This window comes from Anolis carolinensis, chromosome 3 (assembly GCF_035594765.1).
Source record: "Anolis carolinensis isolate JA03-04 chromosome 3, rAnoCar3.1.pri, whole genome shotgun sequence".
In the NCBI taxonomy this organism is placed as follows: Eukaryota; Metazoa; Chordata; class Lepidosauria; order Squamata; family Dactyloidae; genus Anolis; species Anolis carolinensis.
In genome coordinates, this window is record NC_085843.1 from 157,982,494 (window position 1) to 158,054,582 (window position 72,089).

At 40.5% G+C, this 72,089-nt stretch overlaps 2 protein-coding genes across 3 annotated transcripts; both read left to right on the forward strand.

Annotated features, from left to right (window-relative positions):
- The first annotated feature begins 30,270 nt into the window (after positions 1 to 30,270).
- On the forward strand, positions 30,271 to 39,280 carry LOC100556720 (prolactin-releasing peptide receptor). 2 transcript variants are annotated; one of them, XM_008114807.3, is made up of 3 exons: positions 30,271 to 30,875; positions 32,101 to 32,232; positions 35,396 to 39,280. In XM_008114807.3, the coding sequence occupies exon 3, from the start codon at positions 35,402 to 35,404 to the stop codon at positions 36,476 to 36,478; it is 1,077 nt and encodes a 358-aa protein (XP_008113014.1). In that variant the 5' UTR covers positions 30,271 to 30,875; positions 32,101 to 32,232; positions 35,396 to 35,401; the 3' UTR covers positions 36,479 to 39,280. The 2 variants fall into 2 exon arrangements, with proteins under 2 accessions (XP_008113014.1, XP_003223536.1); XM_003223488.4 differs by having other exon boundaries at positions 30,273 to 30,875; positions 32,101 to 32,261.
- A 13,500-nt stretch (positions 39,281 to 52,780) lies between these two features.
- LOC100556915 (prolactin-releasing peptide receptor) lies at positions 52,781 to 55,719 on the forward strand. Its single transcript, XM_062975653.1, has one exon. The coding sequence runs from the start codon at positions 52,781 to 52,783 to the stop codon at positions 53,879 to 53,881; it is 1,101 nt and encodes a 366-aa protein (XP_062831723.1). The 3' UTR covers positions 53,882 to 55,719.
- The last annotated feature ends 16,370 nt before the right edge of the window (positions 55,720 to 72,089 follow it).

Consider the following 72,089-nt stretch of genomic DNA (forward strand, 5'->3'; position numbering starts at 1 on the left):
CTTTTTATGGTCAACCACAGACAGGATATTAATTAAGTCTTCTTAATCACCATTTCCAAGAACAGTAAGTCACATAATGCAACAGTTGCCCTAGGTATTGTATAAGTATGACATAGTCCAGGCATTGTGCTTCTCCATGTCAACGTTTTCCTTCTTCATGAACTGAAGTTGCTGACTCTTTCATTTTTTCTAACCCATAGTTTTGCTCTAGTATCATATTTACTCTTTTGTTGAGCCCCTGGTGCTGCAGCGGATTGAACAGCTGTGCTGCTGAACTTGCTGACCGAAAGGTCAGTGGTTTGAATCCAGGGAGCGAGGTAAGCTCCTGCTGTAAGTCCCAACTTCTGCCAACCTAGCAGTAAAAACATGCAAATGTGAGTAGATCAATAGGTACCACTTTGGCGGGAAGGTAACAGCGCTCCAAATAATAATATAATAATAATAATAAGAAGATTGAACTTCAAAGACTCTGGCAGAAACCAGTGCAGGTGGTCCCGGTGGTGATTGGCACATTGGGTGCCGTCCTAAAAGATCTCAGCTGGCATTTGGAAACAATAGACATTGACAAAATTACGATCTGCCAACTGCAAAAGGCCACCCTACTGGGATCTGTGCGCATCATCCAAAAATACATCACACAGTCCTAGACACTTGGAAAGTGTTTGACTTGTGATTTTGTGATACGAAATCCAGCATATCTATCTTGTTTACTGTGTCATACAATAAAATTAATAAAATTAATAATAATAATAATAATAATAATAATAATAATAATAATACTTTATACCCCGCCACCATCTCCCGCGGGGACTCGGGGTGACTTACATGGGACAAAGCCATGCTAGCCAAATGACCTTGGAGGTATCTATGGATAATGCCAGCTCTTCAGCTTAGAAATGGAGATGAACACCACTCCCCAGAGTCGGACACGACTAGACTTAATGTCAAGGGAAACCTTTAACTTTACCTGAGAAATACTAATAACATTCCAATGCTTCTCTTTCTCCTAAAAGACAGAAAGATGTTTCAAGATTAAGAAATATCCAACTGCCTACTGCTCCATTCCAAATATAGATTCTACTTAACCAGATGTTATTTGAAGTGTGGGTTTACAGGCGAAAAAGCAAACAAAAAACTCTCTGACTTAAAGAGTGCATATGTGGGCAAGACTGATATAAATCCAAATGTGAATTTGATTGGTTATCTTTTGAATAGCCTAAAGAACCATTACCTGATTCATAGACTGATACTTTAAGTAATGTACTAAAATGCAAAGATATGAGTTGACTACTCTTGGGAACAATCTAATGCACTCCAGACAGTGTCAAAATGCAGGACAAATAAGTGGGCCAAAAAATTGTGGGACCTGATAGCAAGTCCAAACACAGACCTGTCGGCCCATAAATAGTCTCCCATTGTCCAGACACCTTTGTTTGTAGTGGATTTTAGAAATTTACAAGTTGGACTGGGGACATCCAGTGGAAATTTACTTTCTTTTTTAAAAAATCGATACTCCAAGATATGGTGGATCTTATATGCACTGCTTCGGATATCTAAATGTACACAAAAGCAAATTTCATATTAACTTTCCTCACCCTCCTATAATTTCAAGCTCTGTTTAATTTCATAAATATCGAAACAAAGGAATGATTGCAGAGAGTTCTCATTGTTATTGCTTTCCAATTGTGCTTCCATCTAGCCACCTGTGTGTCTGTGGCTCCATTTGTTTACAGCCCTCATCAGCTGTTTTGAGATTTTAAAAAGGGGATATGCACGAGAGCAGTCCACACCAGGGCATAAAAAGGAAGTCAAAGAAAATTGTTTTTCTTGACTGCAGGGATATATAGTCATGTAAATATGCACATTTTTGGCCAAAATCGAGTTTTAACACTCGCCCCATTAACTCAGTTTCTTCCACATTTTAGGGCCTGTGTAGAATGGCTCTTTGTGAGCATTGAGATCCCATTACTTTTGACTCCATATTAATTATATCGGGCTGCCTTTGAAGAGTACTTGGAGATATTTTGAAACATTTTCAGAGTGATACTGTAGAGACTAGATAATAGAAAATATTTTTTATCAATTATACCCATTTTCTCTTTTTTAAAACCCTCTGTTTTTGTCCTTGACTGAATAAAATGTAGTTGGGTATGTAATTCTATAAACATCACCAGCTGGGAACATGATTTGAACTTTTCCCCTCATTTTGTTGCAGAAATGCATCCTGAGGCATTAAGAAGCTAATACTGGCTCTTTAAAAGGTTTCATGAAAATAGAATCTGTTTATGTCTTATTCTCTGGGGCCAGAGATGTGGCGGTGTGCTATTCATGATGACTATTGGTAGAAATAATGCTTGCTTTGCCCCAACTGAATGCAGCTGAATACGATTGCTATCAAATGCCAAAACTATTTCCAGCTAGAATACAAAAGCAGATTTGGGTCATAGCTGTTTTTCTCTTTTGTACAATTCCACAGATGAGGGAGATTTACTCTTTTGCTGGAGGATTTGCAACAGAACCCTAGTTATTTTTAAAAAGATTGAAGTCTTGGTAATTATGCTTAGAATTGCAGCATTCACTTTTATTTAGCAGCACAAAGACCAGTGAGACATTGTGTTAAGCAGATTACTTAGTAAGTGTTATGTAATAAGCATACTTCTTGTCCTGTATCAAATATATATCAGGACGTTTTGATTTGGTTAAAGAGGGTGGAGTTTTTCAAAACTGTCTTTCCTTTGGCTGGAAGATAAAGACATTTTAATTTATGCAAGCTTTTAATGTTTAAGCAAGGTGGCTTTTTATTGGGCATGTTTTACTTATTTTTAAAACTTTTGTATGGTTTTAATTGATTTTAAAATGTATTTGGATATCTTCTTCATGTTGTGTCAAAAGCGAATTCAGGGTACAGTTATAATGTATTTTTGTGTTCAAAAACACAAAGTTGGCATTATACTAGATTTCCTTTGACCAGAAGCTGGCCACTTGGAGTGCCTCTGATGTCGCTGTGAAAAGGTCCTCCATTGTGCATGCGGCAGGGCTCAGGTTGCATTGTAGTAAGTGGTTTGTGGTTTGCTCTCCCCACACTCTCATGTTGTATTGTATTGTTGTTGGGCATGGCCCCATGTAAGCCACTCCGAGTCCCTTCGGGGAGATGGGGCGGAATATAAAAATAAAGTTATTATATTATTAGTATTATGTTGTGGACTTCACTTTGTAGCCCCATTTCTTAAGATTAGCTCTGCATCTCGTGGTTCTAGAGCACAGTCAGTTTTGTGCCTTCCAAGTCACCCAGTCTTCTGTGTGCCCAGGAGGTAGTTTCTCATCCGGTATCAGCCATGGGTTGAGGTCCTGGATTTTAAGCTGCCACTTTTGGACTCTTGCTTGTTGAGGTATTCCTGCGAGTATCTCTGTTTCTTGATTTAAGGCATTGGAACGCTGGCTGATATCTGAACAGAGGATGGGCCGGAGATGTCTCTGCATTATTGGCTGCTACTTCCTGATCAATGTCAGGTGGTGCAATACCAGCTAAACCGTATAATTTCTCCAGTGGTGTGGTGTTATGGTTGAGCCTTATGGCTCCGATACTGGGAGACGTGGTCGTAAGACTCCTCGGGAGTCAGATACTCTCGAGGAGCGAGAAAGGAAGCAGCTGCGGGACTTATTTGCAGAACCATCTGACGAGGATTCCTTTGAGGGTTTTACTGAGAGAATGGAGGAAGAGATGGTTAGCTCAGAGGAGGATGACATGGAATGGACTCGTGTGAGGGAGGATTTGGGTGCCACTGGCAATGATAGTATGGAAGGCAATTGGGGACCTTCAGGATTAGACCTGTGGACAAGCTGGAGGGATGGGACGGGATCCACAGCTGGGGATGCTGTGGGGCGTAGTCAAAGGTGTTTCAGTTCTGATGAGGAAAGTGATGAGGAAACGCCTGGAATTAGGGTAACAGCTGATAGTGATGAGGAGCTGTAAACTGGCATAAAATGGGGTTTGGAAGCAATGGCTAATTGCGTTGGGCAAGGTAATCTGGACGAACGCTTGGGCTCTGTGTGGGAAATTCCTGAAGACGGGTGTGATTCGTTTGCTGACTATGTAAGTTACCAAGGACACTGGGCATAGACGGCGGGAGGAACTGTGTGGGCTTTTGTTGTGCAACCTGTGCTTAATCTTAATAGCTTGGACCTCCGTCGTCTTCTTGACGGACGCCATCTGTTTATTCTGGACTGACTGACTGACTGACTGACTACGGCCTCGGACTCTCCTTCCTGTGATTATCGTTGGACCTGGTGAACTACAAACGTCTGTACCTGCCTTACGACCTTCAGACCGGATTGGAACTTCGCTGACCGCTTCTGCCCTTGAATGCTGCGTTTGTATCTGGAAATTGCTTGCTGTGTGGAGGAGTAACCTCTTAGTTACTCAAATATAGCTTTTGGCAGCAGAGAAGCATCTGCTGCCAGTTTTTTGTATTCCTTTGAACCTTTTGTTCACCAGCTTTTGTTTGTTTTAGTCCCAGGCTGAAGTAAGCTTTTTTGGTTTAACCCAGATTAAACTCCGGTTTAATCCGGTTTATCTTTTGAACGTTTTCCTTGTGTCTTTTTACTTTTAAGGCCAATGTTTGCCTAGCCCTTGTCTTTTACGGGCATTTTTGGTTCTGTAACTCCAATAAACTTTGTTATATCTTATCTTGTGGCGTTCTGTCCTTGACATGTGGGGTGTAGACATCCTGTGTTAATGTGGCATGTCTCATTAAGAGCCACATCCACTCTTTTTAACATGGTGAGATGTATTCCACATTGGGCATGTGTATTTAGCAGCAGAGTGGCAAAGCGCAAGGACAGATGTCTTCACTCTATCTGATTGTTATAGTGCTCTACTTATATTGCCCTCTATTCCTAATTTTTCCCATCTGACATTTAAACTTTATCCACCAGCCCTGCCCTCATATCTGATTCTCACTACCTCGCCTGCTGAGCCCAGAAATTGTTTACTATTTTAGATCACTGGTTGTTGTTGATGGCTGTTTTATACTGTGTTATATTGTTGTTTGTTTTATAATGTTTTATGATGTTATTTGAATTTTAATATGTTACATTTTAACTATGTCATTAGGCTTCCCTGTGTGAGCAGCCCTGTGTCCCTTTGGAGAGATGGAGGCGGGATACAAAAATAAAGTTGTTGTTGTTGTTGTTGTTATTATTATTATCCCCAGGTTGTGCCAGTCAGCTTTCATATGATATTATTTCTAGTACCCACTTTTTGCTCAATATTCAAGAAGTGCTCCTTGTAAGTCAGAGCACAGTCCAGAGTAACTCTTGGGTATGTTGGTGTGCTGCATTACTCCAATGGGATTCCTTCCCAGGTAATCCTTAGAGCTCGAGATGCTTGTCTGTTCTTATGGTGGAAAGCACACATCTATGTTTTAGATGGAGTAGGAATCAGCTGGTTTTTTCTGTAATAGGAAGTAAGAGCACCTAAAGCTTCGGAGAGTTTCTGTTCAACCATTTCAAAGCTCCCTGCTTGAATGGTGATGGCACTATTGTCAGCATATTTGGATATGATTTTAATGTATTTGAATATGATTTAAATTGTATGGCAACTATTTTCAATTTATTGCTTTTAGGTCTTACTGTGAGAGAAAAGGGGCATACAAATGAAATATAAATCATTCAATCAATTTCCCCATCTGCATTGCTCATTTTTAGACAGCCTGAGTGTTTCTCAATCCACTTTCATCTGTATGGTCTGGTATGGAGGAGGGCCATGAAAGTGACTACCTTGGGTGGCACCAATCCTAGTGACACCACTGCTTTGCCTCCTTCTCCATCACTACCATGATGGTTTCTTTAGGTGATGTTGAAGATACCGTATATGCTTGAGTACAAGCTGACCCAAAGATAAGCCAAGGCAACTAATTTTACCATAGAAAAACTGGGAAAGCATGTTGACTTGAGTATAAGATGAGGGTGGGAAATGCAGCAGCTACTGGTAAATTTCAAAAATAAAAATAAATACCAATAATTACATTAATTGAGGCATCAGTAGGTAATGTTTTTAATATTTACATAAATCTGTAATTTAAGATAATAAGACTTTAATAAGATAAAACTGTCCAATTCTGATTATCTATATACTTGAGTATAAGCTGACACGAATATAAGCCGGACAGAACCCTCACTCGAGTATAAGCCAAGGGGAGCTTTTTCAGTCCTAAAAAGGGCTGAAAAATTGGCTTATACTAGAGGGTTTATGGAATATTCTTTGGCTTTTGTAAATAACTAGCTTGTTCTCCAAATTGGTCCAAATAACTTTGGCTCACCTTGGCTCAGCATAATCAGCTCTGGTGCCGAACTAGGGCGATTCAGCTGTTTCAGATCCATTCCAAATTGCACCTAATCCATTTGATGTGGTTCAGAATGTAATATTTGTCCAAAGCAGTTGCACACCTGTAATGAAAACAGCCTTATCCAATATTATTTTTTATAACTCTAGTCAGAAAAAGAGTTTTCACTGTGTGAAAAGATAACAGAGTGTATTTCACAACCAGGACGCCAAAACATAGTTTCTCTTTTAGGAGAGACAATGGTGATACCTTTAAATATAGACAAGTGCAGTGAATTGGAAATGACAGAGACAAACAAATTTCATGGAGGAGTAACTCCCCAATGTGTTGCAGAGGCATGCATTTTCATGAAGAAAATAGGATTTGTTTTTGGCCAGTTGTTTGTTTTCTTTAAAGCTTGTTTCATGGAGCTTGAATTCTCTGCTGGACGCTGTTCATCAGTTTTTCTTTGCCCTTTTGTTCAGTAATGATTGGGCTTTGTAGAGTGTGTTATCAAAGCAACTGCTGCTAATTGTTTTCAATATGTGGGTGGATTCAGGCTCAGCCTCTGGACTGTTGAACTTCCCAGAATATATCTCTGTGATTTTAGCATGGGCCATTCCCCTTTTAATTAGTTCTTATGAGTGGCTGTTTGTTGTGCCTCTGGAGAATAACTTGACACAGCTTCAAAGAATAAAATGAGCAGTGTTAAAAGAGAGCTAATTTCTGCTTTTTTGACTCGAGGGCTAAAGACTATACAATCTTAACTGTGCTATGGGAAATTTTTGTTCCAAATAGCTGTTGTGATGGGGAAGGAAATTAAGCAGATATTGGAGAAAGTTACTTTTTTGGACTACACCTCCTAAAATTCACTTTAAAATTTGAGATTAGAGTTGGATTGATGGTGTGTGAAGTAGAATAGCTTAACTTCTTTATCTCACATCATTGTCTTAACAGGTATTCTCTCCCAGCTTCTATTTGGCTAAAAAAAGGCCATCATCAGATTCTACCATCCTTGGATAGAGTTTGGAACCCAGTGTTCTGCCATAGTCAACCACTGTCTGGACTCCCCCAATCCTTTGCAATGGAATTCTGGTTTGAACATCTAGGCTAGTGGTTCTCAACCTGGGGTCCTCAAATGTTTTTGGCCTAAAACTCCCAGAAATCCCAGCCAGTTTACCAGCTGTTAGGATTTCTGACAGTTGAAGGCCAAAAACATCTGGGGACACAGGTTGAGAACCACTGATCCTCTCTGCTGGACCTCCACTTTGCCCCTGTGCCTTTCCACAATCTTCGTCCTGACTAAGATCCAGTCTAGATGCTTAAAATATGTGGAGTGATATTTTAAATTGTAAGTCGCTCGGAGCACTCTGGTGGAGAGCGACTACTTAAGAAATAAAGTGAAGTGAAGAAGTAAAGTGAAGAAATGTTAGTTATATGAAGAAGTCCTTCACAGAATCATGGACAGGAAAAGAGATTTAAAGATAGGCTTAAAGCTAACCTTAAAAACTGTGGCATAGACACCGAGAACTGGGAAGCCCTGGCCTTTGAGTGCTCTAGCTGGAGATCAGTTGTGAACAGTAGTGCTATGGAATTTGAAGAGGTACGAATGGAGGGTGAAAGGGAGAAACATGCCAAGAGGAAGGTGCATCAAGCCAACCCTGATCAGGACCACCTTCTACCGGTAAACCGATGTCCTCACTGTGGAAGAACATGCAGGTCAAGAATAGGGCTCCACAGTCACCTATGTATCCATCGCCAGGACACTGCACCTGGAAGACAATCATACTCGGACAACAAGGGATCACCTAAGTAAGTAAAGTAAGTAAGTAACAGATGGTCTTCCAGCCTCTGTTTACAGGTCTCCAAAGAAGGAGCTTCCACCACACTCTGAAGGAGTGAGGGAGTGAGTTTCACTGCTGAACACCTTTTATCATCTAATGTTTAGGTGGAATTCCTTTCCAGCAATTTGAATGTATTGCTCTGTGTCCTAGCAGCTCATCACATTGAAGGTGAGAAGTATCTTCTCCATGCTCCTCTGCACTACCAGTACATGCTGACATGGAGTCCTTTGGATAATATGATACAGGGCTACTTGCTTTCATGCAGAGAAGTGGAGCCAGAGGAGTTGGGTGTACACCTCACTCCTCATAAAAGAAAGTAAAGCCAGAAGAGGCAAAGAGAAAGCAAGGGACAGCAGAAAAATGTCATGGGAAGAGATACCATGACCCTCAATGACCCTCAACGAGTAGGGAACGCAGTATGATGCTGCCCCCCGATTTCCCCCACTGTCCCCTCTTGTACCTCAGCTTCTCTGGCTCAATATGATGAAGTCCCTAGTCTCCAGAGCCACAGAAAATGAGCCTTCTCTCTCTTCCTGATGACATCCTTTAGAATATTTAAACATGACTATCATGTCATCTTTAAACCTTCTTTTCTCCAAGCTAAATTTATCCAGCTCCCTAAGCCATTCCTCATTGGGCTTGCAATCTTAACAGTTGATCATTTTGATTACCCTTCTCTGGATACCTTTCAGCTTGGTAATATCTTTCTTGAATTGTGATTTCCTTCTCTGGACTCAGTATTCCAGGTGAAGTCTGACCAAAGCAGACTATGTCCTCCCTTGATTTAGATACTTCTTCACCCTAGAACCACATTGGTTTTTTTAGCTGCTGCATCACACTGTTGACTCATTGGAGCCCCCGGTGGCACAATGGGTTAAACACTTGTGCCTGCAGGACTGCTGACTTGAAGGTTGAGTTTCTGATCTGAAGGTTACAGGTTTGAGTGCGGATGAGCTCCCTCTGTTAACTCCAGCTCCCTATGCGGGGACATGAGAGAAGCCTCCCACAAGGATGGTAAAACATCAAAAACATCCGGGCGTCTCCTGGACAACGTCCTTGCAGATGGCCAATTCACACCAAAAGTGACTTGCATTTTCTCAAATCACTCCTGACACACACACACACACAAACTGTTGACTCATGTTCAGCTTGTGGTCTACTAAGACTCCTACACATGGATTGTTTTCCTTTCCTTTCACATGGATTGTTTTCAAGCCAGATATCACCCATCCTGTATCTGTGCATATCATTTTTGTTGCCTAAATGTAATACCATTCATTTCTCTCTCTTGAAATTTATTTTGTTAGTTTGGGACCAGAAAGATGTTGTTAAATGATCAGCATAATCACTTCACAACTAAGAATGCTTAATGTGAATATGAATTCTTTATGGCTTAGAGCTTAATGATCAAAACATTATTCACTTCAGACAAGAAAATAGGGTTTCACGAAAATAATATTGCACATACGGATGAATCCCTCATATAATATATGGATCTACTGTTGTTCTCTTATTTTGTCTCACATTGTTGTAATGCATTTTAATGTAATTATATTTTAAACTGTGTTGTTCGGACTTGGCCCCATGTAAGCCGCCCTGAATCCCTTTGCGGAGATGGAGGCGGGGTACAAAAATATTATTATTATTATTATTATTATTATTATTATTATTATTATTATTATTATTACTGTATTACTTTTTAGTACAAAACCACTATCCTGAATTCATACGACAATACACAATTTTGTGAAATACAAGATGAAGAATGGTTCTTGTCATGTTACTGTAGTAACAAAATGTCCTGATTACATCTGATTTTAATGCTTCATTAAACCCTGCTTGAAAGCAGACTATTATTGAGCCCAAAACATATTATTTATCATGAAATGCAGCTGAAAATGCCCTCTGGCTTTCCATAAAATCCATTATCTTAGGAAAGAATGTATGTTTAAAATACTCCACAGAAGCTGAATTAAAATTCTTATGAAATATTTCAAAGATGTCTCATATTTACATTCTCCTATAAGATAATGAATACTGTTGAAGATAAACAAATAATCTATTTTATACTAAATAATATTTTGTACTCATTGGTTTTTGAGATATTATCTACAGATCAGGAAATCATGTCATTTTGTTTATATTATAACAATATTTTTTCCTGTATTTCCCATTTTAGCCTGTTATGTATGTTTAGCATTTATAGTGCCTTTGTGTTTTATTGACAGAATATTTTACCAGCATCTTTTCTCAAAAAATTGCAAAGAGACGATGGTGTTACTTTGTCACAGAATAAGAAAGAAAATGGGGACAATAGGAAAAAATAATCTAGTAGCAATTTAAGACTTTTTGGTTTATTTATCATATGCTTTCGTGGATATTAAACCACTTCTTCAGTTGCATTGATGAAGTATGATGTTACAGCCCAGATTTTAAAACACAGTTACACAGATGCGGTAATGGGATCATACCTGATTTGTGGCAGGAAAGGGAGAGTCATTAACAAATTATTCCTACAATGAAAAAAGCAATAACACAGCATATTATTTGAGAACACAGAAATGCTGGACAACTCCAACAACCACCATGTTAGACTACACGGAGAAGCCACTGAAATCCACAAGCATGTGGGCAATTTCAACAGAAAGGAGGAAACCATGAAAATGAACAAAATCTGGCTATTTTAAAAACTCTAAAATCAGGACAGTAAATAAAGAGCGACATTCTGAAAACAGGGGAATTCCAGACATGAAACAATCAGGGCCAGCTAACACCTCCTAACAAAGAATTCCCCAAGGCAGGAATCAACCAGGCCTTGAAGCTGCAAGGCTTTTCAATGCTAATCAAGGTGATTAATTGCAACATTCACACTTGGCCTCCAACAGACAAGAGTTTTTTCTCCCACTCTGGACCTTCCACAGATATATAAACCTCCTTTGCCTAGTTTCCAATATACCTCACAGCCTCTGAGGTTGCCTGCCATAGATGTGGGCTTCTGGAACATGACCATACAACCCAGAAAACTCACGGCAACCCACTGATTCCAGCCATGAAAGCCTTCGACAACACTTTTTTTGTTTTTTCTATAAAACTGACAATCTTATTAGTTTTGAAGAAAATGTTGGCATATTAAAAAAGGGCTGCACAACTGTGACTCTCCAGATATATTTGAATTACAATTCCCTTGACTAGGCCCCTGACTGGAGTTCTAGGCTGAAAATATCTGAAGGACCACCATCATCCATTCCTCATTTGCTCATCTCCATTTCTAAGCCGAAGAGCCGGCGTTGTCCATAGACACCTCCAAGGTCATGTGGCCGGCATGACTGCATGGAGCGCCGTTACCTTCCCGCCGGAGCGGGAAGACCAATATCACTATGCAAAATAATTTTTGTTCCTGGGTTATAAATGTCATTTTCTAATTGGTTCTGTCATAAAAACATGGAAAAGGTTTATTAAACTGCAAAAACTTTGCTTTTACAGGGCATCCTGCGGCACATTTTGCTACAGTTTTTCAGTGAATATCTCATAGAGTCTCAACCGATTGAACATAGCTTGTGGCAGACACAAAAATGAAGCTTCTGGAGTATAACAGCTACTTTCAAAGTAAACAGGAAATTAAACAGGAAATAATACTTTCAAAGCAGGAACACAGATTACATAGAGAAATCTATGAAAGGTCATCAGTTCCTCAACTCTGCCTTGGGGTGAATACAATTAAAGACCTACCCAGTCAATTTTAATTTATAAATTTTATATTTACATTTTATTAATATGGTGTTTTAACCTTTGTTCTTTGTTCATATTATTGGTATTGGTCTCACGTTTTGTTATTTGTATTTTGATATATGCATTTTAGTGGTGTTGTATTGGACTGTCTGTTTTAACAATGTTGAACCTCACCTCGAGCCATAGGGAGTGACAAATAAGATGTTATTATTATTATTATTATTATTATTATTATTATTATTATTATTTAATGGTATTGCATTTTAACTGTGTTGTACCCCACCTCAAGTCACAAAGAGAGGTGAGTAACAAATCAAATTTATTCTTATTCTTATTATGTTGGCGTGAATGTTCATTGAGGAAACCTCTGTGGCTACTGAATGTTTACATAGTGCCTTCTTTCCCTCTCCTCTATGTATTCCCTGTGATATTTTGACGAGTCTGTTTTTTTCCTGTGATATTTTCATGGATCTGTAGGTGTTTTGATGAGAATAATACTGGAAATGTCTGTGCATAACTATATGCCAATGTTTTTTTGTTCTTTCTTCTGTAGTGTAAAATTGAACTATATAATACTTTGCATGGTTTCTGTATTCTGTTAATCTCCACAACTGCTTTACAAGGTGAAGTTGCTTAGAGATGGTGTTGACTCGTTGTAACATAGAAAATTCTGTGACCAAGCAGAGTTCTGAAGTTTGGTCTTCATCTTCCAAGTATTGTAGTTATCTCAGTTCAGCATAAATTTTAAAAATGGCATCCATTTGGAAACCCAGTTGAATAAATGCAAGAATAATATGATTAATTTTCATAATTAACATAGAAATGGTATGAATAATTAGCAAAATATGAAAATTAGATGCTCAGATTTGATTGCGAGAATATGACAGTATGAATGATTCTTCAATTATGTTTGCAAAAGTTACACAAAACCAACATATGTAACTCTTGTTACATCTTGAATAGACTATTGCAACGTGCTCTATATGGGGCTGCCTTTGAAGATTGTTCGGAAGCTTCAAGTAGTGCAATGGACGGCAGCCAGATTGCTCACCAGAACAGCATACAGGGAGCATATAACCCCTCTGTTATATCAACTCCACTGGCTGCCAGTTTGCTACTGAGCACAATTCAAAGTGCTGGCTTTAGCCTATGTAAAGGTCTTCCTCTGACATGAAGTCTAGTCATGTTCGACTCTGGGGATTGGTGCTCATCTCCATTTCTCACTTGTTGTAGATAAAAGAAAAAATCATAGATAGATAGATAGATAGATAGATAGATAGATAGATAGATAGATAGATAGTGGTAAAGGTTTTCCCCTGACACTAAATCTAGTTGTGTTTGACTCTGGGGGTTGGTGCTCATCTCCATTTCTAAGCCGAAGAGCTGGCATTGTCCGTAGACACCTCCAAGGTCATGTGGCAAGCATGACTGCATGAAGTGCCATTACCTTCCTGCCGGAGCGGTGCCTATTAATCTACTCACATTTGCATGTTTTTGAATTGCTTTAGCCTATAAAGCCCTAAATGGTTCTGGTCCAGCTTACCTGTCCAAACGTATCTCCCCCTATGAACCAACTTGGGCATTGAGATCTGCCGAGGCGGCTCTGCTCTCAGTCCTGCCTCCTTCGCAGGCGTGACTGGTGGGGACGAGAGACAGGTCCTTCTCAGTGGTGGCCCCTCAACTGTGGAACTCCCTCCCCAGTGAAATCAAATCAGCTCCCTCCCTCCTGATCTTTAGAAAGAAACTAAAAACCTTGATCATTTTAGTTGCCCTCCTCTGGAATGTGTCCAGAGGAGGGCAACTAAAATGATCAAGTGTCTGGAGAACAAGCCCTATGAGGAGTGGCTTAAAGAACTGGGCATGTTTAGCCTGCAGAAGAGAAGGCGGAGAGGAGACATGATAGCCATGTATAAATATGTGAGGGGAAGTCATAGGGAGGAGGGAGGAAGCTTGTTTTCTGCTGCCCTGGAGACGAGGATCCGGAACAATGGCTTCAAACTACAGGAAAGGAGATTCCACCTGAACATCAGAAAGAACTTCCTGACTGTGAGAGCTGTTTGGCAGTGAAACTCTCTGCCCCGAAGTGTGGTGGAGGCTCCTTCCTTGGAGGCTTTTAAGCAGAGGCTGGATGGCCATCTGTCGGGGGTGCTTTGAATCGATTTCCTGCTTCTTGGCAGGGGGTTGGACTGGATGACCCATGAGGTCTCTTCCAACTCTACTATTCTATGATTCTATTCTATGAACTGGCTGTGGGACCAGGCATTTGGGAGTAACATAACCACAGTGCAATATACAGTCACAGAATTGACAGAAATGAAGCAGCTAACAGCGGGTGCTCACTCCGCTCCCTGGATTCAAACCTGCAACCTTTCGGTCCACATGTTCAGTACTCAGCGCTTTAATACGCTGCACCACTGAGGGTCCCAAAGATTTACATACTGTATAACATTTGTATCCTATTTCCTACAGTCTGATCTCTAGACTTATTCAAAACATAATTCTTGACCAGGTTCCATCTCTCTTCAACTTCTCGCATTCTATTTTCATTACCTTTTGAATCATTTAATTTGACATCCATAATTTAGAATTCCATTTGGTCCACCATATACTGATACCATTTGTTTACTGTCCACTTTGATTTGTCTTTCCATCCCAATACTATAGCTGATTTAAGAAAATATCACAGAAACATGCACTAATAAAGCACAAACTAATATGACAGATACATTGAATTAGTTCTCCCCTTCATACAAAATGATACCTCAGTAGCAGTATGCTTTGAGTCATTATACGACTGGCTTTGTATAAATTCGTCTCCATTGTGCACAGGGATGCAGTAGTACAAGGTTCTGGCATTTGTTTTTCTTTTTAATAGTGCTAGATTGTTGAGTGTTTTGTTGCTGGGATTCAGAAGAGGTTCAAGTGCTTATTTTCGTGTGGTTGCTACACTAATTCAAATTGAGCATTAGGAATAAAGAATGGGAGGGAGGGAGGACGGGTCAATAGTTGCTCCAGAAGATACGCATCACATGGATTGAAAATACAGAAAGACACACTCTTACAAACAGGAAGCCATTGCAGAACTTCTTCATTCTGTGGCTTGAAACATGCCTGTAATCCCAACAAAGTAGAGCCTCTGAATCAACAGAATTTACCTAAGTATTGTTGTAGCATTCAGTAATTGATAAAATGAATCTATTCTAGGTGCTACTGGGCTCATGAGAATGGAACCATAGAATGGGAGTTACAGAATCCATTGTCCTGTCAATACATAAATCCATCACTAAAAGAACTCTGAGATTTACTTAAAACTTTCAATGAAGTTCCATTTTTGTAACTTCTGCAAGTGCAATGAGCTCGTCCTCCATCACTATTGCTTACATCGGCAAATCTCAACGCCCAGGGTCCACTTTGACCAGGGACCACTTTGACCAGGGGTCACTCTCTAACATTAGTACCAAAAGGGTTTCAAATCAGTTTTTGATCAACTTTAGATTTGGTTTGGTTATTTGGGGTGCTTATTCAGAAAATTGCATTGGATAGACCACATCAGCTCTAGTTTCTGATACAGAACATATGCCATCCAGCAGTCAACATATCCTTGCCCACAGAAAACCATATTTAATAATCTAGAGCTGATGTGATCTAGCCAATGCAATGGTCAGCTCTGTGGAAAGGAGCGGAAATAATATTAAATAAATAAATAAAGAGGTAGGAGGTTTGCAGACCAGATTTTCATTCTTGCGGCCCTCTGCTGGGAACCACTGGCTTACATGCATACCTCAGTTAACTAAGACTTTGACAAAGATGCTCCTTTGTACACATTCTTTTTATGGGAGCTCAAACCAGGCCACGTTTCTTGTCTTCAGTCTAGTTTCAAGTCTTCCTTCCATTCTTTCTTCCTTCCTTCCTTCCCTCCTTCCTTTGCAGCACCATTGGGAAAAAGGCGGGTTGAGAAAGACAGACTTTCAGAATATGGGCTGCAGCAGTGTGCCTGCAGTAAACAATGTAATAAGCCTTCAGTTGGGAAAGAATTGTATTGTACTCTAGATCAAGGGTTCTCAAACTTTTTCAGTTGTGAAGCCCTTTTTGAAGGAAAAGTTTCTTGTGGAAGCCCAAGAAATTTATATAATATATTATATATAAAGTATATATATCAGGCATGAGCAAACTTTTGGACACAGCGTTCACATTGCATTTTAAAATTTGACAGACGAGTTGGGCCAGTGGCAGGTGGATGGAGAATGTTTTTGTGAACTCATTGAAAAAAATATGAACAAATTCCTATGCACACTGCACGCATCTCATTTGTAGTGCAAGAAAGAAAGAAAGAACAATACAATACAATATTTAAAATGAAGAAAAATAAACTTAACAGCCACGGATAGCTCAGCGGGTTAAACCACTAAGCTGCTGACTGGAGGGTTGGCAGTTCAAAGCTGTGGGTTAGGGTGAGCTCCCGACTCTTAGCCCTAGCTTCTGCCAACCTAGCAGTTCAAAAGCATGTAATGTGAGTAGATCAACAGGTACTGCTTCGGTGGGAAGGTAAAAGGGCGCCCCATGCAGACATGCTGGCAAAACACGATTGGAGATGTCTATGGATAACAGGCTCCTCGGCATGAAAAATGGAACAAGTGCACTTCCCCATGGCTGGAGTTGAGCATCACCTCCAGACGCTGAAGATGAAAAAGGGGAAGGCCTTTACCTTTGTCTGTGTACGTGTATTGTATGTGTGTAAAAGGTATTGAATGTTTGCCTTATATGTGTACTGTAATCGCCTCTGAGTCCCTCCGGGGAGATGAAGCAGAATATAAATAAAGATTATTATTATTATTATTATTTCAGTGGAAGATACTAGTGTCATCCAGTCCAACCTCCTTCTGCCATACAGGAAAAGCACAAAGCAAAGTATGCTGAAGAGATGGCCACCCAGCCTTTTTAGTAGTGGAAGTAAGAGTAGTAGTAATAGGAACAACCCCAGGGCCATCCAGTCCAACCCCTTCTAACATGCAGTGAAAGCACAAATCAAAGCACTCCCAACAGATGGTCATCCAGTCTTTCTAGTAGTAATAGTAGTAGTAGTAGTAGTAGTAGTAGTAAAGTCAACCAGTGCCTCCTTCCCCTCAGCTGATATAGGAGGAGGGAGGAGGAGAGTGAAAGCATGGAGCCCTTGACTGTGCTTTGCAGAACCCTAAGGGCTCCATGGAGCACACTTTGAGAACTGCTGCTCTAGGTGAATGCACTGTCATTTTGTGAGCAACAGGCAAGGTAAGCAGCTGTATCCCAAATCAATTACTGAGCATGTATGAAGAGCAAAAAAGAAAGAAAGGGGGAAAGCAGTTTAGCCAGTAAACCTGGCATGTTGAAAAAACAAAGCACCTTTTCCACCAAAATTGAAAATATAAGAAAAGTGGAAGGCTGTTGAAAGGGGAAAAAATATCTTCCTAGCATGAATTTTCACATGTGCTTGAGAGGTTACATTCCTTAATTGAAGGAGTGAGCATTTTATAGACAACCCACTAGATTCTTCATGGAAGTGTTAGAGTACTACAAGATTTCTAGCTCTGCAATAAAACTGAGCATGTAGGCTATACCTTTGCGCATAGTTGTTGCTATAGGCTTCAGTGCAAAAATAGATACCTGTGGAGGACAAAACTTGCGACGTGATCCTTTCCAAATAATTTTGCTCACCAAATAGCTATTGAAGGGAAGCATGGGGACAATTTTGCCACCCTTGCTGCTTTAGTCCCAGCAGAGGACCTTTTTCTATCAATGTTTGGACCCCAGGGGACACAAAAACAACAACAACAAACAAACAAAAAAAACCAGCCACAGGCCACACTTTCCGCAGTCTTATTTTACTGGGACAGAAAAATCTTAACTTTTCAATTTGTTCTCAGTATGTTGCCAAGACAGTGAAGAAGAAACCTGAATAAAGCATATCAATAGGTTTTAGTAGATGTTGACAAAAGTATACCATATGCATCTCTGAAATTGGATTTGAAAAGTGTGGCAATACTTTTCAGCACTTTGAAGCAATTTTTGTATGTGAAGCAATTTTTATTTGATAGTTTTGACATTTATCACAATTGTGAAATACATTTTTGCAAACAAAGTATCAACAGTTGTATAAAGTGATCGACAAGAGTTAATTCTACTGGACATGCCTGCCTTTTTATTGCATTTCTCTCTCCCTGCCCTCCCTGCTTTAATCTTGGTAGCCTGCTTCCTGCCTGCCTGCATGCAGAAATCACTACCACCTCTTCCAAAAATTAAATAATCTCTTGCCTCCTTTTGTCTGGGAAGAGAGGATCCATGAGGCTATTGTCTCAGGATGATTTGCATGCAAACATGAAAGTTAGCTGTAGGGTTTCTTCTACTGAAATTTAGGTAAGCCTCTTTTTTCTATCTCCTTTTGACAGCAATGGCTTCCAAAGTGACCCTTTTAAGGTGTAATCAGATGTCAAACAGGGATGTGTTATTACCCCAACCCTATTTTTTTATCTTCATCACTATAATATTTTATCTTGTTGATGGGAAGCTTCCCACTGGAATGGAAATCATTTATCGGACAGAGGGCAAGCTATTTAACCTCAGCAGACTGAAAGCCAAAACCAAGTTCACAGCAACATTTGTTGCAGAACTCCAATATGCTGATGAGAATGTAGTCTGTGTGCATTTAGAAGACCCACAAGCTACTCTAAACACCTTTGCAGAAGCATACGAGAAGCTCGGCCTCTCATTGAACATCGAGAAAACCAAAGTGCTCTTCCAGCAGGCACCAGCCAATCCCTCTGCAATGCCAGAAATACAGCTTAACGGTGTAACATTAGAAAATGCTGACCATTTCCGCTACCTTGGCAGCCACCTCTCCACAAAAAGTCAACATTGACACTGAAATAGAACACTGCCTGAGCTCTGTGAGTGCAGCATTCTTCCGAATGAAGCAGAGAATGTTTGAAGCTTGGGACATCCGTAGGGATACCAAGGTGCTTGTTTATAAAGCTATTGTCATCGCAACCCTGTCATACGCCTGCAAAACATGGATAGCCTACAGACGTCATACTCAACTCCTGGAATGATTCCATTAGCATTGCCTCTGAAAATTCCTGCAAATCTCTTGCTGGAAGAAGCAAAGACCACTAGCACTGAAGCGATATTCCGATGCTATAAACTCCACTGAACTGGCCACATTATCTGAATGCAGTCTCCCAAAGCAGTTACTATACTCCTAACTCAAGAACAGAATATGGAGTGTTGGTAGACAGGAAAAGAGATTTAAAGATGGGCTTAAAGCTAACCTTAAAAATTTTGGCATGGATATCAAGAACTGGCAAGCCCTGGCCCTTGAGCGCTCTAGCTGGAGGTCAGTTGTCTGTTACCCAACCCTTTGGTCTAGAAACGTTTACACTTTGTCCTTTGGCCCCAAAGCACTTTAGAACTGTATTATTGCACCTTAGTTTAAGTGGCCCCTCCATGCCATCCCTTCCGCCAACCTGGTCGTCCATTTTATCCTACTTTATTTTTAACTGATTTATATGTTAACTGAGTTTTATGGTTTAATCTATTGTTTTGTTTAAAGTAACAGTTTTGTATAAATGCAGTTGTTACTGTGTTTTTATTGCAATATGTTTTAACTGATCTACTTGCTTTGTATCTTTGGGCCTGTGTCCCGTGTAGCCACCCCGAGTCCCTGCTGGGAGATGGTGGCAGGGTAGAAAAATAAAGTTACTTACTTACTTACTTGTGACCAGTAATGCTGTGGAATTTGAAGAGGCATGAATGGAGGGTGAAAGGGAGAAATGTGCCAAGAGGAAAGCGCATCAAGCCAACCCTGATCGCGACTTCCTTCCATCTAGAAACCAATGTCCTTACTGTGGAAAAAACATGTGGTATCCACCACCAGGCCACCAGGCCACCACACCTAGAAGACAATCATAGTTGGACAACGAGAGATTGCGTAACTCACTACAGACATGAAAGTCAGCGTTAGGGTTTCTTCTACTAAAATTTAGGTAAGCCATTTTTGTCTTTCTCCTTTTCTATTGCAAGATAGATTTCATGGGAAAAAGTCACTTTTCCTTGTTTTTAAAAAAATATTACAATACCATTTTGCACTTTTTCTCCTGTTTCCCACCTCTTATTGTATTGGCTATGCTTCACTCTACTTGATGTAGATAACAAATATTCCTATGACTATAAGAGGATGTCAGAATTCAAATTCTTTGCTCAACAGGTGCCATTTTATATGTAATAAATTTATAATGAAGATAACCACCACCAACACAGGCAAACTTGCCTCAACAGTATCTCTTTAACAATCTTACAGAACCTTTTTGCCAAAGAGTACAAGCCCATTTTATTACATGAAGAAAATGGCAAGAAAAATGTGCTAAATTTGAAATGCACGTGCTCACAGCAGAACAGATCCAGCATCCATTTATACAGTTGTTCATAGCTTGGTTCCCACATTCAAGTTGATACTGCAGACATTAAATTCTCCAAACACATCTTGCACATTTTCCCCAGTGTATGAGTCATTTCATACTTTCAGCTTCAAAAGACACAAAGGGGTAAAAAAATCTAGTGATATGCCTTTTGGTCGTTAGGTAGTGAGAGAACTCATAATGACTTAGGACTTCGTCATATTCTCTGTGCTGTTTCACCAGCCTCCGTGGCAAAACAGCAGGGATAAGGGGTGACTCGGTTTCCCTATGCATCACTTTGTAATGGAGACACTTCCCCATCACACAGGGGAAGCATCGCCAAAGCGGCATGGATTCATACAGCTTCCATTGGAGCCTACACAACATGGTCAGGCTCCCGTGTTTGGAGGGAAGTGTCAGGACCCAGGCTGCAGAGCACCAATAACCATGCACAGAGACCAGAATCTATCTAATATCTTTATTAAAGGAATATATAAAGTCAATAAAAACAAGTGAAGAATATAGTTCAGAGGTGGACCTTACAGGAAAGGTCAAATTTAGTCCAGGAAATCAATGCCCAATATGTGATATTAGAGTCCAAAGTTATAATCCAATAACCGAAACACACACTTTGCCGAGCAAAGTGTGGGGAAATGACAAGGTCCTTTAGTCCAATGGAGCTTGACAACAAGGCTGGAAAACAAACTAGATTCTTGGCAAACAAGACTTGATTCGAGGCAACAAGAAGCAAGAAGCAAGAACAGGGTCCGTGGCGAGGTCCGGGGAACAAGGCAGGCTTGGAACTAGAACAAGGTCCTGGAAACAAGGAACTGGAGTAGCGTAGTCCACACACGATCTCACTCCCGAAGCTGACGAATTGACTCCGCAAGGATCTCCTTGCGGGTAAACACCTATATAGGATCTTGTTTTCCCGCCAAGGAACACTTTCCCTGGGGAACAAGAAGTGAAACCCAAACTGTGTCCAGATGCATGACTCCTTAAGATTTCCCAAGGGAAACAGGCTTAATCAGCTAATTGTCTGGCAGCGATTCTGGCGCTTCGGCGCTTCGCCTCCCTAGCGCCTCTATCTCTATTATAATTATCCTTACGAGAGAACGGGGGAGAATTCTGCCCAAGGCTTGTTTGGCTGACTTCTTGAGGGCAAACATCCTGCAGGTGCAGGGGCTCCAATTCTGACTGAATCGGTGGGAAACCCAAGTTTTCCTCTTCGTCTGCCACAATAGTACTAGGAACGGACTACATGGCCCATGAGACATCACTGGAAGCTTCCTAGGATGCTTCCAATCTGGTTGTGGGCAGGGCCTCCACCAAAAGTCCAGCAATGTCATGTGATGGACGCTGTGCCCATCTGTCACTGGACTGGTGGTGAAGAGTCCTAGGATGCTAAAAAAGACCCATGTGATCTATCTTGGTTATGCCAACAACATTGTGTTCAATTTGTCTGCTTCCACTTCTGTGTCATGACATGCTTTTCACATAGAGCAGCAGTTTACATTCTGAGGATCAGGCTACATTTGAAATTGGGCATACATTGTAACAATATGCAATGTAAAAGTGGCTCATTTTACATTGGGGTGGCAAAGTGTAGCCCTATAGATATTATTGGATTGTAAATTGCAACATAACAAATGGAAAGGAATCTTTGGAGTTGCCAACCAAAAATATTTGTAGTGAGTGATTCCCAGTGATGTTTTGTTTTCTCAAATCACAATGTGGGAATTATTTACTCTGATTTAATTAAGACTGAGCTCACTTGAATGATGTTTAGGTCATCCTCTGATGCACAGAAGTGAGCAGAAGCAAGAGTGTGTGTTTTCTTCTCACCTTCCTGCTTTGCATTAGATATGCATAGACATGTTTCACTACATCTGATCTGGATCCTATCTGTGTAGACCAGCGGTTCTCAAAGGGCTCCACAAAGCATACTAAAGGGCTCCATAGTTACCTCCTCCAAACTTTTGCTCCTCTTTCCTGCTCCTCTGCCTCATTCATCTCCCTCACCACCAAAGGTCTTTCCCTGCCTCCTCCCTTGCCACCATCCTTTCTCCCCTCACCTTCCTTGCTTCAAAAAACACAATCAAAGTACCCCCAACAGATGGCCATCCAGCCATTGTAGTAATAATAATAATAATAATAATAATAATAATAATAATAATAGCAACCCCAGGGGCCATCCAGTCCAACCTACTTCAGGAAAAGCATAATCAAAGCACCCCTAAGTGGTAGGAGGGAAATAGGGTTTTTCTGCATGGCAGATGGGGGTTGGACTGATGGCCCCTGGGGTTGCTCCAATTATTATTATTATTATTATTATTATTATTATTATTATTATTATTATTACAAAGGCTGGATGGCCATCTGTTGGGGGTGCTTTGATTGTGCTTTTCCTGCATGGCTTACAAAAGCTGGATGGCCACCTGTTGTGTTTTTACTGCATGCCAGAAGGGTTTTGGACTGAATGGCCTCTGGGGTCTTCCATTGAAATGCTGTCAAGTTTATGTTGCCAAAAAGTTTGCCCATGCCATACACACACACATTTCTTGGGGCACCACAGCTGGAAAAGTTTGAGAACCCCTGGTGTAGACAACCATTTGAATGTTATACTTCCACATAAGTGGTTGGCAGTATTGAAAATACTTCAACAGTCTATTTTACCCCTATGTGAAGGGAAGAAAAACATCTGACCTGACCCCTAATGAGTCAGAACAGAAAACAAAAAATGTTACACAGATGTGTTACTTCACCTTGTCTCATGGGTATTAAAGACCTAAGAATCATTTCAATAAACTTTTGCTAATGTGACATATAGAAGCAACGTCTGCATCCAATAAAAATGTTTCTGTCATTTTTGACAGCACTTCTCCAAAAGAACATAAAATCCCAACTTAATTTTCAGATATGGCTTCATTAGCATTAAAATTACCCACAAATCCCAAATCAATATACATATGTTAGTAGGACCTGTCTATTCTGCAAAGTCCTTTCTCCCACTAATCTGCTCATAAGCACCAGGGATTTTACACGGTCATTACTGTTCACCTAACTGTGAAACCGCTTTAGTGGGATCTGTCAAATCAACCATACCACGGTCTGCTACTTTCTATAATTTTTAAAGTATAAACATTGGAATTATTCTTTATGTTACAGGTGGGCAAAATGTGGCTCATGCACCACATGTAGCCTTTGAGCCGTAAACACCAGACATCCTTCCAAATGAAAAAAAAATCTGGTTGATTTTCACCCATATTCTAATATCTCCTGGAAAACGTAGTGCTTTTGTTCCTTCAAGCTCCTAACCTCATGGCTTAACCTCTCAGAATATCCCACCCCAAATTGCCGGAAATGCATCCAAAATTCGAACTAGAATTTCCAGTAGTGACAATTGTGTAGCCCAGTGGTTCTCAACCTGTGGGTCCTCAGATGTTTTGGCCTACAACTCCCAGAAATCCCAGCCAGTTTACCCGGGACCCACAGGTTGAGAACCACTGGTGTAGCCGGTTGTGTGTTGAGGTGGCGAGAGGCTCTGGGGAAAAAAATGTCCTCTGTCTCTTCTGCACTTCAACAGTCCTTCTATATATTAATGTAGCAAAATAATTCACAATGCCTCAGTCCTTCTAGAAGCCACGGAATTATTTGCTGCGGTCTTCTTTTGTAACTTTGCTTTCATTATATTGCTTTTTGCAAAGTGGCTTTGCTACACTTTTATTAAATCCCAAAGTAACCGATAATGTCTTCAATTCATTACTTCCAAGCTTTACTTTTCATCTTTCCTTCCCTCACTAATAGGTTTTCCTTCTCTTAAATCATAAGGTTATGACTGATGAAATAATATTGAGGTAATTTGTCACAGGACACAAAAAGCAAAGATGGGCCCCCTCTTAACATTTTGTATTAATATGCTAATACTATCTGAAACCTTCTATGAATAGAACAATAGCAATCCAAATTTATACAAAATACAGGAGAGGAATGTGTAAATCAGCAGGAACATCCTGACTGATGGAAATAAAAATTGACAGAGAGACAACCTTGACTTTGAATCTAATCTGATTTATTTCATTGCCAATGAATATGTTGTTTCAGTGGTCATAAATGGTGATCCTTTCTGTTTCTCCCTGTTAAGGAAATTGAGCTTTACTAAGTTCCTATGAGTTTTCTGGGCTGCATGGCCATGTTCCAGATACATTCTCTCCTGATGTTTCACCCACATATATAGCAGGCATCCTCAGAGGATGAGGGATCTATTCCCAGCAGATCCCTCAACCTCTGAGGATGCCTGTCATAGATGTGGGTGAAACATCAGGAGGGAATGCTTCCGGAACATGGCCATACAGCCCAGAAAACTCACAGCAACCCAGTGATTCTGGCCATGAAAGCCTTCGACAACAAACTGAGTTTTAATCTAGGGCAAGGGTTCTCAAACCTTTTCAGCCACTGAGCCCTGGGAAGGTGTTTTGCCTCTTTGCTGGTGAGCCATTCATAGAAATGAAGTTAAAGACAAGGGGAAAGAGTTTATCCATTTTTTGAGTGTGTTCCCCTCTTTTTTTTTTTATTTTAAGCTCATAGTCCTTTTTGCTGTGCTGCAAGGACCTACCTCAGTGGTGCGAAATAGTAAGGAGGTATTTGCATGGAAAGGAAGGAGGGAGGGGAAAAGAGGCTGAAATGCCTCTTGGGAGAGGTTTGGCTCTAAAATGCTTTTGGACGTATTTCCAACTTGCAGAAATTAAACATGAATATAAACAGAAGGCCCTGGGGGAGGCAGTGTAGCACAGGCTCTGGTAGCAAATGGTGTGAAGGCAGCAAATGGTGTGAAGGAGATGAGGAAGTGGGGGGCTGCAGGTCCCATGCCGAGTGCCTGACTATGCTTCATGGATCACTAAGGGCTCCACGGAGCACACTTTGAGAACTGCTGATGTAGAGAGTCAGTTTCAAAGATCCAGGTCAACTAGGAAGGTATCTTAATTACCAGTATTCAATGGCCTTCTACTTCAGTTAATTTTTTTTTTCCGTGTCAGGAGCAACCGGAGTTGCTTCTGGAGTGAGAGAATTGGCCGTCTGCAAGGACGTTGCCCAGGGGATGCCCGGATGTTTTTGTTGTTTTTACCATCCTTGTGGGAGGCTTCTCTCATGTCCCCGCATGGAGCTGGAGCTGATAGAGGGAGCTCATCCACACTCTCCCCAGGTGGGATTCGAACCTGGCAGCTTTCAGGTCAGCAACCCAACCTTCAAGTCACTTAGTCCACTACGCCATCTGGGGGCTCCACTTCAGTTAATGCCACTTCAGTTAATGTGAATATCTTAATAGATGAGAACTATCGCCCATAGTGTTGAGGAGATGCAGAGACAGAGTTTAGCAATGCATAAATTGTTTAGTGTCTTCTCTATATGCCCTGGGAGGATGTTGACATTCTTTTCATCTTCATCAAATTACATGTTTGGAATCTTCTGATCTTTGGATGCCTTAGGCTTAAGTACAGCTAGAAAAGGGAGGAAGCAAAGAACGACAAGCATTATAAATGTGGGCATTTATGTAAGACAACTCTTGATTATTTCATTAGTTTTTGCTGGCTAATGGCAAGCAAATGAGTGAGTGGAATTTTAATGTGGGCAGAAAAATTTACAGTAGAAAGAGGTGGTTGTTAGATGGGTATTTTTGCAGATGTATACATTTTTAATGGCTGTCCAGTCCACACCAGGAATGTGACAAACATCACATTGATGTGATTGACTTTGGAAAACTGATTTTGCCACCAGTCTAATGTCCTCAGTCTTTGTGTTTCTCACAAATGTTTGTGTGAACTAATTCAATTAGTTCACACAAACAGTAATTGAGGTACTCACAGGAACACCTCCTCAAGTGAGAGTCCAAGAGTGGCAGGTAAAAACCCAGAATGTCAATCAGTGGCTGATACCAGATGAGAGCACACAGACGTCTGGGCAACTTGGAAGGCACTGAACAGACTGCGCTCTGATACCATGAAATGCAGAGCCAGTCTTAAGAAATGAAGATATAAAGTGGAGTCCATGACATGCGAGTGTGGGGAACAAACCATAGACCACTTGCTACAATGCTGTCTGAGCCCTGCTATATGCGCAATTGAGGACCTTTTTACAGCGACACCAGAGGCACTTGATGTGGCCAGCTTCTGGTCAAAAGAAATGTAGCATAATGCCAAGTTTTTAACTTTGTTTTTTAAAAAATACATTATAGCTGTACAAGTTATTTCAGAACCACTGGCAATTATCTTCGAGAGTTCTTGGAGAACGGGAGAAGTCCCAGCAGATTGGAGGAGGGCGAATGTGGTCCCTATCTTCAAGAAGGGAAAAAAGAACGACCCAAACAATTACCGTCCGGTCAGCCTCACATCAATACCAGGCAAAATTCTGGAAAAGATCATTAAGGAAGTGGTCTGCGAACACTTAGAAACAAATGCGGTCATTGCTAATAGTCAACACGGATTTACCAAAAACAAGTCATGCCAGACTAATCTGATCTCTTTTTTCGATAGAGTTACGAGTTGGGTCGATACAGGGAATGCTGTGGATGTAGCGTACCTGGATTTCAGTAAGGCCTTCGACAAAGTCCCCCACGAACTTCTGGCAAACAAACTAGTAAAATGTGGGCTAGACAAAACTACGGTTAGGTGGATCTGTAATTGGCTAAGCGAACGAACCCAAAGGGTGCTCACCAATGCGTCGTCTTCATCATGGAAAGAAGTGACAAGTGGAGTGCCGCAGGGCTCCGTCCTGGGCCCGGTTCTGTTCAACATCTTTATTAACGACTTAGACGAAGGGTTAGAAGGCACGATCATCAAGTTTGCAGACGACACAAAACTGGGAGGGATAGCTAACACTCCAGAAGACAGGAGCAGAATTCAAAACGATCTTGACAGACTAGAGAGATGGGCCAAAACTAACAAAATGAAGTTCAACAGGGACAAATGCAAGATACTTCACTTCGGCAGAAAAAATGGAAATCAAAGATACAGAATGGGGGACGCCTGGCTTGACAGCAGTGTGTGCGAAAAAGACCTTGGAGTCCTCGTGGACAACAAGTTAAACATGAGCCAACAATGTGATGCGGCTGCTAAAAAAGCCAATGGGATTCTGGCCTGCATCAATAGGGGAATAGCGTCTAGATCCAGGGAAGTCCTGCTCCCCCTCTATTCTGCCTTGGTCAGACCACACCTGGAATACTGTGTCCAATTTTGGGCACCACAGTTGAAGGGAGATGTTGACAAGCTGGAAAGCGTCCAGAGGAGGGCGACTAAAATGATTAAGGGTCTGGAGAACAAGCCCTATGAGGAGCGGCTTAAAGAGCTGGACATGTTTAGCCTGCAGAAGAGAAGGCTGAGAGGAGACATGATAGCCATGTACAAATATGTGAAGGGAAGTCATAGGGAAGAGGGAGCAAGCTTGTTTTCTGCAGCCCTGCAGACTAGGACACGGAACAATGGCTTCAAACTACAGGAAAGGAGATTCCACCTGAACATCAGGAAGAACTTCCTCACTGTGAGAGCTGTTCGACAGTGGAACTCTCTCCCCGGGGCCGTGGTGGAGGCTCCTTCCTTGGAGGCTTTTAAGCAGAGGCTGGATGGCCATCTGTCGGGGGTGCTTTGAATGCGATTTCCTGCTTCTTAGCAGGGGGTTGGACTAGATGGCCCATGTGGTCTCTTCCAACTCTACTATTCTATGATTCTATGATTCTATGATTCTAAGTGTTCCCTCACTTATCGTGGGGGTTAGGTTCCAGGACCACCCGCAATAAGTGAAAATCCACAAAGTAGGGACGCTATATATACATATTTTTGTATTTATACACTATTTTAAGTCTTTATCAACCAATCATGTGTTGATAAATCGCCACCTCTTCCCGTTGCTGCTTGGGCTCCCTTCCTCTCCCTTCTCCTTCCTCCCTTCCTTAGGCTGTAAATTGTAATTTTTTTATGATTTATAGTATTCTTTTAGAGTTTATTGATAAACTGTGAAACAGTGAATCCGCAAAAAGCGAACTGTGAAGTAGTGAGGGAACACTGCATTCTCAATTTGTCTCTGACACAATAAGTAACTAAATAGTAGGCTTGCTCAAATAATTCGTTTTCCCCGTTAACCGTTATTAATTCGTTATTTTCGTTTGTTTTGAAGCAATTTTGAAGCATTGGTTGTCCACACGTCTGATATCGCGGTTTCGAATCGCGAGAGGCTGTTTTTCGTTATGTCGTCATTTTCTTCGTTAGGAAAAAAAAGCTTTTGCAAATCACCCAAACCATTCAGGCCCTTTCCTTTTGCCCCTCAGCAAAAGGGGCGTCACGGGCTCAGCCAATGGGAGGGGGCGAGGGGGAAGGAGGCCGAGGAGGAGGAGGAGGAAGACGGAGGGGGGAAATGGCCGCCGCCGCCTCGCCTCAGCTCAGGCCTGGTGTCTCTCTGAGGCGGGAAGGCGGCGGATGGAGCCGAGACCGAGAGAGACAGAGAGGGGCCCGGCGGTGAGGTTTTGACGTCTCTGCGAAGCTAGGCAAGTGGGGTTTATATATCTGTGGAAGGTCCAGGGTGGGAGAAAGAACTCTTGTCTGTGGGAGGCAAGTGTGAATGTTGCAATTGGTCACCTTGATTAGCATTGAATAGCCTTGCAGCTTCAAAGCCTGGCTGCTTCCTACCTGGGGGAATCCTTTGTTGGGAGGTATTAGCTGGCCCTGATTGTTTCCTGTCTGGAATTCCCATTTTCTGGGTGTTGTTCTTTTACTGTCCTGATTTTAGCTTTTCTGTAGCTAAAAATGCATATAAAATTGATTCTATAGGGAGGATAAATGATTGGATTTCAACTCCTACAGCTTGGCTTTCTCTGCCAATAATGGTACCCATCTTGGATATTGTAAGGGATTTTTTATTATTATTATTATTATTATTATTATTATTATTATTATTATTATTAGACCTTGCTCCCAGGAAGGTGCCTTCGCTGTGGCTCCCAACTTATCTATCTATCTACCTTTCCACATATTCTCCACATTGTGTGTATGTGTATGTATATTATATATACATGAGCCCCGATGGCGAAGTGTGTTAAAGCACTGAGCTGCTGAACTTGCAGACCGAAAGGTCCCAGGTTCAAATCCCGGGAGCAGAGTGAGTGCCCGCTGTTAGCTCCAGCTTCTGCCAACCTAGCAGCTTGAAAACATGCCAATGTGAGTAGATCAATAGGTACCGCTCTGGCGGGAAGGTAATGGCACTCCATGTAGTCATGCCGGCCACATGACCTTGGAGGTGTCTATGGACAACACTGGCTCTTGGGCTTAGAAATGGAGATGAGCACCAACCCCCAGAGTCAGACATGACTGAACTTAACGTCAAGGGATACCTTTACCTTTACCTATATACACACACACACACACACACACACACATTATGCAGGGACTATATATATATATACACAGTATATATCACACACACACCAATTTAACAAAGTTTCAGCCACAAAAACAAAGTTTCTGAAGTAGAACAATGACTTTCACAGTAAAGACAACCCAATTTAACAGGAAATAAGACTTTCAAACCAGGAACAGATTTCTGCAATTATTAAAAAATTGTTTATTATAAAAGCTATGAAAATTCGCCAAAAATCAGAGGTGAGCTATCAGTGTTAAATGTGTTCTACCACTGTACCAAGTTGGAAGAAGATCACTCAAAAAATGAGGGTGGGAGAGTCCTGTAAAGTCCTCTCCCTCTGTGCTGTTTTTGGGAATTGCGCATGCGCGTCCGCCATTAACGAATTAATTTCGAAAATAACGAATTTTCGTTAATTTCAAAAAAATTTGGGGACAAAATTTGTAAATAGCAACAAAAACGAAAAACTGCCCCCTCTAGTTTTGAAACGAGTTTAGAATCAAATTTTTCATGGATCGATCAAGCCTACTAAATAGTCATTGTGTGTCCAGAGGTGAATTCTGTTCCATGTTTCAGCACCACGGATAGCTCCCACACCTTTGTTTCCTACCACTCTAAAATCTGAGAAGGTTGGCACATCAGATCCCTCTATCAAGGACTGTGTGTATCACAAATGTTTTTCCATCTTCTCCTGGGATTTTTTTAATTACCAATTATTAAGCATATTTGTTTGCTAACCCTCAATATGTCACATATTTTATATGCAGCACCATACATTTTGAGAGGGGAAATAGATTCAGCAGTATAGTGCATGAAGGTCTATTTTGTTGAATGAGGGTGGAATCATTTTTGAAATGACAGTGAAGTAAAGGCAGTTACCAAATGGAAATCAATCAGCATGGTATCTGAAGAAAAAATACAACACTCCAACCAAAAAGCTCTGATCATTTGTAAATTAGAAGTGGGGGGAACAGGAAGGATATTGACATCCTATGCCAGCAAAATCGATCTCTGTCTCTTTAAACTCCTGATGATCAAACAGTTTGGCTGGTTTCACAAGCCAGGCACAGCACATTGACTCATGAACACAATGAAATGAACCCCAGACTGTTTCCTCTTCACAGCAGATAAAACTATCCACCCGTGTAAAGGTAGGGAAAATAATGTGTTTTTTTGTGAATCTATTTCTGATGCAAATAAGTAGATGTTTGCTGTCGAAGTCTGTTTTTCAATTGCATATCTAATGTATTTAAGTATAATACTGTTGTTCATGGCCACTGGAGCCTCTTTTTAGTATTTCCTGAGGAAACAAATTTACGTATTTTATCAATGCACTTTAGTTCATTCTAAATGTATATCAGTTACCAATGTCCTTATAACCTGTACTGTCTTCTTTTATATTATTTGTTGTGTTAACTCTAGAAGAAACTTGCATTGCAATCTACAAACATTGCCATACATTCTGTGTTTGACTCTTCTTTTTGTAATTTCACCTGATGGTTTTCATACTTGAACTGAATTTTAAATGTTTGTGTCTCAGAGGGTTATAAGAGAGCTCTTGCTTTTTCTGAGATCTGTTTACTGATATCAGTTCAGCTAATTAGGTGATTATACATTTCAGCTGATTGGTCATTTCTGCTGTTTATGCTGTATATTATTATCTAAACACAGAGATCTGTTAGGTTGACCAGGTATGTATTCCCGAATATGTGATGTTGGAGGGAGAAAAAGGAATCAATATGCATTGACTGTTAAGTTTTATGTTTCGTTCTAGCTTCCGAAGAAAACCAACAAGCACACTGAACTCTACCTAAAGGAATTCTATTATCTTCAAGAGATGTACTGTGTAATTCCTCTACATACTGTGTGTACTGTATACTCTTGCATTTTTCAGTCAGATGTTTCACTCTTCTGATTCTTTCCCTGCACATATAGTCCTCCAAGTATTTCTGTATGGATTACAGTCAGTTTTCAGCCCCTGGGGTGACAGCGGGTTAAGCCACTGAGCTGCTGAATGACAGGTCAGCAGTTTGAATCTGGGGAGTGGGGTGAGCTTCCGCTGTTAGCCCCAGCTTCTGCCAACCTAGCAGTTCAAAAACATGCACATGTGAGATCAATAAGTACCACTCCAGCAGGAAGGTAACAGCGCTCCATGCAGTCATGCCAGGCTGCATGACTTGGAGGTGTCTATGGACAATGCTAGCTTTTCGACTTAGAAATGGAGATGAGTACCAACTCCCAAAGTCAGATACGGCTAGACTTAATGTCAGGAGAAAACCTTTACCTTACTACAATCAGTTTCAGCATTAAATTGATTTTGATAGTAATATGCAAAATATCATCTGCCTTCCTCTTTTTTTACATTACTACATGCAGGACAAGTCACTAGTCATCTACAGATGGTGCTGTGTCTACTCGTGGAAATTAAGTCAGTTCTTTCCTCAATACTGAAGACATTCCTAGCCTGAGCTTGATGCGAAGGAGATTGTAAAACATCACACATTTCTTGTAAGTCCACCTATCGATGACTGAAGCAGGTAGGTTGTACCAAATAGGAACACCTGCAAACATTGGAATGACAAAGTTCTTATGGATTTAAATAAATCTGGTATTTTCAGACAGAAAGTGACATGTAGCCAAAGAAATCAATTATGACGAAAGATGGTTCTGCAGGATATTTAGTCACTTTTCATTCCTTTCCACACTAGTCTGTGAGCTTGTTTTGAAAATTAGATACTAAGTCTTGGATTGAATTTCATTAATTCTATCTTCTACACCAGTGATTCTCAACCTGTGGGTCCCCAGGTGTTTTGGCCTACAACTCCCAGAAATTCCAGCCTGTTTGCCAGCTGTTAGGATTTTTGGCAGTTGAAGGCCAAAATATCTGGGGACCCAAAGGTTGAGAACCACTCTGCTATACACTTTTTGATCCCCAACAGCTGTGGGATGAACAGCATATGATATTAATCTGATGGCTTCTCTTTGGATGCAGGGCACTTTGTCAGAAATAGTATTAAGTAGTCATGTGCATTTCTATGGAATCACTGTTCATTTTGTTTTGTTTCATTCATTTTGTCTCATTTTTGTATTTGTCCCCACTTCCAAAAAGGGGATGTCTATACGAATAGGATTTTTGTCTCAGGGACAAAAAACCCCAAAATTTTCAGACCATTGTCAGCAATGGGAGGGCTTCAGAGGCTCACCCCTTAATCATTTTTAGGGCTAGATGGGTGAAAATAGCCACACATGGAGGACATATTGACCCTTTTTAGCCCACCAACTTTTTAAATGTTTGGGTATTCCTCCAATTTCTAGTGATTTTTTTCCTTTTTATAAATAAAATCCCCTATAAAAGCATTCCCTTTTGAACTGAGCTGGATTGCAAAGGTACTAGAGGGAGAAAATAATTATAGTTTTCCTAAGGGGCAGTTTTAGAGAGAGACTGAAGGTTTGAATAGAGATAGGAGCCCAAAAATGTCTTTATTATCAAAAATATATATAATAAATAATGAGATTATCCTATTGTATTTGTTTTCTATACAGCCCAAAGGAGAGAGAGGACCAAGCCAGAGGCAATGCAGAGAGATAGGGAGAAATAAAACAGTTTATTTTCTAAGGACCAGTTGTAGAGAGAGAAACAGGTTTAATTTCTAAACAGAGAAGGGACGCCCAACAATTTCTTTCCTTTGAAATATAATTCTTAAAAAAAAACAATAGGAGGGAGGAAGAAGGGAGTTTTACACTAAAAATAAAGAAGAAAAGCCCCACGCGTGATCTCCAGCCAGACTCAGCCCCTTTACTTCAAAAATCCCAGCCCCTTCCCTTCAAAGAAAAAATTACTAAAATAAACCAAGCAGCTAGGCAAAGAAAATCCAAATCTGTGCCCACTGCCCACTGCTCTCACCAGCAAGGCAAGAAAGCAGCAAGGCTGAAAGCAAAAGGCAAGGCAACCAGCAGCAAGCCAAGCCAAGCCAAGCCAAGAGAGAGAGCACTCAACACAACCACAATGTCCACTTTAGGGGCAGTTCGCCCCTTAAATAGCCTCCCTGTCAGCCCACGTCACTGTTTCCTTGGCCTCTGATTGGCCAAGGATCATCTCCTCCCACCTCCTCCTCTGATGTATGAGGAAGAAGTCTCCAGGAGTGGATGCCATGAGGCCAGAAAATGAAAGCAAAGTGCGGTAATCGTGCAGCTCTCTTTCGTGTCACCTTTTATTTTGTATGAAAATGGCGTCTTTCATATTGTGCAATCCGAATGGGCGGCACGAAATGAAAGACGAATGAAACAGATGAAACAAATACTGCACACATCTCTAGTATTAAGTCAAAAGTAAATAATAATAATAATAATAATAATAATAATAATAATAATAATACTTAATTTTTCTATCCCACCATCATCTCTCTGAAGAGACTCGGGGTGGCTATCATGGGGCCAAACCCAAAATAGAAACAAAATGTGACAAGTTAAAACCAATATAAATAACTAAAAACAGTAACAGTAGTAAGAGAGCATGGAGGAGTTAGGTAGGGGTTATCCATCATTCCCTACTGAGGTCCCCAATCGGTTAAGCTGCTTGTTTTTTTAAGAGTTTTATATCTTTGTGACTAAAAATAAGAAAATAAATGTATACTCCTTATAAAAACATATAACTGCTGGGTAATTAGTTTGCTACATGCTCTGATATCAAAACTTTTTGGGGAATACTATATGCACTCATGTATAAGTTGGTTTTATATTTATGTCAAGGGACAGTTTGGGAGCCAAGATTGTGAATTTTGATATGATTTGTATATAAGTTGAGGATCATTCCATGGTGTGGATCCCCTGGTGGCACAGTGGGCTAAACCCTTTTGCTGGCAGGATTGATGACTTGAAGGTTGGGTTGCTGACCTGAAGGTTGCCGCTTTGAATTCAACCTGGGGAGAGTGCGGATGAGCTCCCTCTATCAGCTCCAGCTTCATGTGGGAACATGAGAGAAGCCTCTCACAAGGATGGTAAAAACATCAAAACATCCGGGCGTCCCCTGTGCAATGTTCTTGCAGACGACCAATTCTCTCACACTAGAAGTGACTTGTAGTTTCTAAAGTTGCTCATGACACGGAAAAAAAAATCCATGGTGAGAAGAAATCAATGCCACCTAAACAGGCCTGGCATTTCTGGCAACCACAGTAATTTCCCTCTCCAGGCACTCAAACAGCCAAAAGTGGCACCATGGCAAAGAGGCCACTCTTCTCAGAAGAGGAGACAGTTTCTTTTTTGATAAGAGTTAAGGTACAGTTCTACTCACATTGATAAGCAGAACAGGTTTTAAAAACTATTTTAGTGGCTACAACTTCCAGACTTATACTTGAGTATATGGGTGGGAATGGGAAGCATAGGTATTATCATTTTTGCTTTTCAAAAGCATTAACTTTTTAATCTTCTGTTACCCCACGTCATTTCTGCCTTTTACCAATCATTCTTTGAGTGCTTTCCCATTCTGTTCTTGTTTTTTCCTGACCAAATTTTCTCATGATCAAGTGATCATTTTTGTAAATTTTGTCACATTGAGTACTTAATATTTATCACATTATTAAGGTGACAGAGGTAGGGACTTGGGAATATTCGTTAAAAATGATCTTTCAGAAAGACAGAACACTTACTAATATCTGTGGCTTGTTATTTACAGATCGAAATGTCTGAAGCCTTTGAAGGTTCTGGAACCACCCCTACCAATTGCACCACAACAACCTCCAACTCTGGTATGAATGGGACCTCTGTGGTTTTCCAGGGCTTGCGGTTAGTCCAACAGTTGAAGTTGCTGATCATCCTTATGTACACAGTTGTGGTTGTGATTGGGATGGTAGGTAACTGCCTCCTGGTTCATGTCATCTTGCGTGTAAAGAAGATGCACAATGTCACAAACTTCCTCATTGGGAACTTGGCTCTTTCCGATGTGGCCATGTGCACCACCTGTGTCCCGCTTACTCTTGCTTATATCTTTGAGCCACATGGCTGGATTTTTGGCAGCACCATGTGCTACTTTGTCTACTTTATGCAACCTGTCACTGTTTATGTCTCCATCTTCACTTTGGCCACCATTGCCATGGACCGGTACATTGTCATTATGCACCCATTGCGATGCCGTGTCTCCTTGCAGCTCAGTGCCTACATTATTCTCTTCATTTGGATTCTCTCCTGCTGCCTGGCATTGCCAGCCATGGCACACACCTATTATATAGAGCTGGAGCAACAGGGCATCACCTTGTGTGAGGAATTCTGGGGGGAACAAGAACGACAGAGACAAACCTATGCCTTGTGTTTGCTGCTCCTCACCTACCTCTTCCCTTTGTTGGCCATTTTGATATCCTATATCAAGATCTCCCTCAAACTAAAGAACAGAGTAATGCCAGGGAGCATCACTCAAAACCAAGCGGACTGGGATAGAGCAAGGCGGAAGAGGACTTTCTGTTTGCTGGTCATGGTGGTAGTTGTCTTTGGGGTGTGCTGGCTTCCCCTTCACACCTTTAACTTTATACGGGACATAAACATCAATGCTATTGATGCCTATTATTTCAGCCTGGTCCAATTGGTTTGCCACTGGTTTGCTATGAGTTCAGTATGTTATAACCCATTCATATATGCATGGCTCCATGATAGCTTTAGGGAAGAGCTTAAAAAATTACTTGTTTGGCATAGAAAAGTAATTCCTACTGGACAAAGTGTGACTGTAAGTGTTGTGATCTGGCTGGCTCTCCTATATCTCTTTTAAAAGTTAAATATGTGTGGGGGAAAGATTCAGACCAGCAAATAATACCATATTTCTATGATTGCCCAAACCTTTTGTCCAAACAACATACGATCACATCATACTCTAAAGATAACAGCTTTGAATGAAATATATATGGAAGCAATAGAAATGTGATTAAAATTATATTCTATATAAGATTCTCTTACCTCCCGCTTCATATCAACAATGTTATGTCGGTACAGGAATTTTATTTTTTTCCCCTTGGTATAGCAGAGCAGGACATTTTCAATATAGGATTTTTTTTGTGTGTGTGTCAGGAGCGACTTGAGAAACCACAAGTCATTTCTGGTGTGAAAGAATTGGCCGTCTGCAAGGACGTTGCCCAGGGGACGCCCAGATGTTTTGATGTTTTTACCATCCTTGAGGGAGGCTCCTCTCATGTCCCCACATGGAGCTGGAGCTGATAGAGGGAGTTCATCCGTGCTGTCCCTGGGTTGGATTCGAAGCAGCAGCCTTCAAGTCAGCAAACCAAACTTCAAGTCATCAGTCCTGCCAGCATAAGGGTTCAACCCACTGTGGCACCGGGGGCTCCTAATATAGGATATGACTGTGATTAATATCAAGTTTATGTGTTTACACATTGCATAATGAATTCAGTCTGTATTCATACAGAGTTGCTCAGTAGCTGTAAATGACAGAAAAATGTCAAATTCAAATTTCACGTTGTTACATACATTTGATATGCATTTGAAATCTCTACAGCTACATGTTATCAAGCTTGTGATTGCCCGAAGATATTAAATACTCTTACTCATCAGATAAATACATTGGCAATGATAATATATTGGCGCAGTATGGATATATATATATCTAGATATTAGAACACATTTTTTTCTGCTCAGTATTGTGTGAATATTTGAGTGATGCTCCATTTTATCTAATTGTCCATTACATGGCATTCCACATTTTTAGGCTATGCTATAGTAAGGGTATAAGATCAAATGAAATGTGCAAATTAATTTAGCAATTTGTGTTGTTGTTAGTCCATTGTTTTAGGAATGAACACTGAGTTTCTTTTGCATACAGTACTTTAATCTAATTGTCATGATTTAATGTATATTTTATATTTCATGCCTCCCCTGTTGTTTGTATATATCTGCCGGCTGTGAACAATACTTCATAGATCCGATGAAGTAAACTCCATTACATGAAAGGTTATACCCTCATAAAGCCATTAATGTTTCAGGTGTCATAAAGACTTAGTTTTTCCATCAAAAGAATAATTCTACTTTTCCCTTGAATCTATTTTATTTCCATTTGTAAATGGTTTTATTACACATTGCTCCAGATTTATTGATTGAATTCAAGTCTCTTATCTGTCCAGTGTTATAAAAGGGCTTACTTCAAGTAAGCTAAAATTATTTTATACCCCACTCCCTTGATAGCAGATTTACAAATCTTTATACAAAACACTTTTCAAATCTTTAGAAAAAACCCACACAATCACATTATTAAAAATGTGTCCAAAATCACAGATGGGGGCTATTCAAATATTCCATGGCTGATAGGGTGGAGCCTGAATCAGTTTGAACAAAAAATGTGTAGTTTTCGGTGGGCTGTTTTATATAATATCTGAAAACAGAATGGGGAGGAGGGAGACGAAAGCCTGGCCAAATGGATGGAAAGAGCCAGATTTGATTGGTTCCTATTAAACAGAATGAGGGGTCAGCTAACAATGGACCCCAAAACAGCATGCCTTTAGGCCGAATTGCACACCTCTAATGGCTGATGCTCATTTCTAGATCTTAATTAATCAATCACTCAACTGCAAATGAAGATTTGACATGTAAAACAGCTACAGATAAGAGCCAATGGCTTGACTGTTGGAATCCCTGCTCAGTCATAGAAATCAACCGAGTGACTATTATTCCCACAGTCTAAAATAAAAACAATGGCAGCCCTCCCGAATAAATCTCACCAAGCAAACCCAATCATAGGGTCACCATAAAACAATCATAGGGTCACCATAAAACAGAGTCATCTTACTAGCAAATGACAACAACAGAGAGATTTTTGTATCATTTTTCCTCCTTGTGAATAGCTTGCAGTGAGTCATTGAATTATATGATAATAACATGACTGGATTCACAAACTGAATACTCAAATGGCATAAATGAAAATGTAGATTGGATGACAGTTTTCTATCCAATTTAATTTTCATTGTTTTCGATTTTTGGTTATTTGCTGATGATTTGATAATGGTGTATGCTTTCAATTATCATCATTGTTGTATTCAAATCTTGTATTCATGTTAGATGTAAATGCGGATAATTTGTCAGTGTTCTTGTTTGAAATGTTTGTACTTGAGGAACTTGCAGAACTGTTGTTAAGATAACAGAATATATTGTATATTAATTAATAGTATTTATTTCTTTTGGAAACATGCCCTTTGCCATTGTTTTAGTGTAGTGTCTTTCTTATTATGTGAGTTGGAAAGCGTATTATTTTTATATGTCGTACAATGAATTCTAATTGAATTGTCATTGGAAGCTAACCTGCACAGTCATGTACTTTAAGAAGAATCTGTTATCTCTGAAGGCTTGTTAATTGGAAATTCAGACTGGATTTTAACCTTGAGTCAAGATACCAAAATAATGACTGAAGAGGCATAGAGGTTGGAGCAGATGTCTAACTATATAACCAGAATCAGTAGCTGTTGGCATTAGATTGTGGGGAGTCGAAGAAAAAAGGTACTTAGTTTGTATAAATAGATACTTCAGAGTTGGTAATATTGGATTAAAATGAATTCTTTGTAAAAATGTATACTTTGAATGTTTTTTATGATTATCTAGGTTTTTTGGGCTCAACACTTCAGCCTTTTATTTGGGGCAAAGATTAGATGACAAACAATTCACATTAGCTACTTATGAAGACTGCTATGAAACATGTCTGGCTTTGTTGAAATGAAGTATCTAAGGGGACCTTGGGCCATTTTTTCCCTTCAAAAATGATTTCTGTCTTTTGGGCCTTCTCCCCTATTGCTTTATAGCTTGGATTAGTGTTAATTTGAAAAAAATATTATTTTATTGATTCATTATATTTATTTACACACACAGAGGATATCTCCCAAAATGTATACATTCTTTAAGAACTAATAGTAGTGTTGGTGATTATTTGAAGCCCACATAAATGCATTTATATTGAAGAATAAATGTATTCATGTAGATTGCAGTGGTACAATGGGCTAAACTGCTAAACTGTTGAACTTGCTGATCAGAAGGTTGGCAGTTTGAATCCATGGGACAGGATGAACACCCGCTGTTAGCCTCAGCTTCTGTCAACCTAGCAGTTTGAAAACATGCAAATGTGAGTAGATCAATAGGTACTGCTTTGGGGGGAAGGTAAAGGCACTCCATGCAGTCATGCTGGCCACATGACCTTGGAGGTGTCTACGGACAATGCCGGCTCTTCAGCTTAGAAATGGAGATGAGCACCAGCCACCAAAGCCAGAGATGAACATGACCTTAGAGGTGCCTATGGACAACGTGGGCTCTTTGGCTTAGAAATGGAGATTAATATCACCCCCCAGAGCCAGAAAGGGAAGCCTTTACCTTTACCTTTGTTATAGTTATTTCTAGGCAATGAATGTTTGCCTTTGTATTGGTGCTGGAATCCGCCCTGAGTCCCCTTGAGGAGATAGGGTGGGATACAAATAAAGTATTATAATGATTTAACCAGGCTTGAAAATTGCATTTTAAATAAAGTCTTCAAATTGTTATCCCTTGTCACCAATGCATTGCTTACATTGTTGAAGCACAAAGCTACAAACTGTTGGAGAATGTAAAATCAATTGGTGAGTGTGTTAACTGAAAATGCAAAGCACGAAGCTGATTATATCTTTTCTCGGCCAAGATAGTGTGTGAACTGGTAAAATGTGAACGCGTGGTGTTCATTCCACCACACAAACCTCATTTACATTTTCTCTTGTAATTTTGCAACATTTGCTTACTATTTGAATATTTAATCATCTTCAGGGTATATATACAGTAGAGTCTCACTTATCCAACATAAACGGGCCGGCAGAATGTTGGATAAGTGAATATGTTGGATAATAAGGAGGGATTAAGGAAAAGCCTATTAAACATCAAATTGGGGTATGATTTTACAAATTAAGCACCAAAACATCATGTTATACAACAAATTTGACAGAAAAAGTAGTTCAATACGCAGTAATGCTATGTAGTAATTACTGTATTTACGAATTTAGCACCAAAATTAGCACCAATGTATTGAAAACATTGACTACAAAAATGCGTTGGATAATCCAGAATGTTGGATAAGCGAGTGTTGGATAAGTGAGACTCTACTGTATATATTGTGACAAGAAGTGACAAGTGGAGTGCCGCAGGGCTCCGTCCTGGGCCCGGTTCTGTTCAACATCTTTATTAATGACTTAGACGAAGGGTTAGAAGGCACGATCATCAAGTTTGCAGATGACACAAAACTGGGAGGGATAGCTAACACTCCAGAAGACAGGAGCAGAATTCAAAACGATCTTGACAGACTAGAGAGATGGGCCAAAACTAACAAAATGAAGTTCAACAGGGACAAATGCAAGATACTTCACTTCGGCAGAAAAAATGGAAATCAAAGATACAGAATGGGGGACGCCTGGCTTGACAGCAGTGTGTGCGAAAAAGACCTTGGAGTCCTCGTGGACAACAAGTTAAACATGAGCCAACAATGTGATGCGGCTGCTAAAAAAGCCAATGGGATTCTGGCCTGCATCAATAGGGGAATAGCGTCTAGATCCAGGGAAGTTATGCTCCCCCTCTATTCTGCCTTGGTCAGACCACACCTGGAATACTGTGTCCAATTTTGGGCACCACAGTTGAAGGGAGATGTTGACAAGCTGGAAAGCGTCCAGAGGAGGGCGACTAAAATGATTAAGGGTCTGGAGAACAAGCCCTATGAGGAGCGGCTTAAAGAGCTGGGCATGTTTAGCCTGCAGAAGAGAAGGCGGAGAGGAGACATGATAGCCATGTACAAATATGTGAATGGAAGTCATAGGGAAGAGGGAGCAAGCTTGTTTTCTGCTGCCCTGCAGACTAGGACACGGAACAATGGCTTCAAACTACAGGAAAGGAGATTCCACCTGAACATCAGGAAGAACTTCCTCACTGTGAGAGCTGTTCGACAGTGGAACTCTCTCCCCGGGGCCGTGGTGGAGGCTCCTTCCTTGGAGGCTTTTAAGCAGAGGCTGGATGGCCATCTGTCGGGGGTGCTTTGAATGCGATTTCCTGCTTCTTAGCAGGGGGTTGGACTAGATGGCCCATGTGGTCTCTTCCAACTCTACTATTCTATGATTCTATGATTTGGGGGAGGGATTGTATATGATTTTTTAAAATCCAGAATAATAAACTGTTAATGTTGGCACTCTTTCAGGGGAAAGAACTAATAAGACCACTTGTGAATATTTCTTGCCTATGAAAATCCTGCAAAAGTGATGGGATTGCCACATACACATACTAAAGGCTACATGCATTTTAGGACACTCAACATACACATGTGTGAACACACACTTATAGACATATACACACATGCTGGCCCCAAAACATATGTACTCTTAAAGATTAAAGATTTCAATATTAGAGAAATATCTTTATTTACAATTCTCTCTCTTAGTTGGAATTGCTGCTTGGCTTGTAAGCTTTTGAGACAGTGGGGAAGTTGACTGAGACAGATACTAGCAATGTGGTGGTATCTATGTCTCCCATACAGGGTCCTAGCCATACTATTTAAAGGTTTTAGCATGGAGGCATTGCTGCTAGAAAACATCAGGTTTCCACTTTCCTTCCTCTCCATACCCTCCAGCAATCAGAAGTGGTTTGCTTAAAAATGATAGGTTATAAATATTTTTATAGTGCTCTCTTCATGAAGTATTCTTGGAAGAACAAGTACAGCAAAGGAGAGGTGAAATGAAAGGTTTGAAATAGCTTTTTGTTATTAACATTCACTATGCTACCATTATATAGGACTTGTTCAGGGGAACCGCTAAGTGAATTGCAGGCAAGTCAAATATTGGTTTCATCTTCTCATCATTTTAACGCACATGCTGTCTACTTCTGGGCATGTCAAATTGGATCTTGAATTATTCTTATGTTGGATCTATTCTTGACCTTAAACTGAAAGCTGGGGGGGGGGGGGGGAGAGAGAGAGAGAGAGAGAGAGAGAGAGAGGGAGAGAGAGAGAGAGAGAGAGAGGGAGATGGGAATGTGGAATTCAATAATGAAGTAGGTAGGACTGAGCACATGTCTCAAAGTCTAAATTCTGAGGCTGACTACATGGATGTGGTTCAGTCCCAAAGGACCTGGACAAAACTAGGAATACAAACTCCCCATGATCAACAGAAAAGAACCTTGTAGGATAGAATAGAACCTTGTAGGATCCCACAGGTCAAAGACCAGGAGTCCTAGCAGAAGTCCCCCAGTTGGTGAAGCTGGAGGACTCCTGCTTGGACTCCTGATCTTTGACCTGTGGGATCCTACAAGGTTCTGTTCTATCCCCCATGCTCTTCAACATCTACATGAAACCACTGGGTGAGGTCATCCGGAGTTTTGGAGTTCAGTGCCATCTCTATGCAGATGACTCTCAACTCTACTACTCTTTCCCACCTAACTCCAAGTCCCTCAAGTCCTGGACCACTACTTGACTGTTGTGATGGGCTAGATGAGGGCTAACAAGCTGAAGCTCAATCCTAATAAGACAGAGGTCCTCCAGGTCAGTTGTTCATCTGATCGAGGTGGAGTGTAACCAATCTGTGGTTGATGGGGTTACACTCCCCCTGAGGACACAGGTCCACAGTCTGGGGGTCCTTCTAGACTCAGCACTGACGCTTGAAGCTCAGGTGTTGGCGGTGGCGGGGAGGGCCTTTGCACAATTAAAGCTTGTGCACCAGCTGTGACGGTACCTCATGAAGTCTGACTTTACCATGGTGGTCCACACCTTAGTTACCTCCAGGTTGGATTACTGCAATGCACTCTAAGTGGGACTGCCTTTGAAGATGGCCCAGAAACTGCAACTAGTACAAAGGGCAGCTGCCAGCTTGTTAACTGGGGCAGATTGCAAGGAGCGGTCAACCCGTCTGTTCAAACGGCCCCACTGGCTGCTGGTAAGTTTCCAGTCCCAATTCAAGGTGCAGGTTATAACCTACCCTGTTTCCCCTAAAATAAGACATCCCCAGAAAATAAGACCTAGTAGAGGTTTTGCTGAATTGCTAAATATAAGGCCTCCCCCAAAAGTAAGACCTAGCAAAGGTTTTGTTTGGAAGCATGCCCACCGAACAGAACACCAGAACATGCAGGATTGGTAAATGTATGTACGATAGAGTGTTATACATGGAAATAATGGTAGTAACAAGAAATTCTTGATAGGATTCACAGTTTGTCTGGTTATGCTGGTTTGTGATGACAACCACTGTACAGTATATAATAAATGTTCATTTTTTTGTTCAACAATAAATGTGAATTCTTCTTCATGGAAAAATAAGACATCCCCTGAAAATAAGACCTAGTGCATCTTTGGGAGCAAAAGTTAATATAAGACACTGTCTTATTTTCGGGGAAACACGGTATAAAGCCCCAAATGGTTCGGGACCTGCCTACCTTTGTAACTGCTTCTTCCACTACGAACCCATACGGTCTCGGAGATATTCTGGGGAAGCTCTCCTCTCATTACTGCCCCTATTGCAGATACGGTTGGCGAGGATGAGAGAAAGGGCCTTCTCAGCCATCGCCCCCCAGCTTTGGAACTCCCTACCCAAGGAAATTACGCTAGCGCCCACCTAGTCCGCCTTCCAAAAGGATCTAAAAACATGGATGTTCCACTGTACTTTTGATTAGATAATTCCCCTTTGGGGTGAGAAGAGCGGGGTAGAAATATAGTAAATGAATGAATGAATGAATGAATAGACACTTCCATTCATTTTTTCCAGGAAAAGGAACTCAAAGGAATATTTGGAGAGTGGGGTGCATGCATCCTCAAACTTCAATTCTCTCTGCTTTTCATCAGCTCATATATTATGAACTGTCTTTTGGAGACACAAAATAATTGTGATGCCTTCTGTTGCAGAACTTCCATCAACAATACAGTTCTGATTTTTGTCTAAACCCAGCAATGGTTTTGTGTTTCTTTATTCTTTGATCTGCAGGGAACATTATACTTAACCCACCAAATTTTCCTTCATTTAGCGAACACTGGCTGGCATTTTGCCAGAAGCTTTCACAGCAAAGTTATTACACACTGTAAGGAGAGGGGCATAACAAGTGATACTTTTCTCTTTACAGAATAAAGCATTTTCAACTATCATCATTGAAAGAGTTTTGCTCTTTGGGGCAAAGAAAACTTTTAACTCATCTATGCTATGAACCTGCAGAAAGAATGATACATGCAAATACGGTTGGAGCTGTGTTGGGTCTTCCAGGAGTACTGTGTATCTGCACCTGAGTGGTGAACAGTGCTGCAGGGGAAGCTACATGTTTAATGGTCTCCAGGGATAATGGCCCAATATTGTTGTATACAATGTTGTGTACCTAGAGGCTGCACTTTACAGGGACAGAACCAAAGGTTATTTAAGATCTTGCCCCCCGCTTCACAGACTCTTGTATTATTTAGAGCAAATGACTTTATTTGTTCCACTATTTTACCATGCAAAGTTTGGTGGAGTGAGAGGGATCCCCAGTGTCTTGATCTTGCTGGTAAATAAGGAGGTTTGCAATGCCCTGAATAAGGGTTTGGACTGCCTTCTCCCACATTCCACCATAGCTTTCTGATGGCCAGACCTCTAAGGAGGTGATGACACCCAACTGTCAGAAGATGATAACATGTTTTTCCTGACAAACTTGCAAGTAATGAAGATCATGTTGGCTAGCTATGTGGGGGAAAGAACTAAAAGCAGATCTACACTGACCAGGATCATAGCCAGAAAAAATGGGGGGGGGGGGAGGGGGGATGAAACCTTTTTCATCAAAACATGAAGAGTAGTTCTATAACGCAAAATAATTTAGAAACCCATCGATATGCTGTGGTAATCTCTGAGCGGTTAGACTCAATTTAACCCTCTCTGGGGGAGATTCCACCGAAAATCAGCAGAGTAGCAAAAGCAAAGCTTTTAAATGAGGCAGTTACTTACACGGGGGTGAGCAAGAGAAGACTTTGACCATTTAAGATTGCAATGGACTGCAGTGTCTCAGTAAAAGTTCAAAAAGTATTTATTCAGGTAAAAAGAACTCCATTGTAGATAGAAAGGCTTGGGAGCTGTCTAGTCTACTCTAGACTAGTTTCTAAGGAAAAATAAGAAAGGAAAAATAACAAACATCTATATAGTTACATCTTGCCAGGAGAGACAGCAAAATGCTTCTTGTTAGCTAGAAGAACAAAGGGAGAAAAGTGAACCAAAATGGTTCCAATCTCATGGTCCAGTTTATTGGGGCCATAAAACATTCTGACCAATGAGAACTTAGTGTCCCTAGAGATTCACATTTCTACTGACTTCAAAGTAAAGGAAGTGACGTAAACAGGATAGAGTGAAAACACAGTAAAGCCTGTCTAGGCATGCTTTGGAAACAGGGAAAGGATTCCCTCAATCTAACTCTATCATCTAACTACATCTAGACTTGAGTAGTCCAGGATGATTCCCAACAAAATTTAGAAACCCATCGATAAACTTCAGTGGACACTCAAGACAGATAAACTTCAGTGGACACTCATGGGGATTTAGCTAATCAGTTAAAATTCATGAGTAAACCAGGTTTTTTTAAACCTCCGCTATAGCCCTGATACTGACTAAAACCCAGGGCTGATTTGTTGAGCTGGATGTCAGATCAACCCTAAGATTTGGTCCCACAGGAACTCCCCTATATCCTCTCATATTGCGGTGATCTCCAACCATGACATCGGTCCTACCTATTCTACGTTGCTTGATGTGATGCCAGCTTGGGCAATGGAGTGCCAAGGAAGGGAGAAGAGGAGAGAGAGGAGGAAACCACTTCCTTTCCCTCTCTTCCCAACACTCCTAGTAACTTTGGCCTACATCATGGCAAGTGATGGATAATAGGCAGGGCCTGCATTGTAACAGAATATAATTGTGACATGGTGGGAGGGGAGAGGAAAGGAACTGGCATCTCATGTCCCCAGACTGTTGGGTGACAGTGGGAACAGTTGTGATCAGTTCCATTTTGTAACTGCCAAATTGCCCCTGTAGGTTGTGTTAAGATGCTGTTCGGCCACCACAAGGTTGATCTTATTCTACTCTGATCTTAAAAAAAGGTTTTTATCTAGTGTTATTTGCCTATCCCTTTTGTAGGATTTTGATGATTGACTGAGGTTAGTGTAAAACAAGTCATTACTGAAAGACTGTGGAAGGAGAATGTGTGTATTTGGTTATATCTTTGCTGGGGAACAGTCTGTTTAGGTCCCAGGAACCAGGGGTGTGGAAGGAGTTGACTCTTGAGGTGGGTTGTTCTCACCTGGGCTCTATGGTTTTTTACTCCATGGCTGGTCACCAAAAAATCAATCCCAGAAGTGTACAAAAGGAAGGCAGAGACTGGTTACTTAAGATGTAGCTTGTAGTTCTTTTTTATTTCTTGTTATAACAAAGGTGTATTTTCTAATTAGGCAACTCCTGTTTGATATTCTGTTTCTGAAAGATTTGATTATAGGAAGAGGCTTTCTGATCATCATCAGAGTAATAATACAATCAGAAATTTGAAGCAGATGTTTTCAACACTGATTGGAAACAAAACAAATTATGCAACACAACAACACATTAATGTCAGTCTTAAGAAGCTGGAAAACAGACATTCTCTCCTCCCAACATTCCCCACTAATATCTTATTTATTTATTTATTTATTTATTTATTTATTTATTTATACCCCACTTGGCATTCAAAGTGGCTAATCACATATTTAAAACAATACAAATTAAAAGCAAAAGATAAAAATATAAACATAAGACTTGATAACATAATACTTAAATCATTATGCATGAAAATTTTAAAAATGTATTAAAAGACACATGATTACATCTCTCGAGAGCTTGGACATCCCTGATATGTGCAGTGGAGCATGATGTTAAAAATTTTAGAGGGATGATACCAAAGATCTCTCTCAAGCACCTGAAATGGTCCACAAGTTCTCTATGTTGACTGGAAACTGGACAGACTGTTAAGATGATTGACTTAAAGAGGTAAATATATGCCAAGACATAGAACCATGTTGACGGTAGTGTGGGCAAGGAATGGCTGTGATTATGGCACTTACTGTGATTGCCCTCTTTCCTACATTAATTTCTCGGTTTATAAACTCAGTCTATCACTGATATTGAATCTAGACCGCAATATTTTGAGTATTCTGCCTGGCAAGGGATGCTAATGATTAACAGCCAAAGTTTCCAGATTAAAATTAATTCACCAAAGCAGCTGAAGACAAGGACAAAGGCATTTCATTCTTCATCCTGATCAGAGATGGAGATTTGTGGGCTATCACCCCAGAAGACAAGTCTGAGAAACATGAATTCCTGTAAGGAGCTAAATAGAGTTTGTTTCATTGTTTAGATTTGAATCTTCCCTCCTTGGCCTGGGATTGACTGAGGCCCCTTCTACACAGCTGTATAAAATCCCACATTATCTGCTTTGAACTGGGTTATATGGTAGTGTGGACTCAGATAACCCAGTTCAAAGCAGATATTGTGGATTATCTGCCTTGATATTCTGGGTTATATGGCTGTGTGGAAGGGCCCTGAGCCACCGATGATGCAAGAAGAAATCCCTCCCAGCCAGCTGGAGACAAGACTCTGGGGATGGGGAGGAAGTTGTCCCCACTGGCTACAAGCTCTGATCACAAGAACGATCCACAGTTTAACCCAGAATCTATTTACAATTGAATCTCCACACTTGCAGATTCAACTTTTTAAAGATTTAATTAGTATTTTCTCCTTAGGAATCTCTGTGCCCTTCATGGTGATTCTATGATAATCCTTCACCAGAAATTGACCACAAATTTGCACTGGAGAACCCACAGGTTCCCAGAAAGATATTCTCACAAATAAAAAAGGTTTCTTTTTCACTTTCACATGGGTCCTGTGTTCGTAGCTCTTGCAAAAGGAGAGTTTAAGATGCATTATATAGTTAGTGTAAACGTATATAATGCAGTTTAGTGCAGTTAAGCTGCATTATATGAGTCTACACTGGCCATATAATGCAGATTCAAGCTGCATTATATGGCAGTGCAGATGGGGCCTATATTGAATTTAAATTAATTTATTTTAACTGAAGTTAATAGGATTACAATCAGCTTAAAGCCAAAATCTTCTAGTTTACTGGTAGGTGGTCCATAGCAACAGATTCAGATAATGTCAGAAAGAGTTCATTCATTAGTATTTTGAGAGGATGAGACAGCATGAAGATTTCTGTCACAGCTTGGAACCTGAAGAATAGTGAAATTTTGAACATGACTTGAAAGTAAATGCTCTTTGGATATTTTATTTCTCTTACAGAGTTATTCGGAATATAATCTTCTGCATATATTCATCTGCAATGCAGTGGTGCTAGTCTAATATACTTTTTCTATTCATAAACGGAAGTAACTTCTGGAACAAACCATTGTGAACATGTGCACAGTGTTTTCCAATAGATTGTAGTTTCTGTAACACAATGGTCTGAAAAAAAGTTTCCTGGGAGTTGTGGGAAACCTGAGATAAATCATTCTTAGGATGCATCTGCACTATAAAATTAATGCAGTTTGACACCATCACATTAATCAAACAAAACTTCACAGAAGGCATCACAGCCCTGTTTCACCATTGCCTCACCACAAGCTACTTTCAGTGGGACAATGAATTCTATGAACAGAAAGATGGGATAGCAATGGGGAGCCCTCTCAGCCCAGTAGTAGCAATTTTTTACATGGAACACTTAGAAAAACAAGCCCTAGAAACAGCACCAAAAAAAGCCAACTATATGGTTCAGATATGTTGATGACACCTTCACCATTTGGAGCCATGGGGAAGAAGAACTCAGCAAATTCCTGGACCACCTCAACAGCATCCAATTCACCATGGAAAAAGAAAAGTCATCCACAAACCCAAAAAACAATGGGGCCACTCAGTTTACAGAAAACCTACACACAGATAGATACCTTCATAAAAACTCTAACCATCATCCAAGTCAAAAAAGAAGCACAATCAAGGCCCTGGCAAACCGTGCACAAAGAATCTGCGAACCTCACCTCCTCCAAGGACCACCTAAACTGGGCTCTACAGGCCAATGGATACTCCACCACAGACATCAGAAGAGCTGCAAGGCCAAGAACAAGCCATGAGAGTAAAGACAAAGATCCACCCAGAGGAAAAGTGTTCTTACCATACATCAAGGGAACCACTGACCACATAGGGAAACTGATGAAGAAGCACAACCTACAAACTATCTACAGACCTACTAAGAAAATCCAACAAATGCTATGTTCCACGAAGGACAAGAGGGATCCTCTCACCTGTGCAGGAGTCTACCGTATACCATGCAGCTGTGGACAAGTCTACATAGGGACCACTAAACGCAGCATTGCCCAAACACGAATCAATTAGTACTGCAGACTAACTCAACCAGAGAAGTCAGCCATAGCAGAGCACTTGATAAACCAACCTGGAGCCAGTATATTATTTGAGAACACAGAAGTGCTGGACCACTCTAACAACTATCATGTCAGACTACACAGAGAAGCCATTGAAATCCACAAGCATGTGGACAATTTCAATCAAAAAGAGGAAACCTTGAAAATGAACAATATCTGGCTACCAGTATTAAAAAACTCTAAAATCAGAACAGTAAATAAGGAACAACACTCTAAAACAGAGGAATTCCAGACATGATTCCATCAGGGCAGCTAACGACTCTGAACAAAGGGTAATCCTGCCAATCACGCTACCCCTTTGCCTCCAGTTGTGGCCCTCCAGATGCTCATATTCTAACTTCCAGAAGCTCTAGCAAGCTTGTCAAATGGCCAGAAATTCTGGGACCTGAAGTCCAAAAAACCTGGAGGGCCACAAGTTTGACACAGCTGGCCTACACAGAAGGATATAACAATCCCCATTATCTGATGACATAATCATCATTTCACTTCGATATGTGAGAAGGGAACCTCTACAGTCCATTAATTCATTGGAAAAGATCAGCCAAGTTCTTTTGTTAGAGATTTGTTTATGGCTCTGTGCTTGGGCATAACTGTGAACTACCATAAATCATAATAAACATATCCATAGATGTAAAGCAAATAATTCAAATATAAAACAAGGAGTAGAGGAAGCAGAATTTGAGTTGTGATTATGCACACAGGGCTTATGAAATCTATATAAGCTATATCTATCTAGATATGCAATAAAAGCAAAAATATGTGTTTATGTTTGTGGGGTATGTATGCATTTACATTTGTAGGTGGTTTTCAAGACAGCTCCCACTTCCAGAGAGCCCTGTGACCTACTGATAATGGATCTGAACCAAACCTTACACACAGATCCCCCATTACTTACAGAATATACTGGTACTGACCCAGCATGATAGGAACTGCAGTCTACCCACATCCAGAGACCCATGTGAACCTCAGCAATGATGGATCTGGGCCAAACTTTCCATATACACCCATCATTTGGGGGACAATTTCAGAGGATGATAGGAATTGCAGTCTACCCACATCCAGACAGCCCAGTGAACCTCACTGATGATGGACTTGGACCAAATTTGGCACGCATACCTAGCATGACCAATTGTAACTGTTGGCAGTGTTTTGGGGGTAGTGCACATGGGATGATAGGAGTGGTAATTTACCCATATCCTTATGCATTTTCTAATGGGACCATTCACAAAATCCAAAATCAAACAAAGATTATTACTAATAAATAGAGTTACAGAATCTTTAACCTGGGCATTGCTGGGTACTTAAGCTATGTGGTTGTGGTATTGGGAGTCTGAGAAGAAATATACTCACTTTAGACTGTCAGTAAGAAGAAAGAATGAAAATGATTAGAGTTTGTCATCAGTGCAACTAAGCAATTCTCTCATATCCATTTCAATTTCAAATAATGTTTACACCGAAGAAGACAAAAAAGGAGCTACGTGATTACTGATGTACAGAACTCATACTAAAGTATTAAACAGAGAGCAAATGTAATACAAAATGCTGCTTAATATAGTGTGACCAAACATCTGTGCTCAAGAGATTGGATCTGTTGAAACAAAAAAAAGCATCCAAAAACAAATGCACTCTCATTTTGAGACGTGTCAATCTATCAGAACCAAAATGTAATTTGCATATTCCCTTACATTACAGATGTGATGAAAACATGTAAACTATGAAACGAGAGAGTTCTGGCTTTACATTTAAGCCTTATAATTGGAGAAACTCTCTTGGTCTCTTTCTGTCTCTCTCACACACACTCGACTATACTCACATGAATGAATGCTGTACACTGATCACAGGCCAGAATTTTTAACTTTCATGTAGCTGGGTCCCTCTAGTGGTATCAGTATTTGAAGCACTTTCATTTTTAGTATTATTTCATTGCTTAAAGTCAGCAGTGACAAGGCTAGGTTTTTCCAATGATCCTACAAAGACCCTTTCCAATAGGATTCGGTCTTCAATCTTTTTGTGATTTTTTTTACTGGAAGAAGTCATATTGTTTCTGTGACACAGTGGTTCAGAGATGAACTGGATGACAAGGAGAGAAATGGGTTCCCTACGAACTGCAAATGATTTCCTGAAGGCATGTAAGGACAGATCATCAACGGAGGCATAGCCTTCCACACAAATCACGACGAGTAAGAAGTCAAGGCTAGAATAAGCAATATAGATATAAATTGGAGTTTGCGTGAATATATTTCCTCTCTTCTCTTCCTCCTTCCCTACACCATTTCCCTCTCTCCGTCTCTGCCTTTCTCCCTCTCGCACACATGCACACAGTTGCATGGACACACAAAGCACTCTATGGATTTTGGAAGCGAAATGAAACATTGAAAATGGCACAGAGAAGGCAACCAATGGACATCTAGAGACAACCACTGTAAGTATAGTACTTTCTGTTAACATTATTTTCTAAGCAGCATGTTTGTGAAGTGACTGAGTTTATGTAGAAGAGAAGAAAATACCATAGACTGGATTGTGTCAAACCACTTTTAATTTTTTTTAAAATCCAACAGCAGTTTTACCTTTTCTTCTTCTCTTTTTCAGATGAGTGTATTTATTTCATCCAAGGTGAACTAAAATTTGTGAGTGTACATGTTTCTCTTGCTGTGTGTTTGCTCAGATTGGCTCAACTGGCTACAAAAACGATACAGGAGGAAGACAATGAATCCGGAGAACCTAACCTCTCAGAGCTTCCTTTCAGCAATCCACAACAATACCAGCAACCTCTTCCTGGGGCTTCAGCTTGTCCAGTTCTTCAAACCGCTCATCATCCCTTGTTACTCCCTCGTGGTTTCTGTTGGCATCATTGGAAATTACCTCCTCATTTACGTTATCTGCAAAACCAAAAAAATGCACAATGTTACTAACTTCCTTGTTGGAAACTTGGCATTTTCGGACATGCTTATGTGTGCCACCTGTGTCCCCTTGACCTTGGCATATGCCTTTGAGCCTAGAGGGTGGATCTATGGACGCTTCATGTGCTACTTTGTATTCCTCATGCAACCAGTCACAGTATTTGTTTCCGTCTTTACTCTGACCGTCATAGCTGTGGACAGATACCATGCTATGGTTTATCCACTCCGGAGGAGGCTGACCGTACCCACCTGTGCCTATATTCTGGCTGCTATTTGGTTGCTAAGCTACATTTTAGCTGTCCCAGCTTTGGTCCGCACTTATCATGCGGAATTCCCAGAACTGGACTTTTCTATCTGTGAAGAATTTTGGTTCCACAGGAAGAGGGATCGCTTAGCGTATGCCTATAGCACCTTGGTTTTCACATATGTCCTGCCCTTAACAGTAATTTCTGTGTCTTACCTGAGGATTTCTGTCAAGCTGAAGAACAGAGTAGTTCCTGGCAATGTCACCCAGAACCAAGCCGAATGTGACCGAGCCAGAAGGAGGAAGACCTTTCGCTTGCTGGTGTTGGTAGTGGCAGCCTTCGGAGTCTGCTGGTTACCTCTGCACATCTTTAATATCATAAAGGACATTGATATTAAACTGATCAATAAACAGTATTTTAACCTCATTCAGCTCCTCTGCCACTGGTTTGCCATGATGTCTGCTTGCACAAATTCCTTTCTGTATGCTTGGTTGCATGATAGCTTTAGAGGGGAGCTGAAGAAAATGTTTGCCTGGAGGAGGAAAAAAACTGGACCAGCCCCCAATTGTATTGTGGCTAGTGTGGTGCTGTAAATGTGGGCTTTTTTTTTCTTTGTTGCATTTTTGCCTCTCCTGTGAGGAGTATTGTGCTATAATTGATATGTGAGTTATCTCTACTGGGGTGAGCTGCTTTCAGTGAACCTGTATTATATGATTTACCTGTGTATTCATTGATTGAGAATAAACTTCATGAATGAAGGCAAATTGCACACAATTTCTTACTTTCCACAATATATCTTGAAAACACTGCTACTATGCCCCCCAACAACACCCCTCCCAAACTTTCATGGGTTGTCAGCCAGTTATGTCATTGTCCATACTAAGAGATGCAATCCATAGTCTTTCAACTATGCACTTACTGCTCTGAGTTGATCAATACATATTTGCATTGGCAAAAAGGGTTCTCTTGTATGTAATTAAACCTGAATAAGGAGTATCAATGCCACTTGCTGAAGCTACTCTCTGTAGGTACACTCATGTCAAGTTACAACTATACAACCAATCCCTGAGTTATGAACAAGATATGTTCTGTAGGTTTGAATGTGTAACAGGTACATTTTATGAGTGTAATTCGAGTCCCAATTTTTTTTAGTTTTGATTATCATAGAGAAGGGTAAACAACCCTTTAATGTTTGTTTTTCTGTCTTCACTTCTGTTCAGAATATTTTACTGCACTCTCTGTGCCTGTGACCATTAAATTTAGAACATTTTGAAAATCTTGAAAATAAGGATTAGTAATAACGCTTCAGCAGAGACACCTTTTACCCATGATAATTCTTTCAGGAGTGAATTTTGCTTTCTAGAGGTATGTTTCCTCTAACTTCTTATTCAAATATAGGTGATTATTATTTTTTTGTAATGAGGATACAGACAGCACTTAAAACTTCACAGTGTCTCTAACCTCATACCATACCAACCAAAACTATTTTTATGGAGTTCTACTTTAAATGCAACTTGGGCATATGTTTGTCTTAACATTTTATTAATGCTACTCATGCATCTAAATGCTTAAACATTTTCAAATACTGCAAAAAGCTCAGCACACACTGCTGGATGGCATGCCCACTTTTGAGGCCACCTTGTAACTAGGAGTTGTATGGAAATAGGACGTTTGTAACTTGGGGGCTGCCTTATTAAAATCTGTAATGTCTCCTTGGTTTTTCAATGCAATGATCACTCCTATCCTGGTAAAGGAGAAAATATAGTTTTAAAATGAACTACTTTAATTTCTTCCTGAGACAATAGCTGTGTATGTGATTCTGAACTGGGGAATGTAAATAATACTTACAAAAATTTCTCATCCTTGGTAATAAAGAGTGCTTTGGCATATTAAAAAACCACACTGATAAAATGGTCACAACATTTTTGTTTCATTTCTAGAAATTATGAAGGGGTGGAGGTGGGACCTGTGCAAGAATTGATTTTCTTGGCAAAACATTTTGCACAAAAACTGTTGCATTTTGTCCAGAATGCAATAGCCTCTTAACATTTACAGGTTTATCTTTTATGAGTATGATAATTCAGGAATTTGATTAGCATGATCTCTCTAGAAATCTCTGGGCCTTCCAGTATAACTTTATTGTCAACATCTGACAGATGTTAAATGCAGAGTCACATTGGAGGACCTAAGGATGTGCATTTTTCTTACATTTGTGAAGATCATCTTCCCCTTAACCCAGTCAATGAGCTGGACTGACTGTACAATGCTTTATGTGGAAAAACTTGTTTTGTTCAGCATGTGTCTTTAATGAATTTTCAGGGGTGGGGGAATCCATCAAAATGTCAAAACATCTTTTGTAATTTCATCCAGGATAGAGAAACTCTCAAAAATTATTCATTCTTTCATACAATAAATGAAATAATCAAACTTACATGTCCTTCTTTTTAATCTTTCTCTGTGCATGGTGTGCTGTTGCATCCAAGCTGCTGCTAAGGTATCTTTTGCATTAATGTGTCTAAACTTTCTGTCAGCTTGGGGGATGCTGGATGCCTTAAGAACAAGGAACCCTACAGAATTAATGTCTACGCTGTTGCTTTTAGAGAAATGATAGCAATTGATTAACCGGTCTTGGGTTTAACTCCACCCAGGCACTAACTTGGTTTCCCTACAACAAAATTCATATTTAAAACTTGAAAGGTAATTTAATGATTCTGAAGCTGCCAGACATTGATGTTTCTGAGGAGAATAGATGATAGTTTTCTTGAAGATAACAACAACAACAACAACAACAACAACAACAACAACAACAAGAACACTTTATTTATATTCCACGCTATCTCAAGTTGGATGACAGTACACATACATGGCAAACATTCAATGCTGTTTGGACAGACAGGACAGAACAGAACAGACAGAAAGGAGATATGTTGTCTCAAAGTCCAGTTTTGGTGCCTCAGAGATTGAGTTTGTATTCAGTCACAGGGGGGAGCTGTTGCTCCATTCTCTATGACAAAGAGCCATCAGGGCATCCTCCTTCCACCTTCTTTTTGGTCACTGCCTTTCTGGTCTTGTTCTTTGTGGTGTCGTAAAATACCTCCCCTGCTAATTAGCGGTACCTAATTTATCTACTTACAGCCTTAAGCTGCTTTTGAAGTGCTTAGGCAAACAGTGAGCTGGGCATGATGGCCAGGTGCTCACCCCGACCGGGCTTTGAACTGGCCACCTTTCAGTTGGTAGATCTTATTACTGCTGATGATTTACCAGCTGGGCTAAATCCCAGCCCAGTAGATGACCGTTTTCCTTGTTCTCAGTCTCTGTTGGAGGAGCCTCTGAGACACCTTATGCCCAAGGCGATATCCAATTGCTGTTTAACTATTGGTTGATGAAATGTACTGGTTTGAAAGAGGTAAACTTGTTTGATGGTATACTGGTTGTAGTAAATCTGATCTGAAGTAACTGGTTGTTAAGTAGACTAGTTTGGTATTGAGTGGTTAAAATGTATAAGCTGGTTGAAAGCATTGACTTGAAATGGCTTGCCAACGCCTGGAACTCTGGGACCAACTGAAGACGTGTCTAGCCTCTAGAATGCTCTGGTGGTCTATGATCTATAACAGCTTCTTCTACCCTAGGCAGAAAGGGATGTGGCCAATCAACTGACATAAAATGACCCCCTTTTCCTCAGACAAAAGGGCAAACAAAATGACTGACACAAAACAGGAAGGGTTTCCTTAAACTCCCCCCTCATAAACTAACATAAAGGTAACGGCTCTAAAACTATGGGCAAGGAAACCAAACAAAGGGAAACATTAACTTGTGCAGTTCCAGCACACATGGCTTCTCTAAATGCCAATCCACACTTGTAACTTCACTCACTAGCTGAAAAACAAAGTGAAAGCAAGTGCATATTCTATTAGAATTATGCTTTACTATTTTGCTTTCTGTCTATCATACTGCAAAGATCACATTCAGAACCTGGTAACTCTGTTGACTACAAAGTGCAGTACATACAGCTCATATAGCATTGTTCTCTCAGCAAACTTGCCAGAAACTGGAGTCAACATGTGGATATTAATTATGGCAAGTACTACATCTCTCTGCCAGACCCCTTCCAAAAGATAGTCTTAGGAATCTTCTGTGCCCAAAAAAATTCCATGTACTTTTAAGGTATTTTTCTTTGAATAATATGTAAATAGCCTCTTCATTGTGTGTTACATTGTTCTTTTCCCCCTTGCTACTTTCCCTGTAGTCCTCATTGGAACTTTTAATTATGTGACTGCAGCAGACATGTCAGTGAGCAGCATGAAATGTAATGAATATCAGGAAGAGAAGAAGGAAAGGATAACAAGAGAAGGCACTCCATAGCATCAATGGATTTCTTCATAATGCAACATCCACAGTTAGGAAGGCCTGTGGAGTAAGCAATGTGGATGTGCAGACAAGATGAAAGAGAGAGAAAAGGAAGAATTGGATGAGGGAGTCAAGCTGAGAAAAGGGAACAAAGACAAAATTAAGTGTAGGGGGAGGTGTTGAATTATGAACTATGTCTCAGGTGTGACAGGTTTGTGAAAGTAGGCATGTAATAGCTTAAAACACCCATCAGTTAAAATGCTATGTTGTGTCCAAATTTTGTAGCAATCGGTGAAATAGTTTGGGAGATATTAAGTTTTCACAAATGGATGGTACATTTTTACTTATATAGATGGCTGTTCCAATAAGTTAAGATAAGATACTCCTTGTCAGCATAGTCAGTCAAGTTGGAATCAGTCCTAAGCTAATCCTCTTCCTCTCCAAAGGCTAATGTGCAAAGGTAGGGTTTTAGTTGTTTTTTTAAAGGAGAGGAGTGAGGAGGCTGTTCTAATTTTTCTGGGGAGGGAGTTCCAGAGGGAAAGGGCAATGCCTTTTGTGGATTGTGTGGATTAGCATTGCCTTTTGTGGACTTCAATCAAAAGTATAATAGGATACAGAAAGATGGAGTATGTGACACTGGCTACATATTTGCAGAACAATTGTGTAAAAGATATAGCCCTTCCCTGATCATTTAAAACCTTGGGTTGGTTCATACTGGGAGATATAGGATGTTTTCCCACCAGTGTTATAGAATGGACGCCAATCATCCGATCTGCTCCTCCAGAATTCTGTGAAATGTAGTTTAGGCAAGCTGAGGACCACTCTAGTTGGAACAGCATACAGGAAGTATGCTCCACTGGCTGCCAGACGGCTACCAAGCACAATTCAAAGTGCTGGCTTTAGCCTATAGAGCCCTAAACTAGTGGTTCTCAACCTGTAGGTCCCCAGATGTTTTGAGCTTCAACTCCTAGAAATCCTAACAGCCGGTAAGCTGGCTGGGATTTCTGGGAGTTGTAGGCCAAAATAGTTGGGGACCCACAGATTGAGAACCACTGCCCTAGGCGGTTCTGGTCCAGCTTGCCTGCCCGAATATATCTGTCTCTATACACCACCTTGGAGGTTAAGATCTTCTGAGGAAGCCCTTTTCTTCGTCCCACCTCCTTTGAAGGTACGATTGGTGGGGACAAGATATAGGGACCTCTCAGTGGTGGCCCCTTGGCTATGAAACTTCCTCCCCAGAGAAATCAGATCAGCTCACTCACTCCTGACTTTCAGAAGGAAATTAAAAATGTGGTTTTGAAACCAAGACCTTGGACAGTAAATTCAGTGCAATACGTGAATATCCCAGCTTATCTGGCAGTGTAGACTCATATAATCCTGTTCAAAGCAGATAATCTGGGATCAGATCCTGGGATATAGAGCAGTGTAGATCCAGCCATGGATTCATCTCCTTACCCCTGGTTCAGGAAGAGAGATACTGAACCTCCTTCCCCTTGGGAGATACCCTGTCAGAAGAAACATCTTGAAATAAGCCAGTTGTGTTGAAATGTGAAGCTTAAGGAGGACTTAACAAGGCAGATTCTATTCTGCTCACGACTAGCAGCACTCATTCTGACAATTGGGTATAAAAGATCGTAGCTGGGGATATGGGGTTATTGGGTTTACTCTATGTACTACCCACCTGTGTTGTCATGAATTCCTGACTCTTGAATTCCCTTGGCTTTTTTTTTTTTTTACTATGGTGTGTCTCAAGATTCCTCTTTGGGGTTTTTTTTTCTTGCAAATCACTAGGGTTTCTTTTTGTCTGACTTTGGATTGTTCTTTGGTCAATTTCTTTGCTTGCTCCTTTTGACCACTAGCACCTTTTAACTGTCCGTGCTTTGATCCAGGACTGCCTCTACGCTGTTAGCTTGCCTGGTTTAAGACTGCTTGCTACTTGACACAGAATAGAAGTAAAACCTGACAGCACGTCCCACTTTTCTAAAATATGATTTGTTTTGGAAAGGTTTGAGACAACTTCTTTCTAGATATCACACAACTCCAGATTGAGATTTCTCAGCCCTAAGATCACACTGCTCATTCTATGACAGATATCTCTGCTTATGAAGTATGAGGAAGGCCAAACCGGGGAGAGAGGCTAGAAAGGGCCTGGTCATTGTTTTTACAGGCAGTTAAAAACACAGTTGATTTTTACTGAAAGACATGAAAATTTTTGGGTAACAATTTACCACCATGTTTGCTCCAGTTTGGGTTAATATGGATTCCAAAATCCAGAGACAAGTTAAGTCAGCTCTCCTTTTTCTGGTGTGACCATGCCTTAGGATGCGTTTCCTCAACTCAAGTTTTTGTATGTTTTATTAAAAGGAGAGCCATTTAACTTTTTAGCTATTTTCCTGATGTCTAAGCTGCTTCAAGATTCCAATTCATCTTGTAAAAAGAGATTCCGTGCATTAAAATAATAATAATAGCGGTTTACTTTAAAATGACAAACACTGAGCTTGCTCCAGATTTCCTCCAGAGCAATCACAAATTCTGCTGGAATCAAGGGTCTATTGTCATCCAGAGTGCTGACCAATTTGGTTCATGGTGATGGCCACTTTAAGAGGAAATTAAACTCTTGGAAGGAGGTATTATGGGAATGGTGTGTCCTTTGTTCAAGCTTTGAGATCTTATTCTCAGAGCTTGAGCATTAAATCCCCTAATAGCAAGCTTCATGTATTTGGTGAGAGGCTTGTCCATCTTGTGCTTTTTATAGCAATGCTATTAACAAAAAGTTCTGTCAGTGTCTTACTTCCTGATCTACTTAACCTCAGGCTATTGAATTCCTAGCCTTAACTATGCCACCTGATCTTCTGAATAGCTCAGAATGAAGAAACTCATGTATTCCTTGGTATTATTGATTCTAACTCCAACTTACGTTGGATACATCTACATCAGGGGTCCTCAAACTAAGGCCCGGGGGCCGGATGCGGCCCTCCAAGGACATTTACCTGGCCCTCGTCCTCAGTTTTAGACTTAGGCTCACCAAAGTCAGAAATGACTTGAAGGCACACAACAACAACAAATCCTAATTAACTTGACTATCTCATTGGCCAGAAGCAGGCCCACACTTCCCATTGAAATCCTGGTAGGATTATGTAGGTTAAAATTGTTTTTATTTTTAAATATTGTATTGTTTTTTCATTTACTAATATTGTGCTATGGTAATAATATCATATATTGTGTACCTATATACATATAATATTGATAATAATATTATAATGTAATACAATATAATACTAATAATAATACAATATAATAATATTAATTATATATTAAATGTAATATTCTTAATATTACAGTATAGTGGTATAGTACAATATAGTAATATATAATGCTAATATTGTGCTATGCTAATAATATAATATATTGTATGTACACACAACTTGTAAACTGCTCTGAGCCCCCTTCGGGATGAGAGTGGGTGGGGTATAAATGTAGTAAACAAACAAACAAACAAATAATTGTTGTTGGGGTTTTTTTGCACTACAAATAAGGCATGTGCAGTGTGCATAGGAATTTGTGTGGGTTTTTTTCAAATGATAATTCGGCCTCTCAACAGTCTGAGGGACCATGAACCGGCCCTCCACTTAAAAAGTTTGAGGACCCCTGATCTACATTGTAGAAATAATGCAATTTGATTCTGGATGAGGCTGGATGGCCATCTGTCGGGGGTGCTTTGAATGCGATTTCCTGCTTCTTAGCAGGGGGTTGGACTGGATGGCCCATGTGGTCTCTTCCAACTCTACTATTCTATGATTCTATGATTCTACTTTAACTGTCATAACTGAATGCTATGGAATAATAGATTTTTTTTCATGTCAGGAGTGACTTAAGAAACTACAAGTCGCTTCTGGTGCGAGAGAATTGGCTGTCTGCAAAGACGTTGCTCAGGGGAGGCCCAGATGTTTTTGATGTTTTACCATTCTGTGGAAGGCTTCTCTCATGTCCCCGCATGGGAAGCTAGAGCTGACAGAGGGAGCTCATCCGTGCTGTCCGCAGATTCAAATCCACAACCTTCAGGTCAGCAACCCAACCTTCAGGTTAGCAGTCCTGCTGACACAAGGGTTTATTCCATCATGCCACTGGGGGCTCCTATAATGGAAGTTGCAGTTTCATGAGGCACCAGCTCTCTTTGGCAGAGATGGCTAAAGGCCTTGCCAAACTATAACTCCCATGATTTCATAGCACTGAGCCATAGCAGTTAAAGTGGTATCAAACTGCACTAATAGATGTCCAATTTATTTTTTATTTGTCGTATCAGAAGCAAACCGAGGGTACAGTTAAAAGTTAAAAATCTTGGCATTATACTAAATGTCCAATGATCAAGGATAAGTGGACTTGGAATCTAATAAAATCTGGAGGCTGATATCACACATATTGCACCACTCCTTCCTAATTGGCTCCTGGCAGTTAACAGCTATTGACTCAAAAAAAGAAAATCCAACATGTTCAACTCTTATCTTATTCTTATTCTGTGGTGGAGGCTCCTTCTTTGGAGGCTTTTAAGCAAAGGCTGGATGGCCATATGTCGGGGGTGCTTTGAATGCGATTTCCTGCTTCTTAGCGGGGGGTTGGACTGGATGGCCCATGAGGTCTCTTCCAACTCTACTATTTTATGATTCTATGATTCCAGTGGCCACTACTATACTTGATGCACTTTATTCTATTCCCTCAGCTGAAAATAAATCCAGTCGTCTACCTTATCCCAACTTTTCCTATTAACTGTAGCATCTTGGTCACTTGTCTCTCTGTCAGTTTGCAATATGTACATCAATGCACTTTGTCCCAGGTGCATTTATGAATCTTGCTCAGGTTTTTAAATTGTGTGTTTAGATGTAATTGTTATTTTACTATGTTTACATGTATAATTGTATTTTATTTGATGTGTTTTTATTTTCTAATGACTGTAACTACCTGGGCATGGCCCCATGTAAGCCGCCCCGAGTCCCCTTGGGGAGATGGAGGCAGGGTATAAAAATAAAGTAATTATTTTATTATGACACAGCAAACAAGATAGATATGCTGGATTTCATATCACAAAATCACAAGACGAACACTTCCCAAGTGTCTAGGACTGTGTGATGTATTTTCGGATGATGCGCGCAGATCCCAGTAGGGTGGCCTTTTTCAGTTGGCATATCGTAATTTTGTCAATGTCTATTGTTTCCAAATGCCGGCTGAGATCTTTTGCCATGGCACCCAGTGTGCCGATCACCACCAGGACCACCTGTACTGGTTTCTGCCAGAGTCTTTGAAGTTCAATTTTGAGGTCCTGTTAGCGGCTGAGCTTTTCCTGTTGTTTTTCATCAATTCGACTGTCACCTGGTATGGCGACATCAATGATCCAAACCTTTTTCTTTTCCACAACTGTGATGTCTGGTGTGTTGTGTTCCAGAACTTTGTCAGTTTGGATTCGGGAGTCCCACAGTATCGTTGCGTGTTCATTTTCCATTATCTTTGCAGGTTTGTGATCCCACCAATTCTTTATTGCTGGGAGGTGGTACTTGAGACATAAGTTCCAATGAATCATTTGGGCCACATAGTTGTGCCTCTGTTTGTAGTCAGTCTGTGCGATTTTCTTACAGCAGCTGAGGGCATGATCAATGGTTTCGTCAGCTTCCTTGCACAGTCTGCATTTTGGGTCATCAGTCAACCCCCCCCCCCCCACGACAAGGTGCCACCTACGGGGTTGTTGTTGTTGTTGTTGTTGTTGTTGTTGTTGTTGTTGTTATTATTATTATTATTATTATTATTATTATTATTATTATCATGTAGGGAAAGTCATCCTAATCTATAAATCTATCCCAGAAGCCTGACCCTTCAGCCAGGACAGGACACTCAAAACTTCATAAAAGTTTCTTGACAAGATTTACTCAGAGGAGATTTGCCATAGCCTTCATGTTAGCTTGAGAGAGTGTGACTTGCTCAAAGTCACCCAGTGGGTTTCCATGTCTGAACAATCTACCAGAATCCTACTCCAGTACTCCAGCCACTATACAGAACTGGCTCTCTACACCACATAATATACCTCCGAAAAAATTGCCATAATAGTGATTATAATACACCACACCAGACCTCTTTGACTCTACCAAAGAAGTAATAATTGCTTTTCTGCAGCAGTCTGTTCCATTGCTGCTTATCTTTCAGCATTAGGACATTAGATTCGTTCTTGGAAAAATAGTCCTCTGTCCCTTTCATAAAAGCTAGTTGCTCATAGACCTGTCTTACCTGTTGCCTCTTTGTCTTGTCTGCTCTCCTAGCCAGCTGGAAAGTAAAGTTTTCTTCAGAGGAAAAATCAGCTCAATCAAAAACAATTTCGCCTCCACTCTACCTGCACTTCATTCCAAAGGGATATTGCACTGAATCAATGCTTCATCCTTACATCAGTCTTTTCCGTAAATCACGTCTGAAACATAGTTATCATAATCTCTGAAGGAATGTGCTCATGTGAGGCTATAGCTGTCCAAAATCCATTGAGAGGTTACAGAATGGCACTCATATAACTCCCACTGGCACAGTCTTCATTCCCAAATGACTTAACTGCAATGTATGAGAGAGCGGAGATATGTCACAATAGCTGAAGGAAGAAAGATATAACCAAGCGAGATTTATGGCACTGTCACTGACTATAAGAATGATAGCTATAAGAATGAAAAAGAACTATAAAATATTATAGAAGAGTTAGACATGCCTAGAGCTTCATAAATGTCTTATTAACAGTAAAAAGTAAAACTCAAAAGTGGGTTGCTGTGAGTTTTTGGGGCTGTATGGCTATGCTCCAGAAGCATTCTCTCCTGACATTTCACCCACATCTATGGCAGGCATTCTCAGAGGTATTGAGGTCTGTTGGAACCTAGGCAAGTGGGGTTTATATATCTGTGGAAAGACCGTTTGTCAACACAAAACGAATGCCAACATTTTCATAGGAATCGAGAGGCGACACAAAAATAAAAGCCACACAAGCATTTTGTTTGCTTCGTTTTCCTTTTATTTGGGCCCCGTAACAATAAGCTGACTGACAGATGGCTGCTTACCCATTACTGCTGATGTGTACCAATGGGAGTTAATAATAATATTAATATAAATAACAATAGTTACTCTGTACCCTAAGCTGAGTTTGGGAGAAGATTGCCTCCCAATTACATCTGATGTGTATCAATGGGTCTTGATAATAATATTTATATTAATATAAAGAACGTAAGTTATTCTGGCAGCCTAAGCTGAATCTGGGAGAGCAGTGCCTCCCAATTACAACCGATGTGTATCCATGGTTCTTGATAATAATATTTATATTAATACTAGCTGTGCCCGGCCACGCGTTGCTGTGACATATGAGAATCCTTTGTTGGCCAGGTGAAATAGCAGTGAATAGCCCTGCAGCCTCAAAGCCTGGCCTTTTTCTTCTTACGGGAATCCTTGTTTTGTGAGCTGGAATGCAACGGAATAGGCTTGCTGCTTGGAAGCCTGGGTACTTGTGTTCTGGGGAAATGGTTTTTTGGGCTGCTAGAATTGCAATGCATAGCCTGGCTGCTTGAAAACCTGGCTGCTTCCTACCTTGTGGAATGCTTGGTTGGCCAGTTTGAATAGCAATGAATAATCTCGGTACTTCAAAGCCTGGCTGCTTTCTACCTAGGGGATTTCTTGGTTGGCCAAGTGGAGTAGTTCTGAATGGTAATTGTAGTTACTTCCAATGTGTATCCATGGGTCTTGACAATAATAATAATAATATTAATAACAATAGTACTCTGGGGAAGACCCAAACGTTTTAAAAATTGGTGGGCTAAAAGGGGTTGAAATGCCCTCCATGTGTGGCAATTTTCACCCCTCTAGCCCAAAAACCGAGCTGGGGTGGGGGTGGGGGAGTGAGCCTTGAAAACCTTCCCATTGCAGCCAATGGTCCAAACATTTTCATTTTTTCATAAGCCAGATGAAAATTCATGTTGTATAGGCGACCCATTTTTGTTAGCGGGACACTAATATGAAAATGAGACAACACGAATAAAACTACACAAAATGAATACTAATTCTATACAAATGCACACCACTAACACCTACTACTAACCAAAATAAGAAATATATGCCAGAGGTGTTAATTACAAAATCATAAATACCAGTAAGATCCCTTTGACTTGGACCAATCAAAACTTCTTCTTCACCCACTATGGATAATTTGTGATTTTTTAAAATATTAAATCAGCCTTCTGCAGAAACAGAACGTTCATCAGCTTTGCATGGTGGTTGTGCAAAGAAACATGTTAAGTGAGTCAGTGTTTATATTGCAGGGATAGATGAAAGGATAGCTGCTCAAAAGGGAAATTATGGATCATCTGCAACAAGTATTTTGGAGCAGCTGCCTGTAAATTAAGCCCTTTTCTGCATTCAAAATGCTAGTTAATTACAATGCTTTATGTACTGATATAAATAAGGAATGTGAGGCAGTTCAGTTCTTTTTAATGATGCATTATGGATAAGGGTTAATTAATCAAAGACTGATTTTTTTCAAGAGCCATTTAAATACTGAATGAGCTATGTCATTGAAGCAGAGACTCTAAAGATGGACACATTTGGGCTATTTCAGGCAGAAGGACGCTGATGTCTTTTTGAAGCATGAGGACTAATTGAACATAGGCTTTCACAAACCCGCATGCGATTTGTAAGTGATGAAAGTGCATGTTGTCATTTCTCTAAATAATCTCAAGATGCAGAGGTGAAATTCCCCAATAGTCATGTCTCTTCAGAGAAATTTCAGCTTAGTGACTCTGTAATGGTAAGGATGACCAAGGGGTTGCGGAGCTAAGACTAGACTTTCTGGGATTGAATCCAACAGCCTCCATTTGAATCTGTCTGAAGATTTTAGGCAACAGAACAATTCTGGTGGCAGACCATGTTGTCAAAAAATCTCCAAAACAAGGTAGTTGGAGAAATTTACAATGGTAGGAGAGACTTGTGTCTAATGCAGTGGTTCTCAGCCTGGGATCCCCATATGTTTTTGGCCTTCAATTCCCAGAAATACTAATAGCTAGTAAACTGGCTGGGGTTTCTGGGAGTTGTAGGCCAAAAACACCTGGGGACCCCAGGTTGAGAACCACTGGTCTAATGCTTATGATTACTGTATATGCTCTTATATAAGTAAGCATCACATATAAGCTGAGGGCAGGTTTTGGGGCCAAAATTATGGATTTTGAAAGGACCCATATTTACACCGAGAGTCATTCCACTGAGAGGGCAAAGCTCCAGTACTAGCTCCAGTTGCCACCTCTGTCATTTTTCCACCCAAGCTGCCAGAACCTAGAAGGTCTTGGAATAAAAGCACACTCACAAAGGCAAATCCTTGGATACAGCTTCATCTTACCATAGGCAATAGAAAGACAGCTCTAGGTAATTCCCGTCAATTTCTGTGTATATCATCCTGCTAACCCATGACCGCTCCCACTATCTATATTCTACCAGCTACTTTGCATTCCCACCAAAGATCCTCCTCGTCCTCGTTGTTGTCGTCATCTCACTCGTTCAGTCATTTTCGACTCTTTGTGACCTCATGGACCAGTCCACGCCAGAGCTCCCTGTCGGCCGTCACCGCCCCCAGTTCCTTCAAGGTTGAGCCACTTCAAGGATACCGTCCATCCATCTCGCCCTTGGTCGGCCTCTCTTCCTTTTTCCTTCCATTTTCTCCAGCATCATGATCTTTTCCAAGCTTTCCTGTCTCCTCATGATGTGGCCAAAATACTTCAACTTTGCCTCTAATATCCTTCCCTCCAGTGAGCAGTCGGGCATTATTTCCTGGAGGATGGACTGGTTGGATCTAAATCACTGCTTTCGCAACTTTATTAGTAACTATGACGGCTACTCCATTTCTTCGGTGTTCCTCTTGTCCGCAGTAGTAGATTTGGTGGTCATCTTTTGTGAAGTGGCCCATTCCAGTCCATTTCCGTTCATTGACTCCCAGAATGTCTATCTTTAATCTTGACATCTCACTGATAACCACGTCCAGTTTGCCCTGGCTCATAGATCTTACATTCCAGATTCCTATAGTGTGTTGATCTCTAGAACATCGGATTCGTCCTTCACCTCCAGCACCATCGGCCGTTAGCCTTCCTTTCGGCTTTGAGCTAACTGCATCATCACATCTGGGGCTACTTGAACTAGTCCTCTGCTCCTCCCCAGTAGCATTTTGACCATCTTCCGACCTGGGGGTCCTATCTTCCGATGGTATATCGACATTTCTCTGGTTGTACTGATCCACTTAGTTTTCATGGCAAGAATACTGGGGTGGTTTGCCATTGCCTTCCACAGGGAAGATCCTACTGTTTCTTTTTCACCCAGTCCAGATGGCCCTTATCTGAGAAGTACTCCCAGCCCCACCCCTCTCAACAGCCATGGCATGGGGTGGACAAAGCAGCTCATCTTAAGCTGGTAAGGACACATCCTGACACAAGCATTCAAAAAGACTAGAAGTGGAACCAGGGGAGAGAGAGAAGAGGGGAGATCAGTGATTCTTTAAAGTTCTCCTTAGGTGGACTAAGCTCTTGTATTTCACTACTCTGCTCAGATGTGATTCCTTTTTAAACTAAGAGTTAAGGTATAGTACTTACATTGACCCATGAATAAGCTGACCCAGTTTTGTGGTCAAATTTTGACTAACATTTTTTGACATGATTGCATGGAGTTCTATTTACCTTCTCGCTGAAGTGGTACCTATTGATCGACTCACATTTGCATGCTTTCAAACTGCTAGGTTGGCAGAAGCTGGGGCTAACAGCGGGAGCTCACCCTGTCCCACAGTTTCAAACCTCTGACCTTCCAGTCAGCATGTTCTGCAGCTTAGTAGTTTAACCTGCTGTGCCACCGCAATATCATAGCCCTCCAGATATTGTTGAATTGCATTACCCAGCATTCTTCACAACTGGCTATGCTGGATAATGGACATTGTAGTTCAATTACATCTGGAGGTTCATACGAGTCTCAGTCCCTGCCCTGTAGCCATTACATCTTTCAATTAGGATTGTACTGATAACATTGAGTAAAATTTTACTGTTGGTTTGTACTGATATATTAAAGGAGGCTATGGGTCACATGACCTTGGAGGTGTCTACGGACAACGCCAGCTCTTCGGCTTAGAAATAGAGATGAGCACCAACCCCCAGAGTCAGACATGACTGGACTTAACGTCAGGGGAAACCTTTACCTTTACCTTATAGGTTAGCAGGAGAAGAATGGGGAGTGTATGTGTGTGTTTCTGTGCCCAAGCTATTGTCCCAGTCAATGTTATTAATTACAGTTCAAATTGGTCCTGAGATATGCTTGGAAATCTTCATCCTATTAGTGGATAGCAAAACTTAGGAGTCCCCAGATCCTTAAGAGCAACTTGGAAAAAAACACTTTTTAAGTAAAAAATAAATATATAGGTAAAAACTATAGCATTAGATCAAGACTTGTTATCTCAGATAGCCACCTGTGGCGGTTTTCCATTCTTCATTTCTTTGCAATGCAATCCCATTGAATTGGGTAAAAGAGCAAAACTGGTGCCTTTAATGTATAGCCTTCTGGCAGTGTTCACTTTTTATATTACATCTACCCAGGAGAATGAGAATTTTCTCTTTCTTATCCCACGAACGAGATATGCTCATATTACATTTTGTGGTAGCAGGAGGCAAATTGCCATTGAAATCTTGGGAGGCTGTGGAAATTGAACTGTATGATTGTTGCTTGGTTATTTCTTGAAGAAAAGGTGCAACTCTAAATGGAAGAAAACTTTAAATGAAAAATGCAGTTGTGAGAAAGGCAAAACATGAGCTTCCTCTATTAAATAAGTCTATTGCAAGTCAATGGAATCTATTGCAGAATTCACACTTCATGTCTTCTTGTGTTCAATTCATGTATTTTCGAGCAAACTTAAAAAATAGAGAATTATATTAATAGAGCATTATTTACTTTGAGATACATTACACGAGAGGGCAGGATTACAAAGAAGCAGCTGTATTGGTGGGAAAATAATGTCTACCTTAGTGGCCTTTATGGACTCATGGAAAGTTTGGTGGGCAAAGGTTTACTCTCAAAAACTACCATATATATAGAAAGTAAAGACTTTCTGTATATATTTCAGATTTCAATATTAATGTCAAAATATGTAGTATGATTACATAGGATTTTTGCTACATTAGAACAGTAAAGACAAATATCATGTAAGTAAAATAAACATTAAATATTAAATACTCAAAAAATAAAATAAGGTGTAAACACTAAACTAATCTGGGAATATGCTATTGCAACACAAAATGTGACTCCCTGAAAATGGATCGAGATGGTTTTAAAGCAGTGGTTCTCAACCTATGGGCCGTGACCCAGAACGGGCCACAAGAACAAAAATCTGGTCTTCCTCTTTATTTAATTTAATTTAATTAATTTTATTTCCACTCCTTTGTGTGGAGCTAACCATTGCATTGAATAGACCACATCAGCACTAGATTATTAAATATGGTTTTCTGTGGGCAAGCAGATGGTGACAACTGGATGGCATATGTTCTGGATCAGAAACTGGAGCTGATGCGGTCTATCCAATGCAATTTTCTAAATCAGCACCCCAAATAACCAGAATTTAAAGTTGACCAAAAAACTGATTCATAGCCCTTTTGGTACAAATGTTCTCTGTTCTATGTTATGGCATTGAATGTTTGTCTTTATGTGTGCAATGTGATCCGCCCTGAGTCCCCTTCAGGGTGAGAAGGGCAGAATATGAATGCTGCAAATAAATAAAATAATAAATGTTGGAGAGTGGTCCCTGGTCAAAGTGGTACCTGGTCAAGTGGGTCCTGGTCAGAAAAAGGTTGGGAACCACTGTCTGTCATGCCCTGGCAGCGGAGCACTAAGAACCAACACACGGAGGCCAATAACAATCTAATATCTTTATTAAGGAAATATTATAGTAGAGTAAAAACAAGCAGAGATTATAGTTCAGCAATAGACCTTTCAGGAAAGGTCAAATATAGTCCAGAAATATTTTGTCCAGTATATTATATTAGAGTCCAAAGTTGTAATTCCAAAACCGAAACACACTCTAACTCCGAGCAGTTAGAGTGGGGAAAAACGTCCAAAGTTTTTTCTGAGGTTTTACGTGAGTCCAAGGCAGGGAGCTGGAGACAAGGCTGGATACTTGGCACAAGATGCAAGGCTGGGAAACACGATGAGATGGGTCACGGAACACGGCAAGGCAAGGCACAAAGGAACTGAGAGTTGTAGACTTAAACGCAGTCCACACTAGGCTGTAACCGAAGTTAATCCTTAGGCTGATCTGTTGACTAAGCAATGGTCTCAAAGTGCGGGGAACTTTTAAAGAACTTTAATCTTCCTGCAGAGCAGGTGTCCAGAGCTTCCTTTCCCAAGGGAAAGAGAAGCGAAACACATCTTCATCCAGATGCGTTCCTCCCTGCAAATTCCCAGGAGAAACTTAGCTAATTAAGGCCCTGTCTGGCGGCTAATCTCTCGCTCCTCCTCATATGTTCTCTTTGAAAACGGCTCGCCTGATAAAATTCCCTTCTCGCAAAGGGGGGGGGGGAAGCACTGGGAAGAATCTGTCCAAGGTCTGTTGTAATGGGTTCTTGGCAAGAATTATCCACAACAGGCATCTGGAATGGCTCCATCTCTCGCTGAGACGGCAAAACCCCCATGTTTTCATCATCATGATCCATGATGGCGCTGGAGTCACAACTCCGAGGCCCATGGGGCATCACACTCTCTTAGAGGAACAGGCTCTAAATTTGATCCTTTTAATCAAGTCTTTGGCCTTTCTAGTTTTTGGGGAAATGGACTTACTATAATGCTTCCTTTTGAAGGAAGCTGAACTTATGAAAGCAACACTCTTGAACTAGCCTATAAGCAAATCTATTAAAGATCATGGAAATCAATGTCGGATTAAGTCAGAAGTGTCCCAACCATTTAAAAAGAGTGTGATAGTTATCTCAGGTGGCAGATTTGGTCAATCATGAAAGCAAAAGTGATTGGACAGAGGAATTTCAAATTGGTAATCTGCCTCAGACAGCAAGATATATTTGTCAAATCCTGATTCGTTTGATATTTGTTACTCATTGAAGACATATTGTTTCAATGGATATTTAAGTAGAAGTCTGGTGCCAATCCTGCATAATGTCATATATTCTTAAAATAATAAATGACATAAAACTAAGATGAAATATGAGAATATATAGCAGTTCCTATAAAGTGTAAATCACACATTTAACATATCCATTAATTTAATTTAGAAGTGCCTGGCTCAAGGAAGCAGGAATGAGTCAGGTAGCAATGAACAGAATGTTAAGTAAGAATCTTTGCACAGCTGCATTACATTGCACTCCCTTTAGCTTCCTTTTTGTATTCTTCTTCTAGTTCTAAGGACAAAGCTGAAAGGCATTTTGTCAG

Excerpts from the sequence above, each read along its gene's own strand:
- LOC100556915 (XM_062975653.1), top strand. The coding sequence starts at position 52,781 with ATGTTTCTCTTGCTGTGTGTTTGCTCAGATTGGCTCAACTGGCTACAA.
- LOC100556720 (XM_008114807.3), top strand. The coding sequence starts at position 35,402 with ATGTCTGAAGCCTTTGAAGGTTCTGGAACCACCCCTACCAATTGCACC.